The sequence below is a fragment of the Pempheris klunzingeri genome, chromosome 15 (genome assembly GCF_042242105.1).
Source record: "Pempheris klunzingeri isolate RE-2024b chromosome 15, fPemKlu1.hap1, whole genome shotgun sequence".
Classification (NCBI taxonomy): domain Eukaryota; kingdom Metazoa; phylum Chordata; class Actinopteri; order Acropomatiformes; family Pempheridae; genus Pempheris; species Pempheris klunzingeri.
Genome location: NC_092026.1, coordinates 10,444,339 through 10,516,427, shown reverse-complemented (window position 1 = coordinate 10,516,427; position 72,089 = coordinate 10,444,339).

Here is a 72,089-nt window from a genome sequence, read left to right as displayed (position 1 = left end):
TTGAATAATTTGCTTTACAGACTTCATCATTAGATGACCTACTAAGAACGAGGTGATTGAAAAAAATGTATGCTTTAGCCACCAGACATGATTGGTCATGCCATCCAGACAAGGGAAAAGAGAGAAAGGCTGCAGTGTAAAATCCCCAGTGCGTTGAGAAGGATGTGTTTTTTTTGTGAACTTTTCATGTATCTGTCCATCTGTCATGCGTTCTTTCAACTATTAGACTGCAAGAAATATGCCAGAGCTGTGATGCGACCCCACGTACTCCTGAGATTTTAAGAGCAAAGACCCACCTAATAGCTCTCTGGGTCATCTTCAAGACAGTGGAAGGGTGGAGGCGACAAAAGACTATCTGTCTGATGACTTATACAGTTATTTGGCTCTGCAGTCAAGGGAGTGTCTATACTCAATCACTACTGACCACCTGACACCACCCCACCCCGCCCACCTTCCACTGACTGTCCAGCCCTGCCGGCAGAATACAGGATATTCTCAGCAGGACCTTTGCCATTCTATTCACTGATTTGTGTTGCTCTCTAATTATACCCCATCCATGCACATCGCATACATGGTATGGTTTATGATGTCCTGATGAAGACTAGCCACAAATAAGAAATTGCGTTTTATATTCAGTCACCGTAGCATGCTATACAAAAGCGAAAAACAAATGAGACTGTGAGTGTGACATGTTGCAGTAGCCTGATGAAGCTTGGCCTGTGGTATCCGGGTGGAGTGCTGTGGCAAGTTGTGGATGGAAAGGCCTGTGTTTCATCTCCTAGACAGACAGAATAGGAGTGAGAGAGAAAGAGCGAGATAGAGAGTAGAGGAAAAGAGGGAGGGAGTTAGAAGTTGGAGCGAGAGAGGCCAGGGAGGTGAGGGAGCACAGCTGACAGGAGCTTCCTCTGGGTCCGGTGCCTGTTTTCCAAAGGAAGTGCAGGAGGCCTAATCTGTGGCCCCCAGAGGAGGGGGACCTGGTGGCCCCCGCTTATTGTCCATTTTATCATCTCTTGCTTTTGATGGGCCTTTCTCCATATGGACAGAGACTTATCATGAAAAAGAGCCACGGGAGACAGTCAGGGCAGCTTAGAGTTACTTACTAGGAAGCTTGCACGTGTCATCAAAATGGATTTCTGTGAACATCTGAGAGTATTATTCATAAAAACATGCATGAAAACAATTCAAAATGACAGCAATCTTGGCTGCAAATAGCCATCCGTGAGCACACTTGCTTAAGTACAAAATAATTGTATATTCACTGTAGTTAACACGACAGATTCATGTCAAGATTAGTGATGTAATTCTCCCCAGAAACTATGACTGATGACTCTTTTCCCATCTTGTGCTGCATCTCGGAGGAAAAGTCAATCAGGGAAAACACTGTGGCTTGTGGGGTCAGGAAGTTGATGCAACCACTAAAGCCACAGTTTGTCAGGCTGTCACTTCATAATGAACAGCCGAGGAAGTCACTTACAACCACATGCACGCACACACACATACACGCACAATTATCCACCAGATTCACATTATCAAATGTATGATAAACACAGAAAGGTAAACAGCAGCGAATCCTTCAATTCATTTCTTCAGCCTCACTTTCCGGTCTCCCTACTAACTTGGCTCCCTGTATATGAGGGATTTGCTTTTATAAGTGAGATATTAACTAGGTGTACTTTTTCTTTAGTTGACTAACGATAATTAATACGTGCAATATGTGGCATTGCATCAGATTCCCTACATCCTTCCACTCCTCCTACTCCTCATGCTATTTTGGAGCTGTTAAACGCCCTCCCCCTTTTGTTCCCACTGATTAGGGGGTCTGCTGCAGGGAGTGGGCCCTGCAACGGGGATGTCCGATAACCGGGACCCTTCCTTTGAGGGTTGCCAAGACATTCAGGTGTTTGCATGGACACACACATACACACATTTCCTCCTCCTTGTATCCCCACCTGCAACTGTAGCCGTCGTCTGCTGGAGGAGCTATTATTGTCATCATCATTGCCATCATGACTATTATGACTAATGTTAACCTAACCACCATCTGTTGGGTGCTGTCACCACTACAGCAGTATCTTGGCTGGAAGTCCGCTCCATTTGTTTTCAAGCTTTTCCCAAAGAAATGATGGGTGATTTTTAAGGAATGAAAAGACAACTGTTCCCTCTATTACTCAACTGCGGTTGAAAACACTGGAAGCAGAAGCTGGATTTTGAACGCTGTCATACAACGGTGTGCTGAATATTTGTTGTCACTGACTTACTTGAGGTGACTTGAACGCTTTCTCTCATTGCGAAGTACAGGTCATCTACACTGCTATTATTTTCCTTTTTTTGTGGGCATTGTAGACGTTCCCGTAATCATTGTTATCAACTCTGAACTGAATTTGGCCCACCCAGCTTCACCAGGTTTGTGAGTGGACCCAACCAGGGCTTCATGGCAACTGTAACAGCCTGAGCAGTAAACATCCTGCCATACATCACCCTGTTTGGCTATCCCAAACTTTGCTTGTTTCTACCTCCCACAGTGAGCACAAGGGTTGGACGTCTCGGAGGACTTTAGCTGTCACTACCCAATTGTTAACCCTTAACAAATGAGATCTTTCTGTTGTAGTTGAGGATGAATTACTGCTGTGCATTTTGTAACTCTAGTCTCCTGAACTGCTCAGCGGCTGTATTCAGAAACAACAATGGCATAATAGACGCAAGAAAACGTCAAGAATCAACATGAAAAAAAGCACATCTGAAAAAATCTGAAGATTAAATGTTTCATAAATTGATTTAATCAAGTTCATTTTTTTGTGTTTTTACAAAATCAAAAGTGCAAACTTAATAACGTACTTACAGTAGCAACCTAGTGTTATTTCCAAAGGCAAGGGGCATCAGTAACTATATTGTTTAATAAGTTTACAGGTTCACCATTAAAATAGCTGTTTTTGACTCAAACATCCACCCAACATGCAAGTATATCAGAGTTCAGAGTAACAAGAGGTAGAGGCAGACATCACGTGCACTCTTCTACAGGCTTCTCATTTGAAAACAAATCCACTGGAAACATTCAAAACTCAGATGAACACAGATTTCAATCAAAAAGAGAAGCCTGATTGTGTTTGATTTTGTGTAAAATCCATGATTTGCGTCAAAAATTGCTGATAATTTTGAGTAGCAAATCCGTTGGTTCCACCTTGTTTACAAGCTTTGTTTTCAATACTAACCTAAGGCACCTTCAAGGCCACCCACAATCCCCTCCACAAGCGCTATAACTGTCTCCCCCTTTCTCTCCCCCACTATGCCCGTCTCTCATGCACTCACATTCCTGCAATCAATGTCAGGCCTTTTCTCGCTCTCTGGAGCTATGCATCAGGCAGAATTGAGAGCTGACCTCAGCCCTTTTCAAAAGGAGCCTCTAATCCAGCCTTCGTAACTCAATTACAGAGTGTCAAAGGGATCAGCGAGACTCTCTCACCTGTCATCTTTTACAACGGCGAGACACAACTCTGAGCCGTGGAATCCTGCCAGCCACAAAAGCAAATGACAGAGTGACATTTAAGGTGAGTGTTAAGTGCTGTTTCATACCTTTCTACATGAGTGCGTGTGTCTGGTCAGTCAGTCTGTCTGCTCATTTCATTAATAATTCTCATGCCAAACGCTGCAAATGACTGAAACACTTACCTGTACAGTGCACACAACTTTGGGTGGTTACTAAGAAATCAGTAAAAAAACAAATCAGAAAATAATAATTGATTCCTGAATAATTCTGATTCTGATAATTGAAGACAATCTCAAATTACTTGAGAACAGACTTCACGTACAGACTTTACAGAATCTACATACTGACAAATGTATCTGTTTACCACACAAAATGCATCTTTACAAATAGAGGAAGCTGTTGTCAAAAATATGTGTTAGAAATAGGTGGAATAATCTGAACCATATTTCAATGAAACTTGTTAAGATGACCTTTTAACAGTGTATTGTACCTCTGCAGGGTGGGACTCCCATCGAGACCTTATCATTTCAGACGTCATCTCATGCTACCTTAATGGATGATTGCATTTCCTTGCAGACCTGTAGAAGAGAACAAGTGACCAGCGAAGTGGCAGCGATGTTGATATTTCAACCACGTTTACTCTCTCTCTCTCTCTCTCTCTCTTCCTTTCACTCACTCTCTCGCCTGGCATGTTGTGTGAAGGCAGGAAGGAGAGGGATTCACTGGTGGCTCATTAAAAGCCATTAGGGAGCAGCACACAGACAGGATGCGGGCAGTGAATAGAGGAAGGCAGGGCAGGGCTGAGGACACTGTTACTCTCTAAACCCCCTCCATCACACACACATACACACACACAGATACACGTACACACATACACACTCACACTCTGTTATCTTCTCCACACAGCACTTCCTATGGCCGAACACATATTCCAACAAACTCCTGCTCTTAGCTCTGCCAACTCAGGTCTCACACCCCTCTGACCTGAGTCTGACAAACAGGCCTGCCGATAACACGTTTTTCACTCTGCTGCTTTCACTATCTCTTTGTCTGACACCTTATCTCTCGTTCGCTCCCTTTGTTTTTTCATCTCTTTGCCCTTTCTCACCTCGGGCTCTCCGTCTCTTTTCATAGTTGCCATCTTTTTGGCACAATGCGTACAGTGATGGACCGGAAAAGACTCTATAAAAGCAAAGTGAGCTCCAGTACACAGTCTGGCGTACAGTCTGGGGCCTTTGGGTCACAGTGTTATTTAGAAAAAAAAGCGGCCTGTCAGGTTGGGATCGTGGCCCCGTGGCGTCAAAGAGAAGCTCCACCTGAATGTGACCTGGGCATGGGAGGGTAGAGACAGACATTATCAGTAGCACTGAATGGAGGTGATGAATAAATCAGGAAGGTCTTCCTCTGGAGAAATCTGTGAAACGTGTGATGCTTGACTGATTTTTCCCAACTTTTATCTTTGAGTACATGATAACCTACTTATCACCGAATGAACACACTGTAACTGCTTGTTCAGAAAAAGCGGTGATGTCAGGAAGTTGCACAGACCAACCAGAATTCAAAAATAGGAGAATCCCAATCTGATGACAGCTGTTAGGCTGCCAACGCCAATCAAATCTGATTGAAACTTTCCACTCTGTTCAAACACATGTTTTTCTTATTGTTACATCACTTGGATGTTTGAGTTTCACTGTACAGAATGATGTATACAAAGAGTTTGACACTAGAAGACTGTGTTTACATTCACCCCATCTGCCGGAGGGGGAACACGTCTCTGCACTCTCTTTAAAACCTGTTTAAAACCTGTACAGTGTGCACAACCAGGATTTGGTGTCATCACAACTATTTAGGAAGCCAAAAGTTGTCCAAGACGCAACTTAAAAAGAGTGATGTTGAGACTTGGAACCTCCACTGAACATGGACACACCACTGAGAATGAACATTTTGCAGTGAAGTAGGAGACTAATTGTGTCCAAAGGTATTTTCATCTTATTAAACCAAAAATGGGGGTATGATCATATTGCCGGGGTAAGAGTGTGGGGTTTTGTCAAACCATTCCTCAAATATTCGCAATTTCCTCCTTGCTTTCAAGGTAGACTCATGAAATTGTGTGTCAAACATTATTGTTTTCTTCTTTTGCAAATATTGTAAGCTTCTTTTGCTCCTCCTGCATGCATCAAGGCATCAGGTTGTGTTCCCTCACTGCAATCACACACTTACAAACTAAATCCTGGCTTTTTTGGCTCTTCACCTGGGTCCTTACCTAAGAAATCGTCAGTATATCAGATATCTGCATATGAATAAAACTTGAGCTAAATTAAGTCGGTTTCAAAACATAAACAGTGATCTATGCCAGAGACATGATGTTCTGTAGGTGCTACAGTGCAATTAACGAGTGCGTCTTTATTGTGTTACCCCTACAGAACACATAGACTAATCACCATGCCACTTACATAATGAAACACCCTCTAATGTCTTCACTTTAAAGGTCTTTCTTTGTCAGCCACATTATTGCACTGACTCACTGACATGCTGTTGAACGTGACCCCTACTTCTAGTAATTAAAAACTCTGAGGACTCTAAGTCACTTGACACCACTGACCCTGTTAGTATTTGGAAACTCTTCTGTTATACCTCAGTCCAACACTGAGTTAAGAATCACGCTGGCCCTGTTTAGACAAAAAAAAAAGCTGGCTGTGGTTAGTAGTGGAATGGCTGAGTTGTCCCTTGCCAAAGACAAATATAAATATAGCAGTGTCATTATCTGCGGCAGTTAACCAGGATCATTTTTCTCTCCTACTTGCACGTGCTGCTTCCAGGTGTTGCCATAGCGAGTAATCCTGTTTTCTCAACTGCGCTGCTCTCGCTGACAGAAGTTCCACATTGGAGTTTGCAGGGTTTAGGAAAATCAAATGGAGGGCAATCACTGTGTTTTGACAAGCCAACCTCGAAAGTGAGCCTCGATAGTTGTTTGGTGCTGATCGCCTGGACGCAGCATGTAAGAGCTAATGTTGTATTCAAACACACTATAGTGCAGGTGTGTAAGGTGCAATATACAGTTTTGTCTAGATTACGAATTTCAGAATAAAACATGGGATGTTTATAGTTACATAATACATTGAATTTTAATCTAAATGTGAGCATTAGTGTCTGCATGTTGGGGGAGATAAAAGACAAACACCACAGTGATTCACAGAAGGAAATTCTTACACCATTGCCTGCTTCCAGCAAGGTCAATGTGCAGGCTTAGCTACACACCAGAGTACCAACTGCTGGCATAAGGAGCTGAAGAACACTTCAAGAGATCAGATTCTTGCTGCCACAGTAGACTGACCCTCAGCCTTTCAGCTTAAGGACTCTCTTACCAATTGCCAACTGTACAATGAAAAAAGAAAAAAAAAGAAATAAAAAACTAGAATAAAAAAACAATGGTCTTGCACACAGGAAAATGTGGCAGGAAATTACAGTAATAAAAACAAAAGGGGAAAATATTACTCTCAGGTATGTTACAAAATTAATTGGTAGAAATACTCTGAATAATGTGATCCTGCTCTGTAAACATGTGGACATGATCTGCAGCAGTACACCAGAAGCAATGAAAATCTAGTGAATGGAATGACCACATCAGGACTTCAGCATAAAGAGACAATAAAGACGGCATCCAGAGAGCATTTCTCACCACAGTTACCACAATCATCTCAACATGTGATAAGTTTGTCTCCCGTCATTGTCTCATTTCCTGGTCTTAAAATAAAAATTGTTTCCTTTCATCCACTACTTATATGGCAGCCGCTTAGAAATGACTGGATGTGGATACTCATTCCAAAGCTATTTGTCAAATGACTAAATCAATGCAATATGTTGCCTCTTTGGTCTGTTTTCAATGTTTGGTGGTCTGGGAAATGTTGTCACATGCTCAGACAACATTCCTAGTTACTACTGTATCAGCCCTCACTGGCACCAAAGCTTAGAGGCGTGCAAACTGTCCTTTCCTGATGGGCAGTGAGGCCGGATTTACTTAATATTTTGCCAATTCATCTTCCGTCATCTCCCTCTAGGGGAATACTTCAATCTGTTTGTGGTTTGCAGCTGTATGCAGGTGATGGAGCTTTGCTTGTAGCCTGGTAGACAGCTGTTCGGGTGGGACTGGCGTACATATGAGAACAACATGCTGTCTTTCAAAACCCTGTACAGAAAGTGCACACTACATTTCAGACTGAAAATAGTCATGAACAAGAGATAATCACCTATTGTTTTCAAGCTGCACGGTGTACAAGAAAGTATCACCACGAGATAAGGTGTCAAATAAAAATTATGGGGCAGAATAGCTGGATGAGCGGTGCAATGTAAACACATTTTAAGTGAGTAAAGCTCTAGAAGGTCGAGACAAATTGCCACAAGGTCTTCAGTTAAGCAAAACAAAGTGCAGACTGCCTGTAACGTGTTTCCTGAGATGCTTTGATTTGGTCTGTTAATTTGGAAGGAAATCCATTTACTAATTGATTGGTGCCCATTTTGAAACAAGGCTGCTGATTGGTTTACTCATGGCCTGATTGCTATTTATGTTAGAGTTTCAACAGCTTCCTGTTGGGCTATAAAGTCATGCAAAACAGGGGTTCGCTCTCTGAGCACTCGTTTACAGAGATTTGATCAGAATCAAGACTGTTTTCCTGTTGTTCTCTAGAGGGTCAATCAAATTATTAATCTCAAGAGAATCCAGTCACTCAACATGACTGATATTTTCCAGGAAAGATGATTTTTTTTTAGCTCTACTTTTCACTTTCACTTACAGAGTGAAAGATGCTGTACTTGTAATTTAAGAAAGCTTTTAGTCAATTGTGTACAACAAAGAAATCTTGAAAATGTTTGATTAAATGGTCTGAATAGAAATAACGTTGTGTTAACATGATCCTGAAGCATTACTCAGCTCATTCTGCAGGACCATCCTCAGAGCAGATCCCGACATGCTCAGACAGACAGACAGGTGGCAGCAGAGAGCCATGAGGCCACAGCAGCAGATGCCCCAGGGTCCACTGCAGCACAATTAAAATCTATGTGTCTTTTATTCCATGCCAGCTCCATCTTTGTGTCACTTCTCAGGACGTCCACATCACAGATGGTAGAAAAACCACTTCAGCAAGAGCAATAGTGACACATAAAGAAAAAGAATTCAGACTAGAAATGGATGAGGTGATGGGACGCAGGCCTGGGACAACACGGTAAGTTATTAGAGCATGTTTTGTGTCACTCGTACCATGTAAAAGTCTCCTCTAGTTTATGTGGAAAGGGACCCCAAGCAGGATATGAATCTGTGTGATATCGCACATGAAAAAAAAGACAAAAACTGGGTAATACTGGAGAGGAAAAGAGAAGACATGATTTTTTTTCTTGAATTTCTTGCTTGGTGAACATAGTGCCTATAAATCATCCCCATCATCATTTTCTCTCTCTCTGTCTCGCCCACACTGGGGACACGGCAAATGTTTTGTCAAGATTCTTGTGTGGTGTCAGCATTTTGGCACAGGGGAGTGATTTAAGGGGGCATGGCGTGCTTGTCATGCCCCCACGCCTGACTGTTCCAGTCTGCCCTCAGAGTGTGTGCAAACAAATAAAGCACCGGGGCCTTTTTAATTAGCTCCAGGGCAGAGATTGACAGCTTGTACTGGTAGTGATAGCACAGTAACCAGCTATTACTCTAAATATTTGGTACGTTGCACAGTTGAGACCATTATCGTGGGATCCCTGAAGCCACATTAGTGGGTGGAAAATTGAAAACAAGTCTCAAATTTCTTGTTGTTGTTGTGTATCATGGCTTCATTAGCAACTTTACAGAATCTATACTACAAATATTTTGTGTTGTTCCTTTTATTATCACTTTTCCCCATCATTTGGAAGAGGGCTTTTGTAGACAGGACTGTAATTTATGATAAGCCAAGAGAATTTGGTGAGAGATGGGGTTTTTTTCCAGTCGTAACCGTTTTGTATTTCCAGTTGAAAAATGCCTTATTGTGTCGGAGAACACTGCTGGCCCACACAAGGACACTTTGAAACAATGTTGACGTTGACCTTAAAGTTATAAAGGTCAGCCCAAATCATTAAGCTACAACTGGAGAGGGACAAAGCTCAACAGGGGCATTTAATGGCTCTGTGATTGAGCTGTATATTAAAATTTAAGACAGGAAAAATGTAATAATAAAAAAAGATTTCCCTAATCTAAACAGCCTCTTATAAAGGTGTACTTTAGTGAAATGTTTTTGTTTAATGACTACTATTCACACTAATATACTTTGTATATGTAATATAATTGTTAATGACATGATTTCAACCTTAATTTAGTAAAATTGATTAGATAGTAAATAATGATCAAATAGTATTAAACAAAACTGGAATATAAATGAATTATTTATGCTGATATTAACACAGGAATCACAGTCTGGCACTCTGTCAAACAAATTTCAGCTTTTGATCTTAAATTCACTCACAATAATTGTTTGTCATTGAATCAGTGTAATCCCTGGGTAACGCATATCTTCATAGGTTCTTAGAGGTTTATTCCACGCTGACAGTTTTGGCACGGCATCAGAGGTGAGCCGGGGCATACGAAGGAATAGAAATTCCATAACATGTGTTAGATATCAAATTTCATTTCTATGGAAATCCTGCAACCTCTCTATGGACAACACATTACTCTCACCAATTATTGTATTTCTCGTCCAAATGTTACACCATGTAACTGTATTATTTGTTATAAGAAAGCAGTTGCCATCATCACTCACAGTCTACTGATACTGTGTTGTGTTACCAGACAAGTAACAGCTTGTTGTCTCCTGAGCTTTCCCCCTTTGCTGAATAATTGGTATCTTTTATTGATAGTATCATACTTGAAGACTTAACATTTTTTTAGAAGGGGTGAATATGGACTGATGATGTATAATGATGATATGTTGAATTTTTGTGTGCTTTAACGATTAACCCACATTTAAAATATCAGCTTTCAATAGCACGACTATTCTTCACATACCCTGATCATGACCCCAGAATTTTTTGCTCACGGCCATGAAAGTCATTATTTACAGTGCAACTGTGTGAGGGCATATCTGACGCTGATGGGCCTTGTGTTTATTTAATGCCGACTAAATGACGGGGTTCAGGCGTACAGCTTCCTCTGCTCTTAAAAGGTAATTATAGAGGGATTCCTTTCCTGCACAGGCGTTTGACAACTGTGTTGAACTTTTCTCTTGTCATGATACGCTATTTCATGATTCAATGTAAATATCTGCCTTGTTAAACCTAATATTTAACATTGTTTCTGGGTAAATTATTGGCTATTTTTCCCAGTGTTTTTTACATGCTAAATGTTTTATGCAGGTATGCCTTATAATATGTAGTGTCATTCATAAATACTATAAATAAATACTGTCTCAGTGCTTATCTGCAAGTCATAATTATGTGCTTATGTTTTGTTTATTTTGTGTATGATTTTTGCCTGAAGAGTTACAGGATGTACTGTATGTGTAATCAGTCTGTGATGGGAAATAACCAAAATTAGTATACCTTTGGTGCCTTTGGCGTTGGCCTAACGGGGGGTTAGTTTACTGTACATGAACAATTTAAACTAATTTCCTCCTCTCTAAACAATGATATATAAAGCAATTCATATCATATAATTTTTTTTTTCTAATTTAGCTGAATAATTAAGATTTTCAATTCAACTCAATAGAGGCCTAATCCAGCAAGTGTGTAGTTTCAAGAAGGCATTGAAAGCATCTCTTTTGTTTTGTTTTTAACATAAGTAATTTAAGTATTATGGATCGGGCACATTTAGCAAGGATTCATCTCCATAAAAGTCAGACCTGAGTGTTGTGGATGTGTGTGTGTGTGTGTGTGTGTGTGTGATGATCCAGCGGGGTTCATCCTGCTGGGATTTTATTTTTGATTTCTAGTTGATCCCCCTTCATCTCGCTGCTGTCAGTACTGCACGAACGACAAAATTAAGGTGAGCGTGTTTAGCTGAGGCTCAGGACAGTGGGCTGATTAGATAAAACTCACAATTTGGTTACCTTCAACTCGTTACTGTATGGGAAAATATTACAAAACACATTATATAAAATATACAATACATACAATATTACAGCACCGTGCATAAAGTATAATGAGGTGAATCAAGCTTCAAGTTATTTAGGTAATAAAGAAACCTTTAACTGAAAAATTTCGTCACAATATAAGAAAAAAGTAAACCATTTAAAAAAAATTTTTGTTTGATTTGTAGTGGCATTGTTATATTATTAAAAAAAAGTATTAAAAAAATGTTTTTCTTCTGGAAATGTATGTAGAGAATCTATTTTTTTAGGCTAGGCGATACTAACATAGTTGGATCGGACAATTAGATTGAAAAGGCTCAGAAATTATTCGTTGTATTTCTCTAAATAGCAATTACTCTGCTACATAAAATGAATATTTGATATCAATAGAAACTGATTGCTGAGCAACAAACGAGAAGACATGCTATACCCAGAAACATACAAAGGTTTCAGAAAAAATTTGTCTTTCAGTCAGCACAAGTATGTGATATTTCTGCTTTCAGTGAGTTTATTTGGTCTGCTGTTCATCCTCAAAGTTCCCTTACTTGTTCTGCGATGCATGACTGAGAAAGTAAAACACATGAGTTTAACAGAAAAAAAATCTCATTCAATTAATTCTCTTGTACAGTTTTGCTTACTGTCAGTGGGTTTACAAAATCTAATACAAAATAAAGTGGTGACAAGAAATATTTCACAAACCAAAACACTGACAATATAATAATGATTTTACTCAGTGATGATTAGAGTAATACACATTTAACAAACAGTATTATTGTACATGGGCATAGATAGAATTTAAAAATCTAGATCTGAATTAAGTTTGAGAATCAAAGTTGAAATTTGCATTTGAGAGCAATTGTTTAATAATATTTAGACAAAATTATGATCAACATTTTGTGTCATCTTGATATTTTGTAGCATCTTTTACTTGTCCCATAAGTATATTGTTAGGATTGTTAAATTATTTAACAATTTGATGTGTCTGAATTTCAAAAATGTCCGTTTTTAGTGGAAAATAAAAAATAAATGAAGGCGAATAAAGGTGTTGATAATGTCCTGTGTGTCCTACGTCTTGTGCATACATTTGTGTGTGCGTGCGAGCGTGTGTTTATGTGTGCGTTTCCATGTCAGTAAGAATCAGAGACTGACAGGTTGGATTGGGAGTGTCGGTGTGGTTAAATTTATGAGTGTGTAATGAAGGATCTCTGACGCAGACAGACTAAACAGATTAATTAGCCTTTCACACTCACACACACACAAACACACACACACACGCACACACACACGATCTCATGTGACTGCCCGAAGGAAAAATGAAGATGAACTGACAAATAACTTCAGCAATCAATTATATATGTACCTGTTGTCCATTCACTCAGTGTGTAGTGACCGCACACCACAGACTAATGTATGTACCAATCTTAAAATGATGATCAACAAAATACAAAGGAATAGTCAAGTCAATTTAACTTACTATCCTAAAGACCATAAGGTAAGAATGGGATAAAAGTCCCACAAAAAAAAACTTAAACAGGAAAAAAACTGAGGAAATCTCCGGAGGAGCAACTGAGGAGGGATCCCTCTACCAGGAAGAGCATGCAATACAATGCATGTGTTCAGAATAGACGGGAAAAAACAAAAGTAAAATTACAATGTGGAAAATCAGAATTACAAAGCATGAATGATAACATTTTTGGCAAGTTACAATCAATACTTTGGATAAGAGGAGTTGGCTGCAAATTATCCTAACTTGAGTAACTGAGAATCTCTACGCCTCATTATCAAAAGAAAAAAAAAAAAAAAATCAGGTTTCTTTTCTGTCACTTCTTCTCTTGCACCTCAGAAACGTTGCTCTTCTTGCTGTTCCCTTCCCTGCCCTGACAAAGGTGAGTCTTTCCTGCTCAGCAAAACCAACTTAAGTATCGTCGGGAGTCAGGTGACTCTGGGAACATGCACTGTACGTGGTGATATGGGAGACTGGGCTTGGATGAGGTTCTTCACTCCCCCCTCTTCACCTCTGTTTTGACTAGCATGCCAGCTCTCTGACTACCAGTGAAGCGCCGACACCCCTGGAGTGGATTCTGAACATACCAAGGAGGAGATGCCTTTGAAAGGACAGATGTTCCTGGGTTTAACCTGCCTCCGACCCAAACCACTACCCTCCTTCCATTGTATATTTGTTCTCGCTCTATAAATAACTGGCCGGTAACTCACAGAAAAATGTAACTGATGTGCAGCTGACCTCCAGGCCTCTAATCTTTGACAGAGAAAGGGACTTTGAAAAAGAGGCAACTCTGGAGAAAAGTCGCTTGATACAGTCATGGTAAATGGCTTTGGGCAAGGGGACACAGTGAACACACCCATTTTTGTCCACATAAGGACTCGTCTAGATGCCTGGACTGGCTCAGCTGTCTTATGTAACAGCGGTGTGTAGTCCTGGCAGATGAGGCATGATGGGCTTGAGCCAGTTCAGCCACATTATCCAAAAATATACTGGCCATATTCACATGGGAATATACTGTACACTTATTTGATGTTCTTAAAACTTCACTATTGAAAATGGAGTTTGCTCGCTTTAGAATCTCAGTGTAGGTGGTGGAGGATCTATCATTTTTCACAAACCAACTTCTTGCAAAATCTTAATTTATTTCAAATTCTCCAGTTTAAAACGTGAGTCCTGCATCATTTAGAGTATCAGAATGTTTCAAAACAGCTTTTTCGACATTTGTGTTTGTGTGACTGCAGAGAGCTTGCTCTCTTGCTGTGGCTGCAGAGATGAATGGGTGATTGTTCGAGGGCCCTTATGATGACTCCCCTGGGGCTCATCAATTCACAGAGGCTCCTGGAACATCAGGTCATGGCTAACCAGGCTCTGAAGCTGCAGCCTGGCCTCACTGTGCTGATTTTGCCACAGTTAGAACTCAGGACCTCCAGGGCGCACAGCTGGGTCCCTTAAAAAAGCCCAGCTGAATGGTTTTAGAAACACTGCATCTCCTCTTACCCTGCGCTCTCTCCCCACTCGCTCTCAATCTAGCACAGATATCAGATACTGTGTTTTTTACTCGATATGTTCATCTTTGCTTGCCAAAGCCCCTGGAAACCATATTAAAGTCTGCGTTCCATATTTCTAACCAAAAGGCCTCCTCAGTTAAAGAATTTGTCCAAAATTTCCATTATCCCCTCTCTCCTCCTCTTTCCTCTTCTCTCTCTTTTTTCTCCACAGCTCTATGTTTCCCTGTCTCTTCCCCACATGCTCGCACACATCTTAATTTTCTCTTTTTCCCCTCCAGCTCTGCTATCGTGGTGTATCAATTACAGCTGACCACCAGTCAGGTGGGTCTGCGGGACATTTTAGATCACGGAGGGGCAGCCAGCTCGCTCAGCGCCTCCAGCCTGCTCTCAGACTACAGGCCCAGGCCCCGCTGAGGCCTTGTCCCAGGCAGGGCAGAGAGACACCTGGCCAAACCACAGAAACACTTCCAGCTGCAGACTGCCTGATGCTCACCACAGAGAGAATCCAGGCCAAAGGTGGAGGAGCTCACCAAGAACTACTGCACTGCCATAGAATATTTCTCTGAACTTCTTACTGTTTATTTTAATTGCAATACCAAGCATTTGTTCATCTGTAGAGGTGCAGTATTGTAAGGCGAGCGTTTAAGTTCCAAGGTCATTTTGAGCAAACAAATGTTTACTCTGCGCCACAATAAAAATCTCCCTACGCCTCAAAATGGAAAACAAAGCAAAACGGCAGGATTGTTAAACCGTGCTACTCAAAGTGAAAGCGATAGAGCGCGAGGGCTGAAAAAAAGGCAGAGAGAACAACAGCTCCCTTTTCTCTCCGACCAGTTGACATGAAAGACCACATTATGTCTGAGATTAGAGGCAATTACACTGGGAGTGCGCTTTAAGACCTTTGTTTGCCAACATGACAGGAGGGAGCAGGGCTGTAATTTGATGAGGGGGCAGCGTGAGTGAGAAACTCTGCATGGCGAGCTCCCAGTGGAGAGAGGCAAAGAGAAGCCTTTGTCCGTAGCGTGGACACGGCAGTTGGCAGAAATATGAACATTCAGAGGAAGATTAATTCAACTGGGATTCATTAATTAGCAGAGGTGCCTTCATGCCCATCGTTAGATTTACTGTGTGGCTACCGTTTATGGCTGAAAAGTGAGTTTAAAGAGACTTTACAGCCTCAAAGGAAATACTTTCATCTTTGCCTTTTGTTCCAGATGACAGTTCAAAAGCTGCTATCTATTGTGTCAGCATTTATATTAATTCAAATGGCACAATTGTGTCGGTTCATTGAAATGTCACAAATACTGTAAACATACGATTCAGCCTGAACCTGCGGTCAAACAAAAGCACCACACCAGATCTTCAAGACGTGACATCTCCTCTATTCTGGCCGGGCGCATTGTTCGAACATGCTGCGAGTTTTCAGGACAGGAAACGAGCAGCTTGTTCCAGCCCGACCGGTAGAATGGAGCACGTCTTTATTTGAGGGAAGTCATTCCGTTGATATATAAAACACCAAAGCAAAGTTTCCTTCCCCCTCACTTTCCTGGTGCTATCCCCTTCAAAAGGACACGGTCCTTTATACTGGGCTCACATGCACACACGGGACCAGAAGAAAAACAAACAGAGGCCATTTAAATATCAACCAACCTGCCTTCTGTTTGAATGGAGGAGCTACTGCACAGCTCGGCCGGGGCTCGTCCAGCATGCTAGTGTTACGTGCACAGCAATCGGTACCATGGATGTGGACCAACTTGGGGAACAGCAGCAAAACAAAGCATCATGGTGGACATTTCTGTAGATATACTGTGAAATTAAATAGGTGGTTGTTTACATCAGACACAGAAAACCATATGCACACGTTGCTGCTTCACTACCAACTAAAATATGTCCATTGCACCGAGTATCGTAATCTATAAATTCCACAAGTTGGCATTGAATGCTTGATCAGATTCTTATAATTTTTCTTCAGACTATTCTGTTACAGCAACGTTTTAAACAGCAACACATTTGGCTTATTTCGTTTTGTAGAAAAGCATCTTTATTTTGCTTCATGTAAAACAATGAAAAAGTATTGTTCAAGGTACAAAGTTAAATTAATTGTTGTCCTCTCCATATAGACTACTCAGAATACAGAGAAACACAATTGTGTTCCTTCAGTGCTAAGGTGTAAACAATACGAAAACGTACAACAAAAACGAGAAAAAAAAACAACTACAAAGATACTAAAGTGCCAGAGGTTTTAAGGAGTCCTTGCTGAATAGAGTGCATAGTGCTGGCCCACATACAGTATAATGAATGCATCTAATGGCTAAAATATGTGAATAAAAAACAATAAGCACCACAAAAAGAAGATAAAAATGCAGCAGAAATGGTGCCATTAGCAGTTTAATATCCTAAAACTGTCATATTGACACCAAAAACTTTGAACAATACCTAGTCCTAATTTATGCTTTAGCCTTTGCTGTCTTGTTCTCCTTAGCCAAATTTTCCCATCAGGGTGTGCAAAAGGAGGAAGAGGACCACCTATTAAAGTGAAATCTTAGGAGTGATGGATGGGAGCTTGTTGAGGGGGAGCAGAGCAGCATATACCCTAGGGGAGGGGGATGATGAACGGGGGGGTGGGGGTGGGGGTGGGTGGGGGGGTGAGTTCACTAAATCCCCACTCACACCTCTCACTGTGGGTGGAGGAGATGCAGACCTCCCATGCTGTCTGACTTAGAAAAGTAATTGATTCAATCCTCTGAAGTACTTTAAACTTTTGCCTGTTTTCTCTCAAATCTTTTACTTTCATCTACATAGTGGAAGTTGAAAAATATGCTCTTTGAAGACGTAGTTAATTTCAAAAATTCAGTTACCTTACATCGACAGTTCCAGTGAATAGCCGTTTGCCATTTGAGTTATGTTTACTCTAAATACTTCTTGGATGAAAGCAAGCGATACTTCAAGAGATGAACTGCTGAGCACATTCTTCTTCATTCTCAAAACCTGGCACCTTCATTATCCACAATACAACTCGACCATCAATATTTCAGCTGAAAATTCACGTCTTACGCTTTCAGCAGTTTATACAGTACATTGTTGCTGTCATGTGAAAACAGCCCAATTTTTAGCTTCGTGCCTTTTCGGCTAATCAACGATTTATTTGAGCCCTGTCTACTAGAAATCACGTTTCTTAAATCGTTTTCATAATAATATTTTGATGTTAATCGCTACGTGGACTATGTTCACAGACAGTATTTCTCTGAGTGAATGATACATTACATTTATGTACCATGGTGGAGTCTCAGAGGTGTGGTCAGGTCGGATGGTGGATGTAGCATGTGCAGGACTGTCACATCAGAGTTTAAGCAACAAAGTGGGAAAGAATTTGGTGGAAAACAAATGAAATACATCCAGACTCCTGTATGTGGTTAGGTTTAGGCAACACAGCGCTCCCCCTAGAGGCCTGGAGCGCATAAGTTTCATAATTTTTCTGTTTGTTTTCAGGATTTGTGAGTTGTGACCTTGCATGGCATCTGTATTTACAACATATTTGACATATGACATTCGGCTTTTGTTGTTGTTTGTGTTCTGTTTTTTTTTTGTCGTTACCAGCATGTTTCTACTGTTGCATTTTTTTCAGAGGAGAATTTTCTCTAGCCAGAAGGGAAAACTTAATCCTAACTAACTAACTAACTAACATAACATAGGTACATGGTTTTCATCATCCATGATATACATGTATAGACATATTACTTGATAAATGAGTATGTCTGATGCCAGAAATAAACAAATGAAATGAATATATGTCCCTTGTAATTGTCCCTCTGTGGTACATTGTTAACAGCAAAGATACAAAAAAAAACTTTTGCAAGAGTTTGAACATACATCTAAGCAGTTATTAATTAGCAAAGTAAATCTGCCACCCATGGACTTGTACCAGTGTTTGTAAAATAATCCAAAACCTTAAGATACACTTAAATTGTACAAATGATGTAGGTCTGGGCTAATGCATACTAAGTAAGGATAATGAAGATGAATATATACTCAAGCAAATGCATTAGGAGCCAAGTCATCTAACTAATAAATTGCAAGATGTCGAAGTTAACTTTGTGTGGATAAATTCTAATCTTGTAGTCACATTTTAAGACAATAAATTCATGAAGAGGCAAATGGAGAGGCTGGAGCACTTGTGGTTTAACGCCTGGTGTGTGGAGGAATTACTGCTGTAGTAGTTTGCCTTTAACTGTCAGGAAATGACCCATAATCTGCAAGCGTTTGACTGCTGCAGCATTCCTGTGAAATGACACAAGTTGAGGTAGATTAGGGGTTGGGTAATTAGCTCATTAGTCAACATAAACACATGGCAGGGCTCCCCCATTTCTACACACACTGCCCCCCTCTCACCGCCCACAGCTGGTGGCGAAAGTAGAGTCTCACAAATACATGCACACACACACACACACACACCTGCCCAAATGCACATATTGACACACACACACACATGCACACTGCACCCAGACCACTTCATCATTAATCCAATTCTTTTCTTCTGGACTTTTTTTTTTTCAGTTTTCCATGTTTTTTTCTGGCCTCATCATCTCTTCTGTTCTGCTTTGCTCCAGACAAGCCACTCTTTCATATTGTAGCCCTGAGGGCTGAGGGCCAGCCACTTTTCACCAGCACCTTGCAGCTTATCAGAGCACTTTATCAGCCTGAGGGAGAGAGATGTGGGTTAAGGCTCTTCACTCTTCTCCTCTCCAGCTCAGAAAAACCAGCAGGCTGTCAGCAAACAAGTATTTGTAAGCTGGGGCTCAGAAACGTGTGCCTTCTGACACAGAGAAAAGCTTCAGGGGTCATGTGTTTCAGAGTGTGTTTCTGCGTATCTGTGTGTGTGTGTGCATGAAAAACACAGGACATCCTTTGTGTTGAGAGGTAAGCTGGTCCCCACACAGCCTCTCTTGTTGCTCAGTGGACAGATGCTGAACACTGGAACCTGGATAGCCCTTCACACCTCCTCAATGCAGCAGGAGGCCTTAGCTTTCTCCTCCACTTAATTTTCCGTCCCTCTGTTCACCTTCCTACACCCCACCCTCCATCTTCAGCACACCCCTGGAGATCAGCATAATGCTCTCTTTCATCATCACATCACAAGCCATATGAAATATTTCACAAACTTTATCAAGAAGGTGTTGAAAACGGAAACATTCCTGAGTTTCAATTCCGCCATGTTGATAAAAACCTGCAGAGAGAATCTCGCCTTTGAGTTTCAACACATCAGAGCACCATTTTAACACCTTGAGTTTTGGTCACAGGCAACTTTTCATTTCAGAACAGGACTGGGTGTGTTTGCCTCAATGCCGTTGGAAACAGAGGGCCTGTTTGATGGTGTTTAGTGACTGATATGAATGACCATTTGTGCAGCTTTTTACTGTACAGAGCTTGTAACGAGCCAGGCCACTCATGGAGAAGTGCACCTTAGTCATGTGATGTTTAAAGGGGCGGAGGTGGAGCAAGCTGAGGAGAGAGAAAGAGGGGGAATGGATGATTAAAGAGACAAAAAATACTGTAAAAGAGATCAATCAGTTGTGGTTTGCTACTGATTCAAATTGGGGGTTGTGCTTAGATTCATTCACTTAATCTGCAGACAACGCGGTTGACGGATCCATCCATCATCGCCTGGAGGGACAGTGCTCACAACGATAGATCACACGTCATTTTCTGGGTAATTTAAAGAGGAAAAACACACTGAGCCCTCCCCCCACTTTAGCTACATCCTTTAAGTTGCAGTGCGTAAGAGTTCGATTGACTCATTTTTGGATGGGCTTGACTGTGTGGGAATTTGTGTCTGTACTTGACAGATTGCGCAACTAAAAATTTTGCTTCAGGTGCAGTGACGCCAGGTTGGTTTCCAAAATCCCAATCATGGGTGGAGAGTTAAAGTGCGGAGGCATGGTTTATTCCTGGCATTGGTACCTGAAAGATGGAAGGAGTGGAGAGGCAAACACGCAAAATGTCTGTTACGATACTGATGTTCACATTGCTATACACCCCCTTTATGGTTTTATCAGTTACAACATTTGTTGGTGCATGTTTGAGTTTTATTTAAATTCGTCTGGAGCAGTGAATAGACTGAATAGAGGATGTAGCATAACTTTATCTATACACCATGTAGAGACAAGCTGAGAAAACCAGTTGAAAGTGCCTGTATGGGGCTTTCCCAGTGTCTTTGACAGTATCTTGTTCATGTCTGTTGACGGGAAAATTTTTTTTTTTAAAAACTGAATCATTCATATTTTTTCAGTTTTCAGTGATTTACAGGCATACATAGACTTTCAAAGATAAAGACACAAAGATGAGCTGCTATAAAATCACTTTGCACAAGAAGAGATTGCATTTTAGTTTCATTTCTTCCATTTTTGTGTTGTATATATGTGTGTATGTACGGATATATATCTATATATATAGATAGATATATACATGTGTATATATGTGTATGTGTGCATGTGTGTGTCCTTTTTTTTGTATATTTCTGTTAGCATTATGCTTTGCTAAATGGATTAAATGATAGGTCAGACTTATAGCTGGGTTTGTGCTGAAAGAAAATGTACTGTGCATGTGGAGTATGAACAGTTTAAAAGGTGCTAAACAAAGATAAAAAAAAAAAAAAAAAAGGAATGCAAAAATGAACTTAAACAAACCCTCACAGTGTTAACACTTTAAATTCTCTCTGGAAATCCGATTTAATGTATGGGACTTTTGAAAGAACTACTGTAAAGAATTTCATACAAACATAATATCAGATGGCGAACAATCCTGTCCCTTTTCAGTTTCAGTTTAATCAATATTGATATTAGTAGCAAGAGTAAGAACAACAAACTGGCTGCGAAGGACGCTACCGCTGACAGTGATTGGTGAGGGAAAGTGCCACACCTTGCTCTTTGGCACGGGGCCACAGCCTTATCTGGCTTGATGAATTACATTGACACCCAAGCTATCTTAATGACTCTGTCTATCTACTCATCTCCCCTCTCTTTCCTCTCCCTTTTTCCCAGCCCTTGGCCTTGCTCCTGCATCCTCCCACTGTTCAAATATCCAGACCTGATTTCTGTCATTACATGTGCTTGTATGTGTGTGAGTGTGTGTGTGTGTGTTACAGTATAGAAGTAGGTTATTACCGAGCCGCCTTACAATTTGCAGTGAGGTGTGATTTAAGAGCATATGATTTTCATATGATCTTTTATTGACAGTTGGTGTCAACAGCGGTTCATGACTCATAGGCCATGTCATGTTATCTTAGAAACAAATATGATACAAATAAAAACACATCTGTTAAAACTTGAAGCATGCCATGATGGTAACAGACACATCAAACACTGTCATATATTCTAAGGATTTTATTTAACTTTAGCTCCCTTTTACCTTGATGACTAATTGTTGCAGTCTTATGGTTAGTTACTGTGTCTGACGTGTTGAAATGAAGTGTGTTGCCACTACAGAGGGTTGACTAGACGCTGCAGAGTGAGTAAGTATCTTGGTGTCTGACCTGATCCTTGGTGGTGAACAGTTGGCATCCTGGAGTCTCATTTCCTGGTTTTTAAGAGGGTATACTTCCTTCTTTGACTCCAGCTTCCTCTGCTCTATAACACCCATTGTGCAAAGCATTGCTTCACAGGTTCTCCCAGTGTATATTAGAAGGTGCCTCAAGTGGCCCTTGGACTTCGGCTCTAATTTGCTCAGGACAAATGGCCACTAACTGCAGCCATTCTCACCACCTGTCCTGACACACGGCACTGTGAGGGTGAAAACATTAGCCTGAGAGTCGTCATTGACCATGGCTTTAAAGGACAAATCTCAAATTTAGTCATCAGTCAGTGAAAACTTGCGTCCTTGTTGAGATGCTTTGTTGATTCTATCGTTTTTTTCTCCTCCAAATGGACCAAAACGGATGATGACTTACTGATAGAAGACCAAGACTGTTAGACGTTGCTATTCTGCTGAACACAAATATTATTTCACTGATTGTCACAAGGGCAAACGTGTCATTCCTGGAAATGGAAAATAACATGATAACAATAACGATTTTGTGTGTGTTTGTCACATATTCAATTAGCACAGAGATTTAGCACCAAATGTAAGTAAAAAGTGGAATTTAGGGTAATGTTAAGAAATTTGTGGTATTTAATAATAGAATGAAAACATGATTTTTTCAAAACTATAATTACGATGCAAGATTCATATTTAATCTATTGAATCGTATTCATTATTCTTCTAATCTTATATGTTAGGAAATATTTTTCTGTTAAATTGTAGTTTTTAAAACAATAGAAGTACCAGCATCTCAAAATGGCACAAAATATCACTATGTAATTAATTAATCAAACGTTAATTAATTAATATAATTAATTAATGTAATTACACACATAGATATGGTCCAAACATGACTGATTGAGTTCATGTTATGACTTTGCACAGGTTGATATTTCTTCAGTGTACAGTTTTATCTAATAACAGCCTCCTCACTCCCATTAGCTGAAACCAAGACGAATGTTTGAGACGACTAAGAGGGGGCAGGCTTAGGACTTTATCCCACTGTTCTAATATTTCTACCCACTGTTGAACCTCAGCCCCAGTCTGCCATTGGCTGTCTCACGTGAACACCAATTAGGCGTGATGCAGGACAGAAATAAAGGCCGATGCACTTTGCTGCGAGGAGCATTTGTTTTTTCTTCTCTCTCAACGTCAGAGCGGGTAACCGGTGTGCGGTCCAAGTATTCTGGTCGTAATAGTAGCTCAGTGTTCCGGGAACTCTGGGATAAAAAGTGAAAAAACAAGGCAGTGAGGTTTTCTGGGTAATAGCTTCATCTTTCTATATTGCAGTGTGAGAGGGAGGAGGAGTGTTTCTCTCTCTCTCTCTCTCTCTCTCTGTCTGTCTCTCTCTTTCCCTTTTTCACATTTTTTTGTTCTGGCAGGTTCCATAGCCTCCTGTCCATGGAAAGCATACTCTGCACATTCTGCAGACAAGGGTCTTCAGGGAGGAAATAGAGAGGAAATTGTGCAGAAAGTGTAAAAAATCAGTCTCTCCTTCCCTCTTTCTCTGACTCTCTGTGGCTCACTTCACACAAAGAATGACTCCTTGTTTTCAGTTCACTTCTAATCACTTATATTTATCCCTCAAGGGACAAGTTAAGGCAAGACATTTTAAAAACAACATATACTATCACTCACACACAAATCATAAACAGGCCAGTTTGTTTTTCTACAACAACCAATTGTTCAAATATATTTTGATTTTCCACATTTTCTTCAGGGTAAGATTGCATCAGGAGTCACTGCCAAACTTCTTTCCTCCCTGACTGCTCTAACAAGATAATACAAAATTAACACTTCCTGCACTGGTGCAGGAATTCAAATGTAATACAATGCAAATTCAGCGAGACTAGCTCTCTGACCTTCTGCTAACTGGTGGAAAATGATGCTGATTTTCTTTATAATCCCAGGCTTCGGCAAGAATGTTGAGGACAAATATGATGAAGAGGAACAGGAAACTTTAGCAGCTTTGCAAGATTTCATCCTCCACCCCATTAGACAAATAATGGCAAAGCTCATCTTGCACACCCAGTTTGTCACTTTTACACTCCAACATTTTCTTTTGAGGAGGGCTGTGGGAGTGTGTATGGATTTGTGTGTATGCAGAGGGAGCCATGTGTGTATTTCTGTGTGCTAGCCAGTGTTTTGTTGCAGCAGAGTGAAGATTTAAGAGCTAAAATTGGTGAGAGGGAGAGAGGGGGAGAGAGAGAGAGAGAGAGAGAGAGTGAGACTTTAGTTCAGGGGCTGAGGTTTCAGATGAGGGGTTTGTTAATCTTCTCAGGGGAGCTCATTTGTGCCAGGTGGTCACACTTTTGGAGTTGGTAACTAACCTCTACCACATGCTGTCACCTGCTTGTGAAGTTACGATGCGGTTCTATAACGGCACCTTCACCGACGCCCAATGGGTGGTGCTGTCTTTAAGAAAAAGAGACAGCAGTTGCCCAGGTAACATCCAGAACTAGTAAGATCCTGAAGTACTTTTTCCCTAGAAATTATTTTTCTTATATGTCTGAACCTTTTCTACATAAACCTCTTCCCCATACTGTGAACTGAATTCTAATCTATGGATATTTCCTTATCCAGACACACTCAATGCATTTACAGCAAAAGAAAAGTAGCTTCCTCTGCAGTGCGGAGGCATGCATTTCTTAGTGTTACATACAATAGAGGATCTCTGGCCGTCACTCTGTCCATGATGATTGGTGTTGAAGCAGATGCATCTGCCAATCAGCTCAAGATGAATTTAGGTCACTTCCTTTTCATGGCATGCCAAACTACAAATAGAACTATGGCCAAACAATCCCCTTGTAATCAAATACCGCTGATGGGATTTCAGAAAAGGTTACTCATTTTTTATCTCTCACGTTAAAGTGTGCCACAGTGTCAAGACAAACATGTACTAAAAGAACTTTTCATTTTGTTCGGTTGTCACCTCTTTAGACGATATGAAAGTCAGTAGCATTGTGAGTTTGCAAGACTACTATGAAGTCAGAAATGTTGTCACTGTGGATCAAGGGTTAATAAAGCAAAGACAGAGGGGAAAAGACTTCAAAGAAACTTCTAAGTAGATTTGGCAGCGGGGCTCCATGCCACAAAAGGCCATGTTTGGGATTGAATGAAAAGAAGCATGTCACCGGAGGGAAATGCGGTCAGGCATGTTGAATGTATCAAAAGAATATAACTGATAAATAAAAGGAGGATGGAAAGGTTGTAAACTTCACAGCCTGAGCCGAGGAGGGAAGAAACCCCTGCAGTCTGTGATTATTTAACCACAAAGCCTTCTCCATTTTCTGTAACAGGCTGCATCCTAATAACAAAATCACACAAACACACACTCATGCACAGAGCGAACCTCGTGCCAGATAACTGAGTTGCATCTGACTCAAACAATGTGAGTGTTAAAAGGTGCTGCTCAAGATTAGGAATAGCCTTTGATCATGATGAAGCCTCATCTACACAATGTTGATCCATCATGTTTTTAGGAAAATTCTAATATAAACTAAATTACATTGCGATTAACTCACGAATTACGGTGTAATTATTTAGTATAAAAGTATCTATACAGAGACAAAAGCAATGTTAAAATGGCTGTCAAAGTGTAAACAGTAAGTAGAAAGTTCATTTGTCTGTTTGCTTGAAGATCTGAGAGAAGTTTGATGACTCTGGATAATAAACCTGACTCAGTTGTTAACATCTGTCAATTATTCTTTTATTATTCTGATCCAAATATAGCTCAAACTTTAAACAAATTTTCCAGAAAATGTGCATTTCTATCCATTTCCGTTATACGAATATCAGGAGTTGAGCTCATCGAGATAAACTGGTGGTGGCGCTACTTCTCCAGTTGCATGCCATTAAACCATTGGAGAAGAAAAGGGCACAACGAGATGTTGTACTTAAAAGGCCGACAGTCAAACCTCAAATGGTGGAAAACCATGTAGAAAACATGATGGAAATATGACACTTCTGTTTGTTTCATGAATTGATTCAGAAAATGATACGACCCCTCATGTTAAGTATCAATGTCACTGTGTGCATTCTGGTGGCCTGACAAACATGTTGCCTGGATTTCCATCCTCATAAAACATTTGCGATATCAGATTTTTTGAATATTTTCAAACTGGCAGTGTTTACTTAAGTGTTTACATCAGCTGGCGATTTGGTCTGATTTGCTTTGCTTTTGTGGACACCAACTGTCAATCAGTGGAAGAGTGGCATGTTTGTTCTTGTGCTAGTAGATCAGATACAAACAAAATGGGGACCGGCTTATCAAAACATCGCTCCGGATACAACGTCAATCGTGGTCATTCTTAGCCGTATCACATGAGTGTACGCTCGTCTGCTAATGATAGAGTTTGTGTACACTTGCATGTATTATGTTTAAAGGATGCTTTTTTGGAAAGCACTATGCTCTGTGTTTTTAACATCTTCTTAAGTTTTTCGTCTAAACATATTTATAGATACATTCAAACCATATATATTATATTGCTGTAATTATTTCCTGTAACATGCTGCCTGGAGAGTGCCACTTTTCAATCCCCTGAAGCTCAAAAAAAACCAACTAATTTTTCACAATGAAACTTTTTGATTCTGCCTCATTTACTCTGAGATCAGAGGGGAAAACTTAATTGGACAAGGTTGCTTCAGGGAGGTTTTTTCCTCCTCTCTTCAGACTTTTCTGGCCAGACAAAAATGTCTATGCCAAACGTCCTGTTACAGGCAGTCATGGATTAATTTGCGTGTTGTGCCTTGACTTCGTTGGGCCTGACAGCCCTGGTAATGGAGCGTATGAATGGTCCAAATTCCTCTACAGGTAGAAAACCCGAGGCCAGGAACCTTTCAGAAACTCAGCTGATTACAAAAAAGGAGAACACTTCCATCGCTGGCTTGGTAAAATAAACAAATATGGCATTGAAACCTATCACTTGTAATAGAGTTGTGGGGTAGACTTGGAGGGCACATTATTTTCTCTCTTCAAAGGCAAAAGAGAGTGGGAGAGTCTATGGCAGGGTAGCAAAGGCTGTTTTCCATGTCAACAACAGGGCTATTCATCTCTCAGAAGGTGAGCAAATCTGGGGTCTGTGGCCGAATATTCAAGGAGAGGAGGAGTAGAGAGCTGTGTTAGAATTTGAGAAGTGTTAATCAGGGAGAGGATGTGGGCCTTCTGGCCTGTACCTGATTACCACCAAATGGGCCAGCAGCAGCAGCAGCAACAGCTGGGCCCTACAACAGTGTGGGGGCAGGAGGAGGTGGAGGGCAAGCCATGGTAGACACCACAGAGAGGGCTAAGCGACGAAAAAGAGCAATTACATGTGGGGATTTTCCACAATATTTCAGATACAGCCTCTGACATTTCTTGCAGAGCCTGACCAGAGGAATTTAGTGCGTTTCTCTTGTATCTCTATGACGTATTATGTGCCCAAGACAAAAAAAAGTCAATTGCTAATTGTGCTGATGGGAATGGCTGACCATTTAACCTCCCTGCACTCCTCCTGTGCCATTATCTGTGGTAGCCCCTCACAGGTGCCCCATCATGTGCCTCTAACAGAGTTTGTCAGTTCATTAATCCCAGCTGCAGCACAAGAATGCTGTTTTTCTCCCCCCGAATGATCGATTGGTCCTGACAGTCAGAGCGAGCCAGTGACTGTTAAGAGATAATCAAGGATTTTCTTATTTGAAACTCAAACATCCTCATCTGATCTCAGTACATCACTCACCTCTCGCTGCCAAGTTTAAGTACATGACTCAACATTGTGACATCTCTGATGAATTATGTATCTCTCTCCGTGTCTCACTCTCATCTTTTGTCTCCCTTGTTCAGTTTTACTCCCTCTGCTTTTTCAGGTATGTTTTTACACAGTCCTGCTGCACAGTCATTTAAATGCCAGTGATTTTAACAAGACAATAAAAAAGGAAAACAGGTTCTGTTTGGCTTCTCCTCTGTGTCTTTAGTGACCCGATTTAGTAGCTATAGTACAGGGATACTGACAGTAGTGATAGAGAACATAAGCAGTAAAGTTGTGGGATGTAAACCAAAACAATGAGCTGAAAGATGCTAAAACCCTTTATAGAGCTGAGGGGAACTACAGAGGCGATCAGTGATCAAACATGATCATTTTTTACATCACTGACTTAAATTGATTTTTATTTAATTCCTTTCTGTAATTGTGTATACTGCTTCAACTTTTGTATTGTAATCTGGCAAAATAATTTCCTTCTGGATTAATAAAGTTGATCTTATCTTATCTTAAAAAGATTGAACTATGTAGCTTTGGCATTGATATCAAAACAATAATTTACTACGTAAGCAGGCTGATATTATCAAGCCTGCATTAGGTTATAGGCCTTGAAGGATAGTGGGTTTGCTAATAAGATACAAGAAGTTGCTATATAGAAATGAATGGCAAAGGTATATTTGAGGTCATGTTTAAACAGTGTTACCGTTACATAGTTTAGAAATCACTCAACTCTGAAAAATTCACTTTTTAACTGTATCTTGGTTGCAATTATTTGATATGTATATCCTGTACAATTAAAAGCACAATTACAGTTAATAGCATGGTTTAAGGACATGTGAAAAGTGAATTTCCCCATTCCCCATTTATCTTAAACAATCACAAGTAGCACATGTGGATTTTGGACATTACACATGTGACATATCATACATGATTTTTGCCTATGCCCTTTTCATAAGGTATGTATTTATGCTACAAAGTAAGAACTGGATTTTTGTGATTACTTTGTTTTAGTTTAAAGTCTCAATTGATGGAATATCACAATCTAAATAAGTACATTTACAGCTACACAAAAGATCTGTATCCTGCAATACTGTAGAATGAATTTATTTATTTAGATACTCACTCTTATTTTATCCTTAAACTGGAGATAGAATCGTGAGACAGAATAGTGGGGTTGTCTCTGTGCTATATATATATACTTGTATATCTCACTAAATTATAAAAAGACCCTTGTAACACAACTTCTACTTATTTATAAATATGGTGTTAACAGTATCTGCAGGGAGCCCAAAGGACTGTTTGTGACCTCATAAAGATCAATGTGAGGCTTTCACAGCAAGAAGGGAAATGTAACAATGTAACAATATGATTGTTTTGCACTTCCTCTTACATGAAAGCCACACGGAAAGACACAAGTCTATTCTGAGCCATAAAAGGCTCATTTCTTGTCTTATTTTAAACTTGTTTACTTCTAAGAGGAATATTTTGAATATTTTTAGACTAAATGAAAAATGTCATGGGCTTGAAAAGGGGGAATTCAGTTGAGTAGGTGCAGATGTTTCAAACACGCAGACACACACACACACACACATGCACAGCATCACAGATTACAACTGTCTGCGCGTCACGCCGAAGACGATATCACAACATCCGGCTTTGTACTTTGCAACCATAAAGCATCCACCAAAACAACTCCACCTGTGAAGTGATCCAACATGTGATAGTAGCTGAGAGCCCTTCATGTGCTGTGGAGCAGAGTGCAATGGTTCATTCTGTCATGGCTGTCTGAGGCCAGGTGAATGTTTCCTGCCCTCACTCTTTCCTGTTCTTCTTAAAAGCCAGGCAGGTGAGGCAGGCAAAGCCTACTTAAGATAAGTGGATTACATAGCCTGTATCTTAAGCTTGGCAGTGACCGTATCAGTCTGCCGTACAGACACACTGGGCATGTTTTTGTACCAAAATAGCAGTGGAGATGATTGTATGTGGTTCAACAGAGAGTTTTTACAAATCATCAACAGATATCAGACAGCGCAGATTTAATTCAGGCTGGCTGCTAATATTATTCCTCTTCCTTACTTTGGTCACCATGTTGAATACCTATATGATGAATAATCATAAAACTAGTACGAATACTTTACTGTTAATACTGCACCAAGTATCAGAGGGAGAGTTGGAGGTAAGAAGAGATAATGAGAGAGAGTTGAAGAATTTATAAATGTTATTTTGGTTACATCAGATTTGTTGTCGATCTATTTTTGGCAACTTGAGCGCAGCTAAACAAGCTCCAAACACACAAAATTGCCATATTTTCACACTATAAAGTTGTCATGGCTAACATGTTAGCAAACAGTTGCCTATTTACACATCCAGCAGATATGGAGAACAATTTGCATTCATCTGGAGTCATGTTTCTGGTCATCAGACAAATGAAAGTCTATTATTCTGTCCATTATCATCCTTCTTCTAACTATGTTTTGGTCTCCTTCAACTCCTGAGTGGCTCTTTTGCTGCTAAATGCTCTGTTATGCTATGTTGTGCTCTGTAACTTTGTCTGCCAAAACAGTAACAACGAAAGATGCAAAAACACAAAGGCTGAAGAGGACTGCAGAGTTGGGTGATTATTCATGGGAGCGCATCATATAATCAATTCCTTTCACATACAGATAATAATTTGATCCGTTTTTAATACAAAAATATGGATTATAGCAGCTCTAATGATGAGACTAATACATGCTTGCATAAACAGAGCACAACTGGAGTGAGTTTTCAGAGCGAGAGAGAACGAGGGAGATGGGAGAATAGGGAAACTGGTTGACGTTTGTTTTGGGAAAGCACAAGTGACCTCTTCAAACTCAGAGTCAGGAGTAATCACTTTCACTGTCACAAGAATAGCTACATAATTGTGTGGAATGCAAAAATCTGTGCAATTTCTTGCCTCGGCTTCTTTAAGTACGGTTCGATTTAACTTGTCAGTAAGCTGTGATTCCCTGATGCTTCTCTGCAAGTGATAAAGTGAGGATACGAAGATTTTTGCTGAGTGAAACACGCACAGATGGTACAGAAGGAATAAAGGCAAACAATCACTTCTACATCAAAATTACCGGAGCAAATGGAACTTGATTAAACGTTAAAGTAATTTTCACATTCTAGCCAATAACTTACGCTCTTTTCCACAGAAATAATTCAAACTCAAACTGAATCTGTCTCAGCAATCCAACAATGAATGTTGCATAGCACCGTCTACACAATACTCAGCCCTGCAGTGGCTCCATGAATTAGCAAGAGCAGAGTATGTTGTTTTTGCTATATAAGGCTCTCAGTGGATAATCTTTGTAAAAGCATGTTTCTTGAGTCACAACCTGGGAATTTGTAGATTTTGACAAGACTCTGTGCAAAGTCACAGGGCAGGCACCAGCTGGACTGACACGTTGGCAGACTAAGCAATCAGAAACAGAATCAAGATTGTCCTCATTACTGCTTTTCTCAGTTTTACTTGGCTCTCCTCTTGTACATCCAATTTATTCAGTCTTTAGAAATTTCTATGATGGTCGGATAATGAGAGGTTGCATGTACACTAGTACTTAAGTGACTTTTTGAGTAAACTGTACTTAGGTAGTTTTAATGCAGCATACTTTAATGGCATAACATTATTTTCATGTTATGATAAGATATGTTTCATGTTCACCTTATAATGTTATAACACGTAATTCTATTTTAACAATGACTTTTCTTGTTATATCACTTATTACAACAATGTTCTCATCATTGTACAAAATTAATGAATTGTGTTAACTCAAGAAACAATCTCCTGATTATGACACTCTGACGTATCATATATATAATGAGAACATTTTAAACACACCTTTATTTAACAAACAATTCACAATTACAATTCCTGTAATTGGCCTTATTCACTCATTTGATATTCCACATTCCACAGTATATTATTTAAATTGTGACCATTGTGTATTTTCAAAATGATGTTATGATTATGAGCATGTGCTATCAAGGTGTATCCCTTATGATAGTGCATACACATTTATGAAGCAGTTTCATATCAGTAGAATCAATATTTTGATCACTACTTTGACCTCCATGCGAGTACTTGGTATTATAACATAACAATACTTCCACTTAAGTACTTGGTATTTGGCTTCTTGATCTAACTGTGCAGACAATACAAAGATTAGAACGTGTATAAATTTTCCATATTTACACCCCAAACACAGAAAACAAGACTCATCAAATGAAAATAGACAATTACAGATCGAAATTCAAATGTGCATAAAACGGATATAAACATTAAAAAAACTATGCTTTTCCTGTACAAATGTGTCATTGAGACATTGAAAAACATGTCCTAGATTTCCCTTTTCTAGAGGGAAACTATGACAGGCATGTATGCTGCCTCCCACACTCTATTTGTTGTCCTTTATTCCCTCGACGCTTATAAAAAGGGAAAAATGAATGTGATATCTTTTTACATCTCAGTCCTTAATGCTCTCTGGTGGCTGAGGAACCCCCATATTTCCACCCCCCTCTCAAAAAAGTTTAAAGCCTCTCGCTCAGCTGGGTTCTCCCTTTGTACGGAGTATGTTCAAAGTATTACACTGTCACTAATCATCCATGTTACAACATCTTGAGCAGCGAGGGCTCTCACTCTGACTCCACCAAACCATTATGGTGCCACAGGGTTGAAGGAATAGTCCACTTTGATCTCCTCAGAGGAGAGCTATGGAGACATCTTTCAGCCTCTCTGCTCCTCTCCTCGCTCCCCTCCTCTCACCCCTTCTGCTCTCCTCCCCCTCACTCCCTCTGGTGAGAGAGTTAAAACAGTAGGCTGGAGGCTGTTATTTTGGGAGGGCTGAAGGGCGAGGGGGCGAGTGAAGAATAATACCTTGTACTCCAGGGCCCGGACGGCTCCCCCAGCCCATCAAACGAGTAACAAATGCGGTTACAGAACCATAAAGAATAAAGGGAGGGGAGGGAAGAAGAACGAGGGGGCAACATTTTTCTGACACAGTTTTACGGCTCTGCTTATTACAAGGAGCAGCTTAAGCTCTCCCTCTTCTTGCTCAACTCACCGCCTCCTTTATCAGTCATATCTACACATTCCTGTGAGGATGGAGGGATGAACTGAGTGAAAGAGTTGACTAGAGAGTGGGGTGCCACCATTAAGTAGAATGGATTGATACATTTAACATCTATTTCTACTTTAGCTGAATGAAGCTTTTAGGATTGATGCAAATAATTTTTTGTCCTGTTTTGTGGTATTTCAGCACTTTTTCTAATATAATGCCTCAAACACATCTATTAGATTCTTCAATTAGAATTTATAATCATCTATATTTAATTATATATATGACATAGTGACATTTTAAAAAGAAATTATATCGTAGTTTTCCTTATTACATAAAAAGTTATAGTTTGCTTATATTCAGATGATATAACGGCATAAAGTGAGTTATGAAATTGAGTAAAACACCAAAATATTGATATAAAAAACATTATCAGCATTGACATGTACTTAGTTAAACTATTAAAAAGTAATTTGTATCACTTGTATTTATCAACTCATAAGTGGCAGGCATCTACTGCTAGGTGAGATGTTTGAATTAACTTAACTAACTTAACTTAAATTAACTAACTCGAAGTCCTTGAATTACAACTATTTATGTATAACTGAGGGAAAAGCAAAAAACAAAAACAGCAACTAGTAAAAACCCCAGCAGTAACGGAGCTCCCAGCCGATGATTATGATACAGCCCTCTGAACAGACAAATTTGAATCACCTTCATTTGATCAGATTGAGCACATACAAAGCCTGCTCTCCGTTTATTTAACTGTCTTCACTGTCACATAAGAACATAATGGTAGTGGAAGAGAAACCCAGTAATGATTATTCTTATGCAGTTTGTATATTTGAATTAAGTTAGTCGCCTGATCATTTTGCATTCCTTACTCCACTCTCCCTCTTTGTGTCAGCTCGCTTGCTCTTCTTCTCCCAGCAGTCCAAAGAACCACAGTTCACTGACCAGTGAGATGCAGCTGATTAATTCAGAGCCACATAGACGCCTCTGGCCCTCTTCGTTTCTGCCAGGGCAGCAGGGAGGATGGCTGGACATCTCATCCTCACTCAATTAAACTGAACCCCCAGCCCACACGTTAACTCCCCATCTCCGAGACAATTTCACTGCACTATTTAAGACAGCACTAAATCACCAAACTAAAACCGTACAGTGCAATTAACCTATTGAGCAGTGAATAGAACATATATTATTTTTTATTGAGTATAATTATATAATCATTCACCATTTTGTGAAAGCTTAGCATGACTGGGAGCGGGGAAACAGCGAACCTGGATCTGTCCACAGGTGACAAAATCCACCAACTAGCTCAAAAATGTTTTTTAAAATCTGGAGTTCATGGATTTAGTTGCTCATGGACCAAGCTACTTCCCTCTGCTTCTGGTCTTCCTGCTGAGTTGAATTAACTGGCTGTTGGTGATACAGGAGAGGAACTGATATTCACATGTACATGAAAGTCTTTGCGAGAAAGCAAAGAAGTGATTCTCCCATTATGTTGAACTAATCCTTTAAAGATGAGCATACTATTTTTAATGCTATTGATAAGTTGAAATTTTAAACAACTTAACCAGAAGACGTTTGGATAGATCCCAGCCAGGTTAGCATAGGAAGGTAGACACTGTGAAAATTCTGGTCACAGTATGTGGATGTATAAAAGGATAAGAGTTCAGAGTTCACATGAATGGAAATGACGCCAGAGCTATCAAATATTAAACCTCTAATTCCATAGCCAACGGATGCTTTAGGGAGATAAAACCAAGGAGACGATTAGGTTTCATATCCTTTGTTGGCTAAATGCACCACTAACGGCGGTGCATGACGACGGTGATTCGAGACGTGCCAGACTACAGCTTAGTGAAGAGCCTGCAGGAGATAAAATTTCCACTCTTCAGGCAGGAAAAAAACATACACAGCCTTCCCTGACTTCAGTCTCATCCATGACAACCTCACTAATTAAAGGTGACCTGCGGCGACATTATTAAAGCATTTTTGAGGAATTTATGGGCGTGTGTATCATTGAACTGGAGTTAAGATTGAGCCTATAGGCATGATAAGAATCTGCTGATGAACCAGGCAGCCATGAGAATAACAGCCTCCCTGCTCCTGTGGTATCTCCTCTCAGCCGTGAGCGGGATGGGGTGGGGTAGGGGGGCGTCCACTGAGGGCCTGGGACCTCTCACTCATCTCCCACTCGTCCTCTGTGCTAGTGGGTGTTATCATCATGTGGACATCTCTTTACCTGTGAAATATTATCGCCTGGCTTGTCTCCACACAAGTGCTCTTTCAACAAGGCCTAATAGTTCTCTTGTTTCACTCATGGATGCCATAGCTTGCTGTCTGTCTGTCTGTCTGCCTCTCTCTCTTTACGTATATGCATCTGTTTCATGGGACAGTATTTTGCCTCTCCACCTCTCCACCCATTTCGCTGCTATTGCTTTGGGAAGGGTCCAACACCCTCATTTACTGTCAGTGCTCTGATAGCCTTTTGTAAAGCGGCTGGCAAGCAACGAGCAGATGAGGAAACCCTAAACCGTTTATTAGAAGCACTTTGCACCCTTCAAGCAGAGCGGAGCCACTGTAAATAACGGCAATTGCAGACCAGCCGGGATCAGGCTGGCCTGATAACTCAGCTCCGTGTGGGATTTTGAGAGGAGTCACGCCAGTGCACGCATTACATAGTAGGCCATTTGTAACCTCAAAATTTGGATAGTTTTGTTAAAGTAATAATACTCTCAGATGACCAATGGTAATATTCCTGGCAAAACAGTGTTCTTTTCTTAAAATTTGGTTGCTGTAAAAGGGAGATGCAACACATTGAGTGATAATTTTACTGTTTGGCTCTGTGTTCTCTTTGTTTGGTACGTTTGGTAGGATAGTCTCTGACTTGGTGAATGCATTGTTATTGCCAATTGAAATGCTTGAACCACAAAAACAAAGTTTTTCCATTTCCATTTTAGGTCTCCTAATACTGTTTTCTGTTGCTCAGGGGGACAAGTGTCAGTGTCAGAGCGCTGCGTGTGGCTCCTGCTCACACATGGTGTGTTTTTGACAACTGGAAGTGCACATTTTTGATAACACTCCACAAAAACATAGTTGAGATTTACCCTCAAGACCAAGCTGAGCACATCACTGTCAGTCGTTTCATGTCACCCTATCCATCCCGTACATGAAATATCACGTATTGGGGAATTTGTAATCTGGCATTAAACTAAAAGAGAAGGGACAAGAAAAGTTTTACTGTTTCAAAGCGGTAAACAATAATTTTAGGAAAACATTTGCAAATTCAAATGTTTATTTCAAGTTTATCCACATTAATCTGGACATAGTCATTTGCACCTTAAACATTCAGCAACATGAACTTTAACTTTAAGCACATAATTGTCTCAATCTGAGAAATACAAGTCTGGAGGGACAGTATTTATGAAAAGTCAGGATATTATTACAGGCCAGCTGGGGCCACTAGTGATGCTTAGAGTCACCTGCCTGCGGCCTCAGTGGTACTTTACAGCACTTACCCTGTTGGGCTGAGGTAACAACTATGACATCATTGTCTCCAGAAATGCTGGGGAGGTACGGTGCCACACAGTTGCCAGATTTCTTAGTCCACAAGAGCAGGAAATTACTTCATCCTCTCAGCTTTCGCACAGGGTCTGTTTACCAGTTTTACCCATGGGAGGTGGTCAGTGTGGGGCTGGCACATTCAATCACACCTCGAGACATTTGACATAAGTAAAGGACGCCTCTAAGGACTTTTGTGAGCTCTCCCAGGTCTCTACACCTGTATTTTTGTTACAACACCTGGTTGCTATAGGAACTGTGAATGTGCTGTACATTAGGGAAATGCTTTGTATAAACAGAGTTTTAAGAGTCATATGTACAGAACTGATTTGCTTTATTTTTTGCATTAAGTGAATCAGTGCTTTGACTTTGTGTCACTCCTGCTTTGACCTTTAGAAACACAACAAATATTGGAAAAGAAATGTATCTATGAATCTAGAAACCTATTGGCTTGTCTGTAGGGTCATGAATACGGCCACCAGCTGAGGCCTGTAAAAGAAACACATTAGCATCACCAGCACAGAAAAGAGTGAATATTTGAATAATTGCACTGATTTACAATGAGAAATTTAGAAATGCTGATGTTTTATGATAACTGTATAGTATACATACTGTATGTTAGTTTTTCAAAAACATAAAGGTTTATTTTATTTGTTTATTTTGCATTTTGCATAAAATGCTGCTAAAAATGATATTTATTCATATCTAACTGAGCACATTTAAGCTCTTCAATAGTCTTACCTTGTTTTGTTAATTATACATTTACCCTGGAATTGTGGGAGATTAAAATATGTTTGACTGAGTTTGAAATCAAATAACATTAACTGTCCTTTGTGAATACCTGAAGTTCACTGAACTGTTCGCTTTGGCAGAATAAAAACAGCAAATGATCTGTGTCTTCTTTCTAATGTCTTGTGATTTCTACAGTCCAGATCACTGGTCACATTTTCAGTATTTCTCTCTATTCCAGCAGGACTCATATATACTGTTAAGTACCCTTAAGTGCACTCACACACGTACACATACTGAAACGGATACATTGCAAAGACAAGTACATGCACGCAGATACACATGTTGTATATGTAATCGCAAGCTACTCGGCTACTCAGCTGAAGCACAATTATTTTTTAGTTCCATTTCAACAAGAACATACTGCAAATGATGTCTCTAATCCAACAGAGAAATATATAATATCCTGTGTGTGTGTGTGTGTGTATATACTGCTCCAGATACAAAGCAGTGACATACCACGGCAATGTTTCTGTATTTGGATAATCAGATTGCTAGATATAAAACACATTAATGATACAGTAGAATCCATCAGTACATAAATGAATATTGAACCAACAGACGTCCCATCTGAGTGACAAATACTATATCTATCAAATAAAATATCTTATTATTTGATCATTTATTCAATTGTTTTAGTTTTTTTTCCTTTTTGAAATAATAATTTTAGAATATAGATGCAAAATTAAATGTTATATTTTTCAACAAATCTCATCTTCTTGAAATGACATGGAATGTGAAATGTATCAGTGTTGATCCTGTAATGTCTTTTAAAATAAGGGGAGGATACTAAATCAATATTTAATTGCTCATCAGCAAACATCTAAATTCTATAGAACTGTATAGTTAAGTTAAATAATAATGTGCCCCTGTACCATAATGGTGTAAAAAGCACAAGTTTCAAATAAACATCACATAAATACAACAATTACAATACAACTTGTACTGTAAGTAATTGCTACTTCATTATCACAGATGATATAACGTTGATATTCAGTTAGAGCAGAGCAGAGTTTATATGTAAACTGAATTTTGAAGAAAAACATAAGTAATCAGAGTGACAAAGACCAAACTGCAATAATCAACAATAATCATTTACAGCATCACAACTTTTGAATGTAATAAAAAGATATTATGGCTAATTTTTTTCCTGTTCCAGGGCTAAGTACCATTTAAATTCATATTTAATTTGAAATTACAATGCTTACTAATTGTCTTTATTAAAATGAATGACAACTGACTTACCTGTCCTCTTTTTTTCCTTTCCCTCTACAAAATATGGTAAAATAAATTACACAGAATAAATAAGAACAGTGATACCTTAGATCTGGTATCATTCATGCATTCAGATCAGGGACAGTCACCTCCTCACTGGACAGTTTGTCTTCTTGCACATTTGTTGGTAGAATGGAGCTTCTGTTGGTTTTAGCGGCTTGACTGTGCATATCAGGCAGCTTGTTTTTCTGGTTTGGGGCTGCCCATGGACTTTGCTTTTTTGATTTTTGTTCTCGTAAGAAATAGGGGGGTTCAACAGTCGGCCGGCTTGGTTGTTTTCTGGCCTGTGGGTAGGCTTTAGGAGCTTGAAAGCCAGGGTGGTCTTACAGGCCTACAGCAATATAGCCTCTGATTTACCACCCAGCACCCGCCTCACAAAGCCATTTATGTAACTTTGTACATTTTCCGTTGATAAACTTGAATTCCATCAGATTTTCTTTGGCCACGAGCCCAACGGCTGATACCGACCTTATACAAATGTGTTGTGTGGTTGGATGAGAATCACGGAAGTGAGAATGCCTAGCTTTGACTTTTCATTGTGAGGCCTCTGGACTTCCTCTCTCGATTGGTCCCGGGAATCGTTGATGTGTGCCGCGACAGCTTTTTAATCTCGTTGTCTATGGTTTCATTCCTTTAGAAATATTTTAATTTTCATCTGCTGCAGCAGGACTTGTTTAGGTTAATTTAATCAAGAAAATAACCATATCATAACAGATAAATCATTTGGAAGAGTATCTGAAATCGGCATGATCTGAAGCGCTCTGAGTCACAACAGTCACAAGTTATAGACAAATAAAGTCTTACACAGAACAGCTCATAAACGCACGCACCGACACACACACACACACACCCATCCTTCACAAGTGTGCACATAGTACACGCCCACTTTTAACCACCCAGTGAGAATGTGTTTTTCTAGTTCATTTGAAGCCGAAATATTTGAGCTGCATGAGTCCTCTTATGATGTTCTGCCAAGAGGGAGTACAGAACTGCTGAGACCCTCAGACAACAACTCCAAAATTCCCAGAATTCAGCACGGCCAAAAACACCCACTTTTGTTCCAGATCGTAATGCTGCACAGGAAACAAAAAACAGTCAGACAAATAGATGGTTTACGTCACACAATGTGGCAGGGAATAAAGCCGTTATCTGTAAGAGGTCAGCAATGACTGTTTTCATTGTTCTTAGATTTTTGTTGAATTATGGGTTGGCTGCATCATTAATGTCCACACCATATTTTCAGATGGCTTCTATTTATTTTTCCTTTATCTTAATATATTAGTCTAGATTAGTCTGGTGGTGTTATATATATTTTTTTATTGTCAACAAATCCCATGAAAAAACAGTTATGAATTAATCCTGCTAACAAGTACTGTTATTTCTCTGTTATTATTCCTTTGCGCCATAGACATCAATTGTTGTCCAGAAACTATTTCTAACACATCAGTGAGCCACACTGTTACAATATTTGACAGACTCCTTTATTACAATGAACTTTGGCACTGTAGTTTACTATAAGTCAATACAACACACATTGTCATGCTGCCATAAACACTCACCGTCACCAGATCTAGATGGAAATAGCCTTCAATGAATATATTATTTACGGCTGTTTAAATAATGTTTGCCAGAAAATACAGTGCCCAGATACATTAGAAGAGCATTTTGCCATTTTTGAAAATGAAAACATCCTGTATAAGCTGCTTTTTTTAAGTATACTTTTTAATGGGATTAGTTGTCAGTAACCACAATTTCTAATATTGCGAACAACTCTAGACTAAACTCTTTACGTTTAGAAACAATTCACCATAAACCACAAGAGATGAACAGGTCAGCAAACTACGTGAAAGAGTGTAAAGCCACCTACTACTGGCTCAGTTTGCTCAGAGATTATAGTGTCAAAGCAGGACTTTTTCAGTGGCTAAAAAATGGGAACTCCCTTTTTGTTTTTGTTAGTTTTAGCATTTCTGTCTCATAGGTTTCATGGTAAATAAAAACCTGTGTCTGTTTTTATGGTGAATGGTCGTAGTGGTCAGCGTTATGGCTGCTGGTTTGGATTTTTCGTCTGGCCAAGCATCATTTCATTTCATCTTTCCTCAGTCTCTCATAGCAGATTTGCCATCGACCCAATGAGCTCCCCAGATATAACAAATAGTTGGAGCGGTACCTACACAAACCAGACCTGTTTCTTAGTGACCAAGTGTAAAGAATGAAAACAGTCTGATTATTGACAATGCAGATTTTCATCATCTTTGCTAATGGACATTCAACACCAATATTTGATATTTACAATCGATAAATGCACAGTATGCTGCCGTGTCACATATACAAGAGATGAATGCACCTTTGTTCAGAATGACAGCTTGGGAATTCCTAAACTGTGACTCCCTCAGTAGTTTAGAGTATCGTTTTGCTGCTTGTTCCCTTCTGTGCAATTACAGTGCTCAAAGTGATTGAAAAACACTGGTGTAATGTCTCCTGTTTCAGGGCTGTCTTTATGCTGAACAGTAAATCTGTCTCAGCCATTGGTCCATTTAACCAGATAAGGAGTTATTCCAGGCCTCACACAAGTCTGATGTCAGAGCCACTAATGACTTTGCTGGCTTTCAGTGTTTTTACATAGACATATCACAGGAAATAAACTGTTAAATGAGCCTACAAAGCACTAATATTTATAGGTTGGTACAGGCTGAAAATATTTAATTTGTATAGCTTGGACACATGTGACCCTCAATTTTGTGCAAGGTGCAAAACCGCTCAATTCATATATCTTCGAATATGAGAATGACTTTTTCCTGGAATTTATCCCTTCATGGTATTTAGACTTCACTTAGGATGACCACTAGAAAGTAGATTTCACAGTCTATGTTGTAGTCACAGTAGTATCATACAGTAAGTCAGGTTTTTAAGCGGTAAAAAGAGCCGTTGTGTGAGCGTGTTATTTCTATCAGATTCTCTAAGTTGTACATCTCCGGCGGCTTCTTGACTGCTGAAGTCATCAGGCTTGTCACAGTTTATTGTAGTTTTCAGGTCAAAGATCACTTAAAGTGTCAACTCTTGGTTAGTTTTTGTCTTTACAGTAAATCCATATTGATTCTCTGAGCCAAGATGCCTCTTTTCCCTTTTATCCTCCAGTCAGGAGAGGGGAGAAGCTGAACAGTGAAATAGTCCTGTGTGAAACCTGAGCTACGTTTAAGCTGTCGCGCCATAAACCCCGGGCTGTAAAGTGAAAGCCTCCCATGTTGATGGGCAGTTAAAACACGTGGGGTCCCAAATCTTTACTGTCAAACTGGCTTTGGGTCCAACCAAGCACCTGGATTACAGGAGAGGAAGACAGATACAATCCTTTAGTTGTTGGTGCAGTTGCAATTGTATTTATGAGTGCTTCTGTTCATCACCGTGAATTTAGATGGGATTTGCTTTGAGTATTTTCTAGGCCTCTTCTATTATAGTTCACACAGTTTCAATCTCTGAGCAAAAGCATCGAGCGATAGCATTGGGTTGTCATTTGGAAGTAAGCCATGGGAGTGTTTCAGGCTGAAATAGGCCTCGTCATTGTCTTTTTTCCCAAGGAGGCCTCCCTCACTGAAAAGTGCTTTTCTCAGCACCGGCCTGTCTGGCTGCGCTTCCTGTCCCTCAGCTCTCCCATTCACGTTGTTATTAGGCCCACCAAATGGCCCTGGTTCACCGGTGGTCTCCCCTAATAACTGCCACTGATGGACGGGTCTCGCTGCTTGTGGCCTTGGGCTTCACTAGACATCCAGCACGCAGGCCAAGCGCACTTCACTGTAACATACACAAGAAAATGCTTAACTGCTGTAACATGAGCACAGAGTGAAATAGATTGTAATGACTTAAAACACATCTAATTAAGAGAAAATATTGTAGGGCCACCAGTTGCTTTGGGATACTGGGGTTGGTTTCCTTAACTGTGCTGTTGAGGGACGTTGGGGAAGAAAGGGTAATCTGATCTGCAGAGTTAATCTGGATAAGTAAAGACATGTTTACACCACAAATGAGGTCTGAATATTCTCCAGTGCTCTTTGCTGAATTAGAGTTTCAGTCGTATAATGAGGTGTATATGCCTTTTAAATGTGATTTACACGATTCCTCAAGCATGTAAAAATGACCTAAACAGAAATATGATCTCTGCAATTTTGAGGGGAACAGACCAACTGTGTGTGCAGCCTGTTACCAAATGAACACCAGATACTATGAGCGTGCTAATGACGGTGGTGATGACAGTGCGGATAATTATAATGATGGTAGGTATGATGATGTTGATGATGATAATTGCAATGAAAATGTAAATGATGCTGAAGATAGTGGTGATGAGAATGATATTAATGATAATGATCTGTTTAAACAAGATTTTACATGTCTTTCTGGTGGGAAAACAAAATCACAACTGACAATTCATATGCAGTTTATAATAATGGTGGCTGCTACTCAAAATTCAGTCATTTTGAACCTGTGTGTCTTAGATTTCATACAGAAATAAACAAAAGCAGGTTTCTCATTTGTAGCAAATGTAGCAAAATTTTGTCAGTGGAAAAGAAGACTTTTGCTAGCATATTTAATCAGCTGATCTTGCTAGCATGATGCTACAACCTCATGAGTTGGCTAAAAACTCCATCTCCACCTCACTTTTTCACACCTCGCCTGATCAAGTGGCATAAGCCATTTATTACCAGCATAGATAATCAACACATACACACACTGCCATTTAAGAATATCATAATGGGAAAATACCCTAACTTCTATGCTGGTTATATCTATATCAGTATAAAACAGCATGATGTCATGCCACGATTACTGTAACCAGTCACTTGTTCAAAGTAATTAATAAATAATATGCCGTGCATGTAACAGGTTAACGCTGAACGACTGTGTGATCATTAATCATTAATAAACATGCCAGAAATAACACAAGAGTTATTTGGTTAATTGATTTCTGTTATGGATTAGTCAGACGGGCTATGGCGGCTAGGCTAACAAAAGCCATTTTAGCAAGAGCTAGCTCTGATATCAGCTTTGAGTAGCCTACATCGGCAAGGACATGAAATGACTCTATGGTCTTAAAAGCATTACACATATCCCAACATTTACAGACAGGAGATGCACTACTAGTTTATGGTACTTTGGTGCAACAGTCTGTTAGTGGCCAACAACTTTCAAGCAGAACCCTTTGGTAATGACCAGATGTGACTGACAGGAAGTGTCTCACACAAAAACATAAACTGGCTGCGTCCATATTTCCCTTGAAAATAAGGTGGAAATGGAGCAACGCTCTTTCTACAGCCCCATTCATGTTACTAAATATGTGGAAAGGTCCAAAGCTTGCCAATGCCTGCCTAAAAGTAAAATTATGATTGAACAATCGCTGTTAAGAGGTAAGGATTTAGCAAATTGTCAGCTTCATGATTAATGGACTAATGAATATAGGTTTGTGAGTCCAATCAGTCTCACAATATTTGCTCCAACAGTGCCAGGGTGTCATGATACATTTTATTGAGTGCCTTTAAAATGGATCCCTAAAATTCCCCCTAAGGATCTTTTAAGTCTCAGTTTGCTGCTGGCCCTTAGAGCTGTTCCTGTCTTTAATGTCACAAACCTCCACAATCTAACCAACGATATTTGAGAAAAAGATTAAATTGAAAAAAAATCCCTTTTTTTTGGCATTTTCTATTTATAAAGCCACATTCCTTGCAATATTAGCTATTATATGTCTATGAAAAGAGGTCTTGCTTAAAAATATGTTCTTAGGGGGTGGCAGGCTGAATTCCACATTTCCCATGGGTGCACTGAAAGTGGCCGTCTCTGGCCGATGTGAGGGAAGGGGATCGGGAGGGAGATATGAGTCTGTGGTACTCAAAAAGCCCCAGTCTCGACCTCACAAACAGTCCAGGCTCATTCCACTCTTGGCAAGAGCTTAAACTCTGTTGCTCTGTTTCCCCTTTGGCAGCCGTGAAGTACTGGCGGGAAGATTCGGGACAACATGAACCCTGCTGGCTCCTAGACCATATTTATAATGCAGCAATTCAGGTTGTGGCCACTGGGTTGTAGTTTCTTCTCTCATTTGTGACCTCCTCAGACTCTAACACTGAACACTATATCCTTAACCAGTCAGACATAATTACTTTATTGTAGTGCTGCGGCAGAAACTGAACGATTTTGGCAATAATATGTCTGGTCTCTCCAGTGAGGGTATTTCCTGTTTCCTATGAATCCTTAGTTCACTCTCCAACCAGTCTCTCGTCCGCTGATTTATACCCTTTAGAGGCTTTTATACATTAAAAACAGCTTGATAATTTTTCTCATAAAAGTTTAAGATGTCTTTGAATGAATCTTACTTTCATCTTTAAAAGCATGTTACTATTCACACAAAAAGACAGCTAAATTCTCTGTTGTCAGGCGGACTTATAGGATGCCATAGCATAATAATGTAGTAAAATCTTGTTGTTGGTCAGTGAACCTGATGATTCAGAACAGTCAATTGATTTTGAAGTGAAGACTCTGTGTTAATGCTATAGCGTCCTTCAAAACAAAGTTCAACAAAGTGCTTCACATTAGGGAAAAAGCCTAAAACATTTCATCCCTACAATTACATATCAGATACTTTTGTATTCTATTTTCAAGAGCATAGACAGACCTTGACATGGACATAGAAACAATAATAATAATAATAATTAATAATAATAATAAGAAACATGCATTAAATAGATCAAATAAAACCAATTGTGCTTTCAATTGAAGACTTTTCACCCAGCCCAGACTGCAATCCAACCCTGGTAAGCCATCAATAACAGTGTCATAATAAATAAATAAAAATTCACATACAGTAGGATTTGCAAAGAATGTACTGGAAATTTTTGGAAATATGACAATATCTTTGGCTGAATTGATTTGCCGGCATTTTGATTTTATTCACACAAGACCTCGAACGGTGAATACAAAAGAGGCTGTATAGGTGGAAGCGCACCTTGATAGACTTGTGACATGAAAGGTATGGGTTTTAAAAGACAATAACTTTTAATAGTAAGTCAATAGGACAGTCAGTAAAAATACTGGTTGTGAGTCCAGTGAGTTCTGCCTTATTTTGTGACATACGAATAGTGAACACCAATGCCAAAATGAGCAGGGGAAGGGGTGGGGGTGGTAGTCTTGTAACAACAATGATGTGCCCTCACGCCCCAAAGGTATTTTGGGATTTGACGTCTAGACGATAGTGCTAAAAGGCCCATTAATCACAGCAGACTGCTGGATTCAGAGCCAGTCACCATTCAAAGGAGGAGATACACAAATGCCAACCAGGAGATTCAGTGATTCAAGAGCATTAGGCTTGCTGGATTTTTAGAAGACAGCACTATAGTGAAAATTCGATACCCCCATGAAACATAACAAAAACGTATACTGTGTTTTCTTTCATAAATGTGGTGCCAGCGAGGCTACCTGTTGTTGTCATTTCTTCACAAACAGAAATAAAGCGGTAAATCTATTTCCACAGTTGTAATAATGTGAAAAAGTTCAGTGAGATTTTAAGTGTAAAGGTTTTTTATCCATCTAATTTTTGCTATGTTAACAACAGAAATAGCACAAAAGACTAAAATAAATCTGGATTTAGATAGTAAGAGTTTTAAAACTGTAGGTTTCCTTTGAAGAAGTGCTTGAGCATTACTAAGAACATAACAACATTGTATGGGTGTCTTTTGTACAATAAGGAAGAAAAAAGATTCGTATACTCTGATTAATGTTTCATATACTTTTTAAGCGAGATCTTGAACGTCTCAGCTGTCCAGTAGTGTAAAAGTTGACTGCCATAAAGTCCTTATCAGACGGAAGCATGTTCAGGACACGCGGCAACCGAGCCTCATAAAAGCTCAGCCACGCTTCTTCCACAACACGTGAGGGTTACTGAGTCAGCAATATAACCTCATGCACACGAACACTGAGACAAACACACAAAACACACACAGCTATCGCATTCCACGACACTGTGGACCATTTGTGGCTACTTGATGCATGTGTTAGATAATAAAAAGAACATCCTTTTAACATAGTCCTCCTGCCGTCCAGTGAAGAGGCCTAGGGGAGGTGAGAAGGGGGAAGGGATGTGCTTTCCTGTGTTTTGCTGGGTTCAGATGACTGTCATGATTAAGTCAAATGAGCAGAGGAGGATTTACAGTCCCCCTGTGTGGGGAGATAAGGCGAAGGGAGACAATCTGACTGACAGCACATGCCTGGGAGGGAACATAACCTACCTGATGGAGAGATGTTTTCAACTTTCATAATCTCTCCCTCTTCCTCCATCACATACATCATCCCTTCTTCCTTCTCTCTCCACCACTTGACTGCTTACCAACAGTAAGAAGAGCCTCCAGCTATGTGCAAAGCCTGTCTTTAAAACAAAACATCACAGATCCACCACTTCCCCTGTCTCCACTCACGGCCCATCAGTCTGTTACTCACCTTTCTCAGTCACTCTCAACCTCAGTGTCTCCCCTCCTAGTGTAACAGTGCTGTTTCTGTGTCCACCCCCCCAATCTCCTTAAACACACCCCCTCTACTCTCCCCTTTCCTGAGTCTGAAATAAATCAATGCTGGTTGGAGCTCAGTTGTAATAAATCAGGCCCTGTCCTGGACTGGAGCCTGCCCAGTCAGCCTGTCACTGCCTGGCCTTCACTCAGGATTAATTAAAGGCCTGATATAAAGCCCAGATGTGCTGGAGCAAGGGAGCCCTGAACCCCTTTGAGCAGCTAGTCTCTCTCTCTCTCTCTCTCTCTGCACGCACACACACATGCAGACATGCATGCACTGCGTATCAACATGTCTGTGTGTGTAACTGGCAGTGTGCCTGTTACACTGCCAGTTACACACACAGACACGGTGGAACAAAGGTCTCCACATGTGTCCATGTCTTTCTTGTAATTGTCATATGGTCATATAGCGCTCATCATGCCCTCTGTACTCCCCATGTCCTCGCTGTCAGAAAGCCGCTCCCCCTCTGTGAAATTCCTACATAAAGCGAGCAGAGGCGGGGATAAAGGTGGGACCGCAGCAGATGTATTTGCTGTATGCTTTTGTCTCCTTAAGTCTGTATCTGTCCAAAGCATAATATGATATAAAGAAGTAAAGTGGGAAGAGTTATTTTTCAGCATCCCTGTTATTTATGTAAAAGTCCAGTGCATTTTTCACAAAGACAATGTCTGGTGATCTCCTGGTTGAATCATCACTAAATCATTAGAAAATATATTGTTATTTAACACCAGGCAAGGGTATAAGCCTCATACATAATCTGAGGAGGGAAATCAGCTATGACTATGAGCATTTTGGTGAGAAGCGTCCAGTAACCAAGGTTAAAATTCAGTTATGTGTGCTGCTGATGGTGGACAGACATTAAAGCTAATGTTTTGTTGAAACCTAATAATAGACTCAGCATTTGAAATCAGTCCATGTTTGCATTATGGATACATTTTGCATGGTTTCATCAACTATGCAGATGGGTTCTGTTTCAAATTGCAAAACAGACCTCTGAATTTCTTACAGCTCAGATTTCACTTTTGACTGGTTTATTCTACTTTTACCCATTTGTATTGTACTATTTAGAGCCATCACCCATATTAAATGATTAAATCTGCATCTCTATTTAATGTTTTTATATTGTTGGATATATAGTTAAATGAAATGCCCAAATGTGAAATTGCAGTTTTAAAAACTACAACTCTTTTCTATCAAGTCTGTAGCACAGTTTCTCTCATAACAACATTAAATATGTATAGCCTGGGTTTCAAACTCTGTCTACCTTGGCAATGACAATGCTTTTGAGGCTGTTAATTGCAGTTCCAACCCATCTGACTTTTCTCTCCTTTACTGATCCCTCGGAGGGGGTTGGCAGGGTGGTGTTGCTGGAGGGCGGAGGGGTTGTTCTGACTTGTGAGGTCAAGGGTTGCAAGGCATACTTTATTGCACGATGACTGAGAGGGGGATTAGATGAGTAAGATATCACTCTGTTTTCTGGTCACGGCTGAGCGAGGTTAACTCACAGTGGCCCTGGGGCCTGGGCTGAGAGGAAAAGGGGGGTGGGAGAGGGTATCGCAAGGGCAGGGGTGGCTCGGGGGACTATGGGGCTGATTTCTGATAGCCGCAGAGCGGTCTGGCCTTCCCGTTCTGAGGCAAATGCTCACACAGGAAATTAGAGGTCTGGGCTTCCCTTTTTCACACGAGCTCCTCTTGCACACAGCCTCTTTCTTTTATTTTTGCAGATCAGTTTGACACTTCACAATGCACAAAAGACAAATTTGGACTATTTTGATTAGCATATGCTGTTTCATGAGGAAAAAAAAATCTGTCATTTTACGGACTGAACTTTCACCTCTATGGAGATGTTTTCCAGCATTTTTTTGTGGTCATGTGAGCAAAAACTTTTGTCTTGCTCCACAGCTCAAACTACACACAGCGGAGCCCATTTATTTGTCTGGTCTGTGGGATGTCTGCACCCATTACACATTTATTGTTATAAGTTCAGGACATATAAATGACTATCATCCCTCTTCATATCTGTGCTTGCAGAGGCCAGCCTGAAGATGTGGGGCCCATGCAGTCAGAGATCATGGCTTAAACAGATTGAGGCCATTCTCTTGTGTCAGATATGATATAGCCGCTTGGTGCCTAATGGTCCTGGAAAAAGAGGTAAACATGTCCTCGACCCTGTGAATTCCATTACATAAAGAAGTTGATTTGCAACTCTGGGTACACTAACAGCAACGATGGGACTGAACTTCCCAGATAAGCCCTAAAGCTTGATAAGCCAAGGCCACAGAATTCACTGAAGAAAAACTATAACAGATAAACAAACTGCAGGGCATTTGAATTGTTGCTATGACACAACATTAACATGTTTGAGTCTATTATCAGATAATCGACAAATGACTTTGCAAAGTGTTTTCACTTAGACCTGAAGATACAATCAACACCCAGGATGAATGCAACTTGGTATCCAGGCGTTAAAGCAGGAAGGAAAATAAACCCAGAGAGTAATTGCTGATATGTTCCTAATGTGCCCCCTCACCCTTACCTCCCCTTCTCTGTACCTCCTGCTGATAGGCCACCCCTGATGGCTGTCACACCTGGTGTTGAAGACGGTAGGGTGTATTTTATCTGCTCAGGGCCCATTGGGGGGCTATTCGTCTTCCTCCAGACTGGTGTTGGGAGGTCAGGGACAATCCCTCTGTTTATCCCCCTGTCCGTCAACACTGCACACATCCTTGGAGTTTCTCCTGCATCTCCCCCGAGAAAGTGAGGCACACTTGCACCACTGCAGTGGAATGCTGAATTGGGGCAATCGAGATGCTTGACACTAAATTCAATGAAGAAGGAATGATGTTTTAAAACATATTTAACCCCACACATGTGAAACCTAAGCGTGCTGCAATTTACGACTCAAGCTTTAAAGAAATACATGTCCTGTCACCGCATCTGGGGAAGTGGTAAAAAAATTTAAACCAAAATTACTTTTTTTTAGATGAATTTGCTTGTGTTTGTGTTTGCTTTTGCCATATATTCCTGCAAAGTAGTTAACTTGGCATTGTTTAGATGTGGAGTGTGCCCGGTGGCCAGTAAGAGCACTGTTTATCTACTCTGCATTGCACTACTGCTTCTGCCTGCACACGTGTGTCTGGGATTCTGGGATAGGTCCCCTGGGCCGACAGACCACACATGTGGAGAACGTGAACTCAGCACTCGAACCAGTTCCTCCATGAAAAAAAAGAAAAACAAGAAATTGCAGTCAATAATAGAGGATTACTTAAAACAAAGGTATTTGACACACCAATGCACATTAATTAAATACACATATGATACATGGGAGCACAAAGTTGATAGAATAAATAAATCTGTGTTTAAAATTACATCACACACAGATGAGGTAATGTCTTGCTTTAGCCACATATCTCTCTCCCAGTGAACCTTTTCAAGGTACACAGAATAAATCCAACATGTACCAGCTTTCTTTCCTTTGTTGTGAAGAGGACAAATATCTCTGCATGTTTAAAGTGAGAAAGACCAAAAGAGAGGCGACAGAGTGAGAGGGACGGAGGGGAAGAGAAAATGAGTAAAATAGGGGAGGGAGGAGTATGTGAGCGCAGAAGTTGAAATTTGACTCACAAGCTTGCACTCTTGCCTCTCTCTCTGGGACTCCTCTACTTGGCTTCGACTTAATTGCGTCCCCGATATAAACAAGGGGGTTAGTGTGAGAGCAGACCAGCAGCTGAGGGGCTCAAGCAGAGGGCCAGACTGGGGATTGAGTTCAGAGGGGAAGGACTTAACGCAGAAACTGATATAAAATGTGCAAGAGAGCGAAAAGGAGAGGGACATGGACAGAGGATTAAAGATAGAAGGGAAGAAATGATAACTCCTAAGACGGCAGAGATGATAAAATTAGAAGTCGGGAGAGAAATGTGCCAGCTTTACCATTTCACATCTCATCATATTTTGCATCAAAGCCAGCCTGACTGGCGTATCAAGTGGTAATGCTGCGCTGTAATGCCAGAACCGGGGCATCAGACAGTAGCCCTTCTGGCTCCAGTGCATTCAAAGCTGCCTCTCTGAACATCTCTTTCACAGATGCTCCCCTCTGATCGATTAGTTCCAGCCCTCTCAAACAGACAGCTAGGGATTGGATTCCATTATAAGTGATCCTTGGTCAGAGTCTTAAGCCCACCAGTCCCAGGCAGATGCTGCTGAGGTGTACCTCTGGATTAAGCTCCTAAACTAACAAAATAACTGAGGTAAAGGCCACATACAGTATGCTTTACGGTAGCAGCCCCAAATACCTGTGGCTGATACAATTTCTGGACTGGTACAGTAACTATGTTACATTAGAAAAACACTGCTGGGCAAAATTTAAGTGAACAGCAGATTTTTTTCTCTTACAAGCTCCAGTTTAAGGGAATAGTTCAACATTTTGGTATTATGTTTACCCACTTGTACAACTCTCATGTCTTCATGGTAAATATGAATCTGCAGCCAGGTGCTGGTTAGCTTAGCTTAGCATTGATAGAGAATGAAAACAGGGTTATGTCTCATTTGATTAATCTATACAAAAAGTAACATAACCTGGCACATAACCTCACATATAGCCACTTGTGGTAATACGCTTTTCCCTCTCCAAGTTTACGTCTTGTGTTCTTGTAAAACATCTTCAGTCACAGCCAAATTACTACTCCAATTCAAGTCCACATCTAGCAGTAAAGTAGATTCCTAATGACCTCTCATTTTATGGAGAATACTTTGGGAGCTGATTTGTGTGGACTTGAGGTAGCCAAGTATCCCAGAGTGCATTTTGTGCCAACCAGCAGCAAGGGCAGAAATGTTTCACCAGGCTTAAAGCTGTTATAATTTCCATCCTAAGACTGCTATTATGTCACTTTATTTTCCTGGTTCATTTTTTATTGTACAATGACAGGGCTGCTTCTGTGGATTTTGGGGCCCTTTGTGTACAGATGCCACCACATTTCAATAAAAAATGATAAACAAATAGCAAAGCCGTGCAGTATATATTGACCTCAGTTTTATTTCTCAAATTTAGAGATTGGAAGAATTTACTGCGCCCATAAATATTTCAGCAATAACCCCTCTTGTCACTACTGTTACTGTACAGATTAAACAAACACTACATAATGTGTTAATTAGCACACTTTAGAGATGCTGGTAAGAGGATTTTGGTAACTTTCGAGCCAGGCTGATTGTTTCACCTAGTCTTTCCAGTCTTTGCACTAAGCCAAAGCTAACCAGCTGCTGGCACTTCGAAGAATCTTCCCAAAAATGTAAAAAAAAAAAAAAATTTCCTTTAAAAGTCCTTTCCAGCAGCACCGCCAGACAAACATTAGTTTTTCCAGAACATTGTGGCTTGTTTCTGCCTGTTTTTAAGCAATTTCTCCATGTACTGGTAGTGTAGTATTCATATCATACAACACATAATGAATGAGCTGATACATAGCTACCTTACCTACACTGGCTACTGAGAGGAACGCCGCACCTAACCACCATAGCTTGTTGTTCCCATTTGTCTTTGCCAAAATCATTTACTGTAATGGCGATTAGGATTTATTATTATGTGCCTCTAGAACTCTTACTGTGTAAGTGCATGTACTCATGTGTACTGCTCATTTTAAAAGGGAATATTTACTATCAACCTTTCAGAAGGAGAATACAATTTCATAAAAGAACAAACATCTTAACACAGAAATTTAGGAGGGTCTTTAGTAAGTATTTACATGATTCTGTGCTGGAAGAGATTTTTACCCTGATAAAAAGTAAGTAGTGGATATTCTACACTACCTTTCAATATAAACACCATGACTGTATAGGCCAGAATGATTAATCACTGCTGATTCAGTGCAGTTTTCTGATGAACACTGCATTTTTATACTTACTGTTCTATATATGATGGGATATAAGAGTTCCCAGGAAACTGGTATTTGACATGGCATGCTACTCAGGCCGTGTTGTCCTCTAAACTGGGACAAATTGTGTCTTGGGCAGCTGCCAGGGTGTAAAATGCCCAATTTCAGTCCCAGCTATTTAGGCGGCAATCATCCACAAGGTCAGGCCAGTCTCAGCACTTCATTTCTCATCTATTTTGTTTCCACCCCTGACAACTAAATGATGGCTGACGTCGACTCCCATGATTTGCACATTGGCTGCAAAGCTGTAGCAGACGTGAGTGCGTGTGTGTCCTGCAGCCGTGACCCCTCTGCTCATGTCCTGCAGGGGATAAAGGAGTAGGACAAACACATGTGACATCATTCTGAAACCACACACTATAGCACTGACCAGGCTATAATTTGTGTGTGTTAGTGAGTCCACATTTTTTAAAGATGTAAATGATTAGGAGATTTACTAAGGCATATCTCCCTTTCATCAAAGTTCCCATGAACTTTTCTTTTCTACATGACATCTGGATACCATCCTATCTGAAATTAGATTATCTTTCTACTCAAAGCATTTGCAGTATGTGCCAGTGTGCGTTATGGGTCAAAATCCCACAAATTTCCAAAAAGAACAGTGCAATTGTAGACACAATCAAGTGGCCCATTAGCAAATCAGTGTCAAAACCTTGAAGCCCTGCAGCATTGGCTCTAAATAATGATGAAGTTGCAGCGCAGTTATGGGTAAAGAGCCCCCGTTTTTTTTTTTTTTAACCCCATGGACATAAAGCCCCTATTTCTGCAACAGATACATTGCTGATAGCCATAATGTATCATGATATACTCAATAACACTGAGTACATCAAGGCTCGGAGTGTATGATGCTGCACTGCTGCAGCTCTCTGAAGTTGACTTCATGGGGGAAGACACAGGGAAAAACAAGGTGGGATAATGGTTTCCCACACACACTCACACACACGTGCACATCAGGGCTGCAAGGTTAGGCAGCTTAAGGTGTTCCCTGCTGAGAGTAAGGTGAAAACAGATGCTTCTTTTTCACTGATTGTGTAACCAGAAGCTTTAACATCAACTGGAAACCGATCAAATACGATCAGGCCAATCAGTAAGTAGTTGTAATAGTTAAAAGCAGCTGTTTTTTTTTACACTTTAGTCACATTTGTGCTTAGTGAGTTAAAGTGGTGATTGTAGCTGCTCTAGTTTCTTTCTTTATCCAGTGGCAGTTTCGCATGGGAGGTCATGTGACTTAAACTATTCTCTTAAATTTCCAAGTCAGCTCTTGTAGAACACATTGGTGGGAAACTAGTGCTGTTTTCAACACTGTATAAATTGGATGTGATCTCGTTATTAATTCCCAACCCTACTTCCTTTTTTTCCAGGAACTTTTTGGCAGCATCTCCAACCTTAAAGTCTGCTGACAGATGCTGTTTATCAACAGCAGCAGGAACATGATTACCATCAACTATCCACCACCCCTCTGGGTACTTAGCTGGAATAAACAATTAATGTGTGAAAGCTTTAATGCTTCTCAACTGCCTTTAACAACGACCCGCTACTTAATGGTAATAAGTGTCATTAAACTAAGTCTTCCATATGGTTGTTTCTATCATACGCAAACAAATGAACCCATAAAAGCACTCTGGTGTGGAGATATATTTACATTAACCTTTAGAAAGCCTGATACAAACACTCTGTTTCAAAAATGCAGTATTTCTTCCACTGTGCACTAATTTCTGAAGGATTTTCTGTTGATGACATTTTAAATCTTATAGATTTCCTTTTTGTGCCGGTTCAACAAGTCATACTATTTCTTCTGTTTATATATTTATATAATAATATTAAGCAAATCTCTCTCTGAGAGTTAGGGGAGTTAAATCAAAATTGCTTCCATATACTAGAAAAAATCTTAAAATCTAATATACTATAAGATGCCAATCAATAATAAAGTAATTAAACAGTTTGGTTCATTTGCTTGTTACAGCTCTCTATTTTTAATGTAGTACAAGTAGAAAGAAACATAATTTAATAATTTAAATATAAAAATAAAATGTAAATTGTTTTCTACATTTTAAACAATTGTACACAATTTGTATATGTTTTCTCAGCGTGGATGTGTGTGTTTTGTGCGTGTGCACCATGTTCATACACGCTCTGTAGGCGAGTGTCTGGTCTTCATCAGCGGAGGAGAGCTTACAAGAAGTCACTCTCCAGCTTAGAACATAAAACCCTACATGGCTGCACAGCGAGGAGCCCAACAGTGAACCAGTGTTTCACCTGCCTGTTTGCGCTCTGACTTATCTCACTGTTACAACCTGTTGGACAAAATACAAGGCTGAACCATTCTGCGACCTTGATGCCAAAGGGTTTCACAGTAATAAAGACATCTTATGAATCAGATGTAAATTTAAGACTTTTACACTTCAGCACTGTTGCATAGGGCCGGTGAGTGAGGGATTCACACTCAGTTTGCTATGTGGAGACTGTGCCACTGCTAGTAACCACTAGGGTGCATGTAGTCTTAGCATATATGAGTGAATTAATGATTTGGGGATGGAGCTACTTCCTGAACCCATGAGGTGCTTCAGATTCACATTTTCTTCTGATTTATTTTGGGTTAAATGAACAATAATAAAATGACTTTTATTCTGTCATGGAGTTGCAACACTGGCAGTTCCATACTACCACACATACGTACACCCACAAATATTGCTTCTTCATTTGATTTTTTGGCTTGAGAATAAAAGGTCCTGCAATACAAGATGCTTGTTAATAGCGCCACTCTCCATATTCTGAGCGGTCAAAAGAGGTATTGCTGGATCGGAACCAAAGCTGATCAAGGCATATTTTAACTGATCAGAAATAGTTAAATTAGGCCTGATTACATTTTGATCCCTTAAAGTAATCACAACGCTCACTCTATGCCAGCTGTCATATCTCTCTATTAAAATATGCCCTTGCTGGAATAAAATTAGTTCTCGAGGTCACTGAAACAAAGTCTGCGCTGGTTATGTTTAGAAGACAAGAAACTATTGAAGGCTAACAAATACAAAAGCATACCAATATTTGTAATACTAGTAGTTTATTTACAGTTTTGTTGGTTTAAAAATCAATTAAATCCATCAACATGGACAAACATGTGGTATATTCCCTACGTTTTAGCAAGGAGGATACCACATCCAGCACAGCTTTTCCTAAGGATTAGAGAAAAAAAAAAATGTACTGGAATGAGACTCTGATGATATTCAAATAACTCTGCTCTTCATCAGGATATACTGACTTGAAATCTGAGCAGGTGGTGCTGCTATAAGTTTTTATACAGGACAGAAAGTGGGTTATGAAAGCCAGAAACATCAGCACCTGGCAAACTGCTCAATGGCTCACTGTATTGATCTCACAACCCTATAAAACATCTGCAGGTACACTGCTGTATGTAGTGGTCATTTAGCACGGTGGGACTGTAAAAAACCTCACTTATTGCACCTTTAAATCAAATTTTATTGAACAGTTGAGTCTTGACATTCTTTTGGACCTTTACATTGTTTAATTAATCACTGTATTATTACATCGTTGTAACAATACTAATGGGTCTTTAAATATTTTGACTTTTGTAGTAACCAATTATGGCAACCTATGACATCAAATTCATTCCTTATGTCGAGTTAATGCCTAGAAATCAGAATAAATATATAACTACGAATGACAGCTGTTTAAAAACTTTCTTTACTACATACTTTTTAAAGGATTCATGGCAGCAAAAATGTACTACGTAGAACCATTTGATTCTGAGTTTATCATAACATAAATGGCTTTGGATTGGATTGGATTCTGTCTATGTAGAAACATTTGGCTGTGTGTGTCTTTAAATCTCACGACAAAATGTCCAGAATCTCTATCACTTTCTGAAGTGGCAGAGTGTAATGGTTTACCCAGAGCTATTCTCAGGTACACTCACTATGACACTGAGCAAGCAGCTACTCATTGGCCATCATGGTCAGACAGTAGCATAAAATCACCCCATTAAAAGAAAGCTAAATATTGACAGAGGGTTTAGGCTTGGCTGACTGGAAGTCAAAATTTAACGTGTGAGCTGCATTAGGAGTTTGTATTTTTAAAGCCGTTTTCAAGCCTTAAGCAGCTATTTGCAATTCTATTATTTTGCAATCAGGCCGTGAAAAATCTCAGTCATCCTGCTTTCTCCTCCTTTCTTCTGCCTCTTTAATATCACAGATGACTTGAAAACAGTTGACCCCCGTCTCGGGTTGATTATTTAGCTATGCCTTCACTCAACACTGCACCTCTCTCCCCTCACTGACCACCTCCTTTCCCCAAAAGACCACTATTCTCAGGTCAGATTTACTGCAAAATGTGTGTGTTCCACCATATTTGTGAAATTCCCCTCGAGTCAACCTCCAGCTCCCCCATGCAGGGCTTTGAACCTGCCCGCTAACTCTGGAGCGCACATAAATCCAGCACACCCGATGCAGAGGAGTAGACCTTCTTTATATAGGAGCCTAATTGCTGAACTTTGCCACAGCCGAGTTTGCTGAGCTGAATGATTTGTCAAAATTCCTGTCTCTTGGTAATAAATTACCCAGCCAGCTTTGGCAGCCAGTTAACATTTTAAATAAAAATGGGTCCCATTTGGATTCTGTTGGTTGGTAACAACATCTCACTTTTTTTTTTAAAGGTTTAACTAGGGCAAGGTTGCTTGACAACTGAGGAATGTTTTGACATTTTCGACCCTCCCTATTAATATCATTATGGACTGGCAGCGTAGAGCTGTCATGAAACGCGAAACACAACTCTAAATCTATCACTGTCATACTGTGAAAATATATAACATGCATCGCATACATGGCAAGAAAAGTGGACATTTTCGTGAAAATTAAATTACATCTGGAACATTTTGTTGTGATGAGTTTCATGACCACCTAGTTTGTGTGACTATGAGTTAAGCTGTTCTGGAGAATTGTGGGAAAAAGTGAGCGCGCGGTCCCATCAGAAGCCAAAGTGAGTGTTTGTTTTGACTCTGAGTTCTCTTTGCACTTGGACTGACCCTCTACTAAACTGACTTAGCTCAGTAACAGTGCGTTGGCTCACACTTGCTGTTCTTTTCGCTCATTTCCATATTGTCTATTCTTACTTAGTCAGCTTCTAAGCCCGTCTATGAATTTTCATATTCCCCTGGTTTATTGGCTCGACTAAGCACATGCTGTAATTCTGCACAAAGACGGTTTGCTTTGACTGCAAAATAAAAAGAAACTATGAACAATTTTGACAAACTTGTACTTTACTTGAATATGGTCATTTGCTGCTACTTTACCACATGTCAGGCAGTAATATAAACTCTTAAGATACTTTTTACCTCACTACAGTTTTATGAAAACTGTGGCTTTATTTATAGGAGCACTACAGTTTTATGAAAACTGTAGTCACTAATTACATAAAGATTTTACAAACAACTGATGATTAACTTACAAAATCAACTACCCAACTGGATATAAAGTAGTTAAAAGTGGCTCCACCTCTACTGGCTACAACATTAGAGGAGTTGTCAAACTAATTTGACACATAAAGTTTACTGGTGACGGACTTTAACATTCAACCTGTAGAATCACTTAAATAATGCTTTCTGTTACTCTGGAGGAGCCTTGTCAAGTCTGACAATATAATCCTGGAGTTGTTGGGCTTGCAGACTACAAAATTATGCTGGTTGCATTATGGGAAATGCAGGATCCAGATCTGTTCATTGGGGACTAAAAGTCTGGATATCACAGCCTCTGCAGTTTCGGGGCTTTTTCGAATTTGAGTCATGCAATTCCCCCAGTTTTTTGGAAGTGCTAAACTCAATTGCTTGAGTTTCCCTTTAGCATCCTGTTAATGTATAGATGCATCAGTATTAACACTCAAACAACACCACAGTAAAAAATAAGTAATAAGTAATAAATAGGATATTATGTTTTCAAGTTAGAAACAGGATATTTGTGAGTAAATATTGTCAGCTATACACTAACTGTATACTGACCATTCTTACATTTACTGCAATGTGAATACAATAAAATTAAGACAAAAATGTCATAATAATTTGAAAGATGCTATTAATGCATCAGTCACAATAGAGCTATATGTAAAGCTTTGATTTTATGTATGCTTATCTTTTAAACATGTCTGTTCTTGATTGTAACTGCACCCTGCCAGGCAGATCCGCCAGTTTTCAGGTTTTCCAGCCACATCAAACTGGGAGCCAAGATTCCTCACCCCGAGTTCCTTATGAGTGAGGCACTTTGTGCTCTGAGCTCAAAATAGCATGCAGCTCTCAATTATTGGGTAAGGAGCAAACACAGGTGTGGAATCCCAACCACCTCCACTGGTGCCCCCGCCACAGAATAAAGCCACTCTTGTCCCAAAGAGCCTGACGAGGAAGGCCAGATCCATGCCAGGCTTTGAACTGTAAAGACCACTTGGCCTGTTCGGTCCTGGAGCTAAAAGGGACCTTTTAAAGGTGTGGAAATGAAATGTCCCACATCAATCATGCATTTCCATTTCTGAATTATTCAGCAGTCACTGCTGCCTGCTGACTCTCGTTCCCCTCCATATGCGTGTGTATGTGCTCATGTGTTCTAATATGTGTGCGTACTTCTTAGCATAGCTTAAGTTGTGTCATTGTGTCTTTATCTAGTGTGTGCATGTGTGTGTGTGTGTGTGTGTGTGTGTGTGTGTGTATGTGTGTGTGTTGATGTTATTGTCTGGGGGAATAGGAAGATTAAAGGTCTGTACTTTTTATGCCAGGAGAGTGTCACAGTTGAGGTAAGCCTTTGAACTCTGGTTTTAGGGGTGTTATTTTTAACTTTGCTGGAATTATCACATGTCCCCTCTTTGGAATTTCTACAAAACTGATGAAAGCTGAAAAAAAATGACCTTTCTTAAATCCTAAAAAGTAGATATGTTAAAGATTAAAGGTTCCCCCACCACTAACAATAAGCCATAACAACAATAAGCTCAACATTTCTTCCTTGTAGAACAGTGTGTGTGGAGGTGGGAGGGGGGCGACAAAGAGCAGAGCTCAGTGGTGTCTGCCACAGACAATGAGCGCTCTGTTTAACTGGCTGTGATTCTGCTGGTGTGGATCAGGCGGCCCTGCTTAATTCCAGGTTCTTGGCCTCTCTCCTGCTGCTCTGCTTTTCTCTTCTCAGCACGTTCTTTGCATTTATTGGGCAACCGGGTCCATCCTGCAAGATGGGTTTCAGCAGGCTGAAGGGGACTGTGCACTGATGGATTGGTAACTTATTGTCTCAAATGAGAAAGACGTGGACCTCTTCACACAGCCAGGTGTTTAGAAAGAGTGAAGTGTGCTGGTCACTCACTCAGTAATAAATACACTAAAAACATAAGGACAACAATGGCTGGAGAATTGTCATCAACTTTTCATGAAAGAATCAACACTGAGAATAAAATTCCTAAAAGTAACATTATTTATTAGTTGCTGAAATTCTACCATTTGAATATCGTTAATATCATGTTTGTGTTATTTATATATGTTAAAATAGGCTTTTGGCATTCTCATGCTCCAGCATGGTGGGAAAAATTAAATTCATCAGAAAATTGTTGGCCACAGAGGAACAAGTATTAAATGAATCCATTAATTATTTTGTTAACTTTTCATAAGTGGGAGACAAAGCCCTTCACTGAAATCTATTTTTACAGTAAAAATAATGACAGCGGATTCTGCGTCTTAGTTTCAGAGTGCAGTCTGTAGCCAAAAGATCTGAGTAGTTGTGTGTGGCCCACACAGGAAATTAAGAAACCTCTGCAGCTTTAAGCATATTTGTGTCTGAATTATCTTGGAACAGCGGATTTAAACAAAAGTGAAACAAGGTTCAGCAAGTGCTCATTCTGGGCATGTGTGGTCAGTAACAGCTTTCAGTTTAAATGTAGACCTCATCTGGAAGAGCTGACTGGTTTAAAGTTAACACATAAATGATTTTAAAAGAGTTGTTTGCCATCAACCCAAATATTTTCTATTTTAACTGAATTTTGTTATGTATTTATATGTTACCTTAGCTGTTTGTGCATGTCAGTGCATCCTGATATGATGAATGAGTTTTACAATATAGATATTTGACGGTTTGTTTAATCACTGCAACTTAAAAAGGAAGAAGTTACAATAAAATGGAAACAATAACTAATAAACTGTTTCCTGAGGATGACAATATTAACAACACATTGACTTGTGTCTTACCACTTTGTCTCTTCCAGTTGGATGAAAGCATCATTAGCCACTGTGAGTGTGTGTTGAAGTATTATATATTTAGAGAACCAGAATAAGACATAAGACTTAAACATGTGAGAATAAAGCTCGTTACGTCAATGAATGTGTGTGTGGGCTAAGGACCCAACACAAACAGGACTCATTTATTTTAGGGAGAAGAATAAGGGGCAGAATGAAGATGAGACAGATTCTCTTTGAAAGTCTTGAACCAATCACTGCTAGTGCATTATGGTCTTCTCACCGCTGTGCACAGCTGATACAGTACACTGCAGCCGGTGAGTGTCCATCCTCTGTGGGCATGAATTTACACAGATGGTTCTTATATCACTGGATTAATAATCAATCAATAAGTGAAAAAAACAAAGGCTTCACTGAATTTATTATGTCTTAATTGTGTAGACCTACATCAGTGTATATTTGTGTGTTCGCAGACCTGGACCGTTTTTGTTGTTGTTTTATCAGTTCAGCTTGTATGTGAGGTCAAACATTTAGAAACAAAATTCCTCAGGTAGGTTTCCATCACATCTAAAATCATATTATAGTTGCTGTATCCTTGTACATTTTTGTCAGAAATAATGTTATTGGTTTCTGTTGGAAATTGTATTAAAAAGACTGAAGGGAAACAGAATAAATGAAATAAAAAGTTATTTGAAAATCCAGAGAAGCACTTATAATGTATGAAGATGCATGTTTTGTAAAATAACAGTGAATCCAATGTGGCATTGGTCACGCACCACTAATAATAATACTACCAATACAGCAAAAAAAATATTATACCGTCATGTATATAACAAATGTTGCTAAGCGATATATATATCGCATATCTTTAACTTTTATCTGTTGTTAAAATAAAATAAACTTGCGATGCCTAAATTATTCTATTATTATATTCCTCCTGAATCTTTCTCAAATATTATTTGACTATAAGTGTACATTTACATTAAAATATGCACAGCTTGTATTTACATATATGTGTACAGTTGCTCTTAGTTAAAGATATCAAATAAATTGTGACTAAAATAATATTATATAATATATTTCACATGTTGCAATTATTTTTCATTTAAACTCTCATCAAACATGGATAAATATGTGAATTTGTGACAATAATCGACACTATAATTCCTTCATGTTCGCAGAAGCAGCGCAAATGTAAGCAAATACAAAAATGTCTGACACGAGTTAAGTTTAATGTATACATGTCTTTCTTACATGTGGCAGAGGGTTAACAGTGGTGGTGTAGCCGCCTGGAGTCCCCGTGCCCTCCAAGGTGAGCTCTGTCTCCACCAGGCGAAAGGGGACCATGGGAAAGCTCACATGCCGATTAATCACGGCTAATGAGCTGGAACAGTGTAGCTCGAGCTGCCCTCCATGACCATCTAACCTCAAACACACACATGCACACACATATAATGTCAGACACAGACAAACGTGTGAAGGGCAGAATAACAGACACTTTTCTATTAGTAGTATTAGTCTGGCATTTAATTTAAATATAGTCATTGATAAAGAAGATGTTTTATTATATCTAAAGGCAGCATTACTATGATCAAAATATTACTTTTTGATCACGTATTTCTTATTAGGCAACATTATTTCATTATTAATTACATGGCTTAGGTACTGTTAAAGAAGATTATGAGTAAACAAAAAAGCACTCCATTGTCTCAGATTTTATTGTAAGACAAAAAAAATCTGGTCTGCCAAATTTCTTTCTTCAATAATGTTAACAAAATTGCAAACTTAGCGTTGTGTATTCTCAGTTTTTGGCATCAAAGTGACCCCTGCAACTAGTGGGTTGTAATGAACAGAGTTTAAACAAACAAGAAAGCAGAGCGATGAATGAAAGTAGGAGGAAAACAGAAACAAGTGATGTCACATAGAAAGTGACGAATGACAAAGCTGATGTTGATAGATATACTCCACGTATTTTTCAGTGCTGAAAGGAATGCCATGCCAAAATGTCTGAATGACTCCATTATATGTGTGGGCAAGAAGTGAATGTCTTCACATGCTGTACTAGTCTTTGCTTTATATATATTCTGCCTAATACCCAGTATCACATAAAAAAAAAACAAGTGAACCAAAGTGGCGTAAGCACAAAAAATAATAAAAACATCATCCCTTTTAAGGTCCTACATGGTGCAGCTGTTATTATTTCATGTTACATATGGCAAACCGTACATAATGTGGTTTCTCGACCTTTCTCTGGCTACTGAGGAAGCTACAGCTGTGGGCCTCTTACTGTAACAGTAATCCTTGTGGCACATATATCTTAACTGACGCTTGCGAGTGCACATTTCAGTTATCATTCCAGGAGGCACATATATCTAGTCCGGCTTCTGTTGCATCACCTGCCAGGGTGCCAAGGACGGGGGATGCTGCAACAGAGAGACCGTGGAAGGTGATTGTCATTTAAATTCCTACTGTTCGGAAAATAGAGCCATTTGTTATGCGATTATGGCCTCTGTGGGTGGAGGTCAAGAGGGTGGGGTCTGTGTGTTATAGAGAGCTAGACTGTAAATAATCATGGGTAATCTATTTGACAACAGTAGATATACTACAACAACGGGTGTGGGCTTAAGCCACAAAATCATTTTATTACAAATCGCCTCAGTCTGGGATTACATGTTTAGATTGTAGCCCGATGCCCCCATGTTAAATAAGGAATCCGAGCCACCAGACTGCAATGTGGAATGTATACCTGAGCAGTGTCATGCACACGCAGTTATGGATAAATGCATACTCCTGCAGATGCTCGATTGTAAAGACACACACCTGTCTGCAGTTTAAGAAGTGACGAGTGGAAACTTAAGCAAGTGGTTCCTGCCAGAAAGTTGTGGTATGGGTGTTCGTGCATATGACATCCAAATAAAGGAAGGTTTAGCCAAATCCACCAACTGCTTATGGCACATACCCCGCCGTGAGGCATCCAAGCCACAGGAAACCTCCCATCATAACATGCTGTAGCTGAGATGTTATTCTGAGTGTTGCTGCTACAGTAGCTTCACAGTCTCAGGGGCTTTAATTCGGTTTAGGGAGTCAATCTTTAATTTGAGAGCAGATGTTAGGGTTTTGTCCACCATTTAGTCATAAACATGCCTTATTCAAATAAGTAATTACTTGTAGTTGTTCATAACAGGGAATGCAGTGACCCAATATCATCAACAAGCCTGACTAAAAACATTTTCTACGTCCATGCTACTTCGTAATTCTCAAATCAACCCACGCCGTTAGTTCCATCAGTGTGGGAAGAGAGGAGGGTGGGGTGACCTCTCTGGTGTGTTTCTAATATCTCCCCAAAAATCCCTGTGGGCAGAATCGTCTTGGGTGTTCCAGGGTGGACTCCTGTGTTGTTATATTTAACGGGTTCCCAGCGTAGAAAGCAGGGAGAAGAAAGAGGAGAGAAAGAAAGCTGTGGGATGGTGAGCTGACTGCAGAGTATTGGCCTGACCTGGAGGAAAAAGCACCCTCTGTGCATGGCTTGGGGTAAGATCTGCTTTGCCCTCTCTCTTCCCCTTCTCACTCTCCTTTTTCTCTTTCTTGGTGGGGAGGAGGGATGTAGGTAATGAAGCTTAAGTGAGCCTGGTGTCTGGTAATGTAATATACACAAAGCCCTTGTCAGGTCTGGATCCAATAATGTGTCATTTACCACGTCTGGAACAGATTGGCCCAGATGATCGGAGTGAACCTTTGCCCGGGTGAAGAGTACTCAGCATCCCTCGGCCTGGAGGCCTTACAAGCAGGCCCTTGCCTCGCCCCATCTCCCTTGCACCTTTTACTTCCCCCCACCCTCTTCTTGTGAAAGCTAAGGCATACTTCAAATGAGATAGTTCGTATGACGTTGCGAGTGAGCACATTGGACAGTTTGTCTTAGCTGCGTCATTTGTACCTTTTGTGAACTTGAGAATTTTCCCTTAAAGTTGTTTCATGTAAGCAGTTGCCCATTTTCACACCAAGGCATGCTTCACCACACATCTCAGTGTTTTTTGGGCACAAGACTCCCCAATCTGTCAGAACATGAAGCATGCACATTGAAACATGAAGTGGTATTAGCGCCAATCAAAACAAACTCCAACAAGCCCACTGCCTTAAGTTAATACTACATTCAAGGAGGAAACAGCAGATGCACCTGAATATCACCAAAAATAACTGGAAGGCATGCATTCGAAAGATAAACCTCCATCAATGCTTGACAAGTTTCTCACTTGCTGTTACATCCAAAGACACACTAGCCTGACATACTTGAATTATGTTCATAGGCAAAGACAAGGTTAAAGGTTGAGAGGTTGTGGGCATATACAGATTGTGCATATACAGTCCAGCTAGTCTTTACCTACCTAATATTTGCAGCATCAAGAGTTTGTGCCAATCTCATTTCAATGTCCATTTTATGCAGATGATACTATTTTATATGTCCCCAGGATCAACTTCACTTTTGATGTTTTTCAGTTATTACTTTTTTAATCATATTTAAATTTCGAAAAAGACCGACTACAGTACATGGTTTGATATATATCCATCTCTCTGACCAAAACTTTGAATGGAATCCATATCCACTCTCTTGCTAAGTCATACAAACACTTAAACATTTGCCTTGACCAGACATCTTTTGACCCAAAAATGATCATATTTATCCATAAAGCTTTCCTATCAAATCTTCCAAATTACCTCACTTTTATAAAAAAAAACCTCTGATATGAAATGTATGCAAAAACCTTTGCAGAACTAGTTTCAGATACTATTCAACTTTTTAAATGGAATGAATAGTAAACTGCCCTCAAGCTAGATTTTTCCAATCCCCTTGGATATCTTAAAACTTTACTATCTGATTATTCCACTTGTCACATGATTGTTGGTTGTATGGCCTTTGATATGCTGCCCTTGTATACTGGTTGTATGATTGTATGACAATGAATGTTTCTCAAGTCTTTTGTGAAAACAACATCTTGAGCTCAAGCTTAAATTACATTACTAATACTAGTAGCTAGTCTAGGTATCCATTTGTATGCAAACATTAGTCAGTATTATAAAACATTGCATGAAGAGGTGTTGCATGTTTGCAAGATGATTACATGCATCACCTCTTCTCCCTTCTTGAGTTACTGCTTGAGCTTTAAGAGGTAGTGCTGAACTGAGTTCAGAGGGCATACTTGTTAAGCTAGATTGGGTAACTTTGTCAGTTCTGTTTTCAAATGGCATCATGCCTGTTAATAACAGGCTTCAGCAGAGAATTTAAGGGATTCTGTAGTTCTGTTTTCAATTCAAGTCAAAAGAGTCAGTGGTAAAAACCGATCAATGGCATATATGTTGGTGAACGTACAAAACATTACCTAACAACTGAACATAAAATCAAATACTTTGATACACAGTGGTTAAAATCACTGGCACTTCCCAGACTGGACAAGAAAAGCCATTTGTTTTTTCAAATATTAAGCAAACCACCATGAAGTCTCCCTCTCTCGGAGCTTATGTTTTCACAGGCACCAGGCTGGGCATACAGTATGAGATCATGTTGCTAATGACTGGTAGTAGTGAACTGTGTTTTAGAAAAGCAGCTTATCAGCAATTTGTAGCTGAGGGAGAGTGCATTTGCTCACACTGGTAATTACAAATGCAGGGGCCAATGTAGAGAGCAGAAAGTGCAGAGCTAGAGGGGCATGTGTGTGAATTTAGCACTTCGTCCCTGGCTGCCTGGGTCTTGGGCACAGCCCACGGCCCACACAGAGAGCGGGAGGCCCTGGAGGTCTACAGCTGTGAATAAGAGAGGAGAGAGAAGCAAAGAGAGATACTCGGTATGGAAGTAGAAGTTTTAGAGGTGACATAATTTCAAGCCTCTGCTTTTTCTCATTTATGGATTGCTATGTACCAATTTTCCTCACTCACTCTGATTAATCATAATCTTTTAATGTAAAAAAAAAAAACCCAAAAAAACGGTGTCAGTCTGGTGGAACGTCGACAAGAGGGAGACAGAATGAAGGAGAAAAAGGCTGTGGCTATTTATAGCTTTTCACTTTCTTCACTCTCAGAGGTAATTCCTAAAATTACAGCATTTGACAAAGCTAGTGACAGAAAATTAATTGGTGAAAGGAGCGAATACAGAAAAGATTTCTGTCTTTAAAACTCCCATCCCTCCTATTACACACTCCAAATGTGCAATGTTGTGCTCACCCAAGCGGAGTCATTCTGAAGGCTCCTCAGGAGTATTGTAGCTCCCCTCCGCGGCACAGACTCTGATTTAGTACTGTTAATAAACATGATGTAGTGCATACAGTGATTGCTCAGACAGGAATGTTTCTTTTTTACTTCTCCTTTTCATACCTACACACAGTTTCACATGTTTGCATGCAGCGCTGAGAGAGAAGAAGAAAATGTGGGACTGGATGGTTTATTTCAGACTCTTGCTGCTTTAATTGTATAAGCAGAGGACACAGACAAACTCTTTTGGGGCAGGTTTAGCGCTATGAAATGCCACCCCATTTGCCAGAAATATTACTGTGCCTCTGATTCTGTCCTGTTGCTTTCTGGAACAAATCCTGAACACCAAGGTGACAGGCCACAAGGTTGAATTATTCTTTACTTTTATACTTTACTTCGATCCTGTTATACGTACAATACATTGCGTTTGTATTTTACATACCAGCAAGTGTAAAGTTCACTGTCACAGGTTGTTGTCAGTGTCATAAGTAAATGTCAGCTGAACAAAGCAGCCTAATACCTAACATGCTACACAGCTGCCTTGAGGTAGGGCAAGCTTTTGCTCATGTGCATTGTATGCTTGAGAGGGATTCTCACTAATAAAAAGACAATTTGCTTGTTTTGAGCCTCCTCAAAAAAAGTAACCATACCCAACAAGCTGGATTTATGATGTGCCTTCCAGCTTCTCCCTGGCGCAAATCTTTTAGCAACATGCTCCCGGCGCAGAGCCCACATGGCCAGCCACAGCTGGCTCTTATTACGAACCCATACAGTAGCCATTCTTTTTCACTTACCCCCCTGCCTGTTTGGTGACGCTTATTAGAAATGTAACATACTAGTCTGGGAGTTTGTTACAGATTTATGCATCGCAGGTGCTCCCTCTAAAAAGAGCACAAGGGTTAGAATATAGTTTGCGCCATGACAACATTCCTACCTGTAAGGAGGGAGGAGTGAGATTAGCATTGTTTGTTTTTTTTAAATGCGGTCTTGTAAATAAAAGCATGTGTACTGAAATTAGAATGCTGATTTTGGATTTGAGCAAAAGTTGGTAAGATAACAAAATTGGTAACAAAATTTGATTTAACAAAGAGTTATGATTTTTAAATGAATACCAGGCCAATAGTTAATGTGAAGAAACTTGGCAAAATCATCCTTAGTATTTCAAAAAATTGCCTGGTCCTAAGTATTTAATTCCTCATTTAAGTATTTACATTTTATTCATCGAATGTGTCTGTATAAATTATTTAGAAGGTTTTTCTTTTCAGTGCTCCTTTATGGTCATGAATCTGTTGAAGTTTGTCAACTTTAAGCAGCATTTTTGTGAACTTTACAAGGCTTAAACACACACAAATGAATAGATAACTAAATTAATTGTTTATTTAGATCCCCCTCTTGCTGTTCAGCCACTGGACTTACTCCATTACCAAATTAAGGAACTGTACGTGTTACAGCCAGCTAGTAGCACATAGTTGAGTCAATTATGCATAAATATTTGCATTCATGTTTAGAATAATAGATATTTTCCATTAAAAACCAACATTTTAGATCATTTATTAGGGGTCTATTATACTATTTTCCCAGGTAAATTACATGATATGTCTGAGATAAATCTTATTGTTTTTTTGTGAAGTGAGTTGTTGTGACTACCACAATATTGAATGGTCATGATCACAGTAATATGAGCATTCAGTCTCCTAGTGGTAAGGATTGTCTGTATTCGACTGAATTTCCAGAGCTGCCTGTTGATGGACTTTGACTGGTACCTGGTGCGTCTGCTGCCTGTCTGTCAACACCAGATACCCTGAGCGTGAGTCTGTGTGCCGGCAGACCGTTTCAGCCAGAGTCTGTAACTGCTGCCAACACGTAGGGGTGGATCACACTCCTGCCCAGAACACATTACAGGGACCTGAAATTGCTCCTGACTAAGTCCTGGCTCTGAGCAAGCATGAACACATTTAAGAAATAGAAAGCATTCTTGTCCATGCTACATGTTGTGTAGCATGGACAAGAATGCTGTGACCAAAGGTGATGAGTTCATGGACTAAGCCGGGGTTCTGACGATGTCTGTCTCTTTCCATCTTTGCCTCTGTCTTCAAGTTTCACAGGCCGCTCTCCCTCAGAAGTGTCCCTCCCCTGCCCTGTCTCGACTCCTCACTTTGTCTCCACACTCAGCTACACCTCTCCGGTTACTTGGCACCACACCTCCTGGTTGTTATCCTCTCAGCCTCTTTCCTTTGACTCCATCCCCGCCCTCTCATGCTGAGGGGGGGACACTCAATGCCTTTAATGTGGCCTTGGCCCCATGTTCCTCCTGCCTGTCTGGTTGATCCAGGAGCAGTGGGTCCCAGTTCCACCCTGGGTGATTGATGGCAAGGATGCCCTCTCCTCTCACCCTCCACGCCCCACCCCCGGCTAGGCGGACAGCATAGCGTTTCATGAGCTCATCTGTGTGGCGCCCAGAAGCTGCACCTCAAACGCAGGCACCACTCTCGTCTCGTCCCGCACGACTCCCTGGGGACACAAAGCATTTGTGACCTCCCTTTACCAGGCCTGCAACCCCATCTCCACACAACCTTCCAGTACCCTCACTGTATCGTCACTGTCTTCATGCTCAATCCCTCTGACAGCCAGACTTTAACTCTTACTAAACACCAGAATATCCCTTTACACTGCATTCAAATTTCCATCCTAATCAGTTTATCATTACATGGATGCCACAAAATTAAATGTCCCCAGATTATTCACTATTGGTATTATGGTAGGTAGGTATAGAGATATCATATAAAAAGCTTTACATTTGGCTGAGGTTGAAAAACTGGCCTATTCAAAAAGAGAAGGTGCAGTAAAGTCTGACAGAACAACACATTGATATTGTCGTAGTTAGTTCTGCTTCTTCTGGTGTAGGAAAAGCACTCAGACAAAACACTGTTATACGCAGCCTAGTATACCAGGGATAAGCGTCTCTTTGGAAAATTCCACAGGTCATAATTTACGCCCAATGCCAACACTGGTGGATTAACCAACCGTAATCCTTCCTTGAACCTAACCAAGTCATCCTGCCAATAGAGGCTTCAGATCAAAATGTGTTGTTCTGACAGGGAGTTAGAAACAGCATATTCTGTAGTTTGATTTTTATGTTTTTACTTTCCTTCGCTGCGGCAACCTTATTGCCAGAAAATTTTAATTGACCGATTCTGAAAAATCACAGATTATGTTCAGTGACAACATTGTTTTTAAACTCACTGCCAGTGTTTTAAAAATGCTCACTATAAAACATGTGCAGACAACCACGCTATGGTGGTTAAGGTTAAAGAAAGATTGATTGTGGGTATGGCAAATTAAATATGGTGAAGGTATAGTTATGGTTAGGCGACTAAAGGTAAAGGTAAGGAATAATTTCATGGTTAGGGAAACATTGTCTTAAAATTCATGCTTTGTTTGTACTATATTGAACGATTGTGGGTCAGCGGGTCAATCATCGCTGACCTGCAAGATGAAAACATGAAACAAGCAATGGTCTCCTTTGTTAAAATCTGATGTTTTGTTGAACCATCTAACCACTCCGAACCTCCTCCCTACATGGACTTTGTTGATCTATACTAACATCACCTTACTTCATCCTTTGATCCTGTCATTGTTAGCAAAGGCACTAGAGGGCTTTGTCACTTAAACAGAAACATATGGTGTTTTGGTTAAGAAAAACACAAATCTTCTCTTCATCTAACATTGTAGTTGGAAAGCAGCAGTTATAGGCAGTGTTTGTAAAATTGGAGAAACTAGCACAATAAATTAGATTGTGAAAGTATCCAACTGAAAATATCCCACCCCCTTCCCTTCAGGCTTTCATCCAGAGCCACTACCCCACTACACATGAACGATCCCTGCCTGCCAACCTCTCATAAAATACGTTTTTAGTCTAATAGCACCATGAATTTATGGTTAGCTCACTTGTCACTCTGTTGTGTTTCACAAATTTAAGTCACAGCTGTCTCTGCCTGGACTAGCTCGCTAGCTTTAGCCTTGTGGAAGACTACAGTCATGTACAATGAGTGCATGAGCAGAGGATGTGCAGGTAGGCAGTGCTGTTGACAGGCAGGTCAGCTATCCAATCATTTCATTCAGTCTGAATGAACAGGCAGACAACTAACTGACTGACAGAGATGCTACAACTGGGGAATGTTTCATATTCTTACCTGAAAAATGACTGAAACGACAAGTGAATTATTGAAATAGTGCCAATGTATTTTATCTGCATTAATTTATCAATTAATTATTTCTTGTCCTTAGCCTTACCATATGGCATGGAGGGCTTTCGTCCTTCCTACTGCTGCCCACCTTACCTTAACCTCCCCTCAAGAAAAGCCTATCCTCCTCTGCATGTACGACATTCCGAGTGGGGAGGAATTTGAGGACACTGATCATCTAATCTCTCTGACTGAAGCAGCACCTGTTGGTGCAGCACTGGAGCAGAGGGGGAAAAATCCAGATCAGTGGCAGCTCTATGTCGACCCGATACATCAGATGGTGCTGGGTACTACTTGACAACCACTCGTCAGTTTACACAGACAGGGTGAATGATGGA